Here is a 72089-nt window from a genome sequence, read left to right as displayed (position 1 = left end):
ACTCTATGAGAATTAGACATGGGCTCTAGTTCATCTTCCATCATATTAAAAACTTGTCAGTTGTAAGTAGGTTTATACTGTTAAACACAATCCGGATGGGTCAATTGCTTGCCTTTAGCAACTAGGCACCTTAAGGCCCGCCTCACGCCTAGTTGCTAAAAGCTATACACAGTGTTATGGGATTGATTATGAGGAAACATTTTCTTCGGTGGCCAAAATGAATTTAGTACGTATTTTATTATCTCTTCTGCTAATTCTTCCTGGCCAGTCTATCAGCTAGATGTGAAAAATGATTTTCTCAATGGAGATATAAAGGAAAAAAATTTTATGCAACAACCACCTAGATTTGTGCTTGAGGGGGAGTTGGTATGTCGATTGAAGAAATCCCTTTATGGTCTAAAACAATCTCCTCATCCATGGTTTGATAAATTTTCCCAAGTAGTCATACAGGCCGGATTTCACAGATGTTTCGTAGATCACTCCGTATTTCTTAAAGACACACCTAAAGGCAAAGTGATTTTGGTCGTATATAATGATGATATTGTCTTAACCGGTAATGATCCCGAGAGTATTTAGGAATCCAAGGAAAAGATATGTAAAGAATTCAAAACAAAAGATCATGGACTATTTAAATACTTTCTGGGTATTGAAGTACTACAGTCCAAACATGGGATTATACTATCTCAAAGCCAGTATATCCTTGATCTACTGGAGGAGACAGGAATGATGAGGTGTAGACCAACAGAATCCCCTATGGATTCCAATACAAAATTATCTGTAGGCACTAGAGAAGATGTGGATATCGGAAAATGTCAAAGACTTGTGGGGAAACTCATTTATCTCTGTGTAACAAGGCCGGATATATCATATGCAATAAGTTTGTTAAGTCAATACATGTACAAACCACAACTTACTCACTAGCAATCACTAGAAAGAATATTGTGATATTTGAAAGGAGCTCCAGGAAGAGGGCTTCTCTATGAGAACCATGGTTACTTCAACATAGAAGGGTTCTCAGATGTAGACTGGGTCGGATCCCCGGATGACAAAAAATCTACTTTGGAATATTATACAATGGTTGGAGGGAACTTGGTTACATGAAGAAACAAGAAGCAAAATGTAGTTGCAAGGTCTAGTGCAAAAGCAGAATATAGGGCCATGGCACACGGTTAGTGAGCTTCTATGGATCAAATCCCTTCTCACAAATCTGGGATTCTGTTGGAAGATAGGGTCGAAGCCCACATGACCAAGGAAAGCCCACATATCCAAGTGTGTTGGAAGATGAGCCCAAGGCCATACCACCAAAGAAGACTCATACATCCAAGAGATATAGAAGACGGGCTCAAGGCCGACAAATTAAGGAGAAGGCCCATAGGGGCACATATAATGATGGCAGGATGGTAAATAAAGAGTCATCTCATAGAGATGGCATTGATGTATCTAAGTTAAAGTTCCAGGTTTAAAACCCTAAACCCTAAATCCTAATTTTAGGGGTATTATTTTAATACAATAGTTTCATTAATCTATAAATAGAGCTTCAGGGAGAGGGTTAGGATATCAAGTCCATAACCCATTCTTCCTCTGGTTTTCTCCCATTGGTCTCTCTCTCTCTTTTTCTCCATGAGTTAAATCCATGGAGTCCTGAAAATCAACATGGTATCAGAGCTTCGATTTTTAGGACTCGTAGTATAGTTTTAGAATTGTTGAAACCCATTTTTTTCTTTTCCTGTAATAGTTGCTAGAATTCAGGTTTTAGGTTTTGTTCTTTGCTTCTGGCATTTTTAAATTACTGTTACCTGCTCCATGCCGGTGTCGAGGAAGAAGACAACTCTGGTTCTATTTCTTGTGCAGAGACAGAAAATTATTTTGCATTGTTGTCTGGAAGGTTGCCATCAAATGACACTCCATTTATTTTCAGAAGGTCCCGATTGCTTTCTGTCTGGTCCAAAGGAGAAATTTCACCTAAGCCAGAGAGCAGCCTTGAGCAAGTTTCGGCGTCTCGGCTCTCTGTTATTCTGCTAAGCGACATCATCAGACAGAAGCCATCGTCCAGGACTCGTATATTTTTCGCTAGTTGAAAGATTGTCATCGCCAACCAGTTTCACGACCGGTCTCCTTCTCCGTCAACAGCAACTCACCAAGTTCCAAATAGAGCCAACATCATTGTCAATTGTTGTCTTCGATGGCAAGAAGGGTCTCCTTCATTGGCGTCAACAGCAGGATATCCTTGGTGTCAAACGCTTAGCCAATACAACCCAAAAGATTGGTCTATTTGGAAGCAGAAAGCCAAGTACTTAACCCAAACCACAAACTCTAACACCCACCGTTCCCGGGTTCTGTACCACTGCCCTCTAGGACTCGAACGCAGAACGTGGTGCCTAGCTCTGATACCATGTCAAACGCCTAGCCAATACAACCCAAAAGACCAGTCTATTAGGGAGCGAAAAGTCAAGTACTTAAACCAGACCACAAACTCTAATACTTGGTAAACTCTCAGAAAGTTTTCTTCTTCTTCATTGCCATATTTGGGTGTCACTTTAACAGCAACACCAGCGCTCTGTTTGGCGTCGAGAGGAAGAAGAAGGCATTGTTGCCTTCTCCACTGTTGTTGTTGATTAAATCTGTTGGTTCTTCCGAGTTATTCTAGTAGATCTTTTATTGTCGGACATTGTTGATCCTTCGCTGGTTATTTCCAGAAACTTCTGATTGCCGCAATGATACATATCTGCATCTCTGGTTTGTTGATCTCTTCGGTGCAGGGAAGAAGACACTGTAGAAAAATTATATGTTTCCTAACTTAGGAAACATGAATTAATCAGCATCGGTTCATCATAACCCGTGCCCTTTCTAGCCCAACTTGGACCGGCCGCGTTCCCGAGTCAAACTAGCAACTCGAACACTTCTGCAACAGTATTCCAAGTTAACTCGGACTAACTCGGACCGAGTCAACCTGATCTGGATCAACTCAGACATGGCCCACTTATTTTCCTACCTCGATATACATGTCCAAGTTCATACATATTTCAAGCATGACTCCGTAAATTTTTTACTGGCTAGATTATTATTTTGAAGAATTGATATATTATTCATTAGTCAACATATAATTTGGTACAGATATGTGCATTAGATAATTTCATGGGTCAATTTTACAAGGATTTTTGGTTCGTGTTATATGGGCCCAAACCCATTTCAACTGTTGCTATTGTGTCTCTTGGATGAGACATTATTATTAAAGAATAGGTGGCCTCATCACCTTTTTCTCATACCATAATTTATTTAACTCTCAAAAATATTACAGTTGGGACACCATCATTTATTTAACTCTAAAAAAATCACGGTTGGGACACCATGAGAGTCGGTGTTCGAGCGAGAGCGAGAGCGAGGGGGGAAAAAAATTCTTCCTCCCCTCATCACCGACGAGCCCCTCCCGTCCGCTGTTGTCGCTACCTCTGTCGTCGTCGCCAGTTGCTCGTCGGCCGCCTCTGTCGTTGTCGGTTCAATTTCTTCCACCCCTCGTTTGCCTTTGCCTCTGTTTTCGTCGCCACCACCTGCATCACAGCCATCATCCCCGATGAAAGGTCCTCGCCAGCGCCGCTTACCCCTTTCCCTCCGCGTCATCTTGGCGAAAAACCAGAACCAGAGGTACCTAAGTTAAGGGGAGAAATAATCCATCCCCCGCCCCTTCGCGAAGACAATTTCGCATGTCCAAAATCATAAAGTGAAAAAAAAAAATCTTAAACTCACCTTCCTCATGGCACATGAAGAAATTGAAAATACATTTTAGTAGAAATAAGTTTCGAGGGACTATTAGTATCTCATTTTTTTTTGTAAACATTTTTCAAATTGAAATTTCTTATTAAAAAAATCATATACTTTTCTAAGTAAGATTTTCATACCAAGATGGGCTAGAAAATCGTATAGAAAATTTTTGAATAAGTATTTAATAGTTGATGCTATAATACTTTTACATTGAGGCAATTTCTATATCAATTGTGTTTGACATTTTATTTGATTAAAATTTTATCGATAAGTATAGTAATATATTAGATTGATTATTAATTTTTATTTATTTCCCTAGAAGAGGCAATAAAAGGTCCACTTAACTTTCCTGAGAAAATTTAAAATGTTTCTTTTAATTTTCTAATAAGTCACTAATAGTAATAGTATTTTATTTAAAAGTTTTTTGGAAATATGTATCATAGGAAAAATATTTCTAACTTTTCCTAGAATATAAATTTTCAACCAGGGGCACTAAGGAGGCCATAGTAAAGTTATGGCCAGATTCAAAAATTACAAAATAAGCTAGACAACATTTGGAGTAAAAAAATTTTATATTAATGCGTTCTAATCCATTATTGAAATTCAATCCTGAACTTCCTTTATCATTCTTTTTCTAAAATGTATGCATAATTTTATATATAATTTATTTGACATATATTTTATATAGAGTATTAAATGTAGGTTAAGCTGAAGCTCGAACTTAGTTAAAATTATTAGGCTCAAGTTCGATTACAATTTTAGGCTCGAGGCTAGGGTCGACTTGAGGTCGAGTTTGAAATATTTAAATCAAGCTCGACTTGAACAAGGTTCGGACGCAACTACATTCGATGCCACCCTTATGCCCAATTTTACGTAAAATGTATGCATAATTTTATATACAATTTATTTGACATGTATTTTTGGAAAAGTTTTAAATGTATGTTGGAGCACGAACTCCAGACATGTATTTTTTGAAAAGTTTTAAATGAATGTTGAAGCTCGAGCTTGGATCAAACTTGGTTAAAATTATTAGGCTCGAGCTCGAGTTCAAAATATTTAAATCAAGTTTGGCTCAAACATAGGCAGGTTCGGGCTCGGCTCGGCTCGGCTCAATGCCACCCCTAATGTTATGCCAGTTGTGCCTCATGAACGAGAGCACCAGCATGAGGGAGGTGTTGGAAGATGAAGGCATATTGGAAGATGTGCCACTTTATACAAAAAAAAAATTTTATACATCATTTGTACTAAGCTAGGAGTTCACGTTGTTCTCTCACCCCCAACATGAGGGGGAGTATTGGAAGATAGGGTCCAAGCCCACACGACCAAGGAAGGCCCACATATCCAAGTGAGTTGGAAGATGGGCCCAAGTCCATAAGAGCAAGGAAGACCCATGCATCCAAGAGATATAGAAGACGGGCTCAAGGACGACAAATCAAGGAGAAGGCCCATAGGCCCACATACAATGATGGCAAGATGGTAAATAAAAAATCATCTCATAGAGATAGCATTGATGTAATCAAGTTAAAGTTTCGGGGTTAAAACCCTAAACCCTAAACCCTAAGTTATGGGGTATTATTGTAATACAATAGTTTCATTAATCTATAAATAGAGTTTTAGGGGGAGGGTTAGGATATCAAGTCCATAACCCATTCTTCCTCTGGTTTTCTCCCAATGGGTTTCTCTCTCTTTTTCTCTATGAGATAAATCCATGAAGTCCTAAAAATCAACAGATTCTGTAAAAAAGCCCATATGGATCTACATTGCGATAATTAGGAGGCAATACAAATCACCTCAAATCCAGTCTTCCATGAGAGAATAAAGCACATTGAAGTAGACTGCCATTTCATATGAGAGAAATTCCTAGCCGGTATATTATTTCTCAAACATATCTCCTCACAAGGGCAAGTTGTAGACATTCTCACTAAACCAGTCACTCATAAGATCTTGTCTACTATCTGCAAGCTGGGCATTTATGATATTTTCTCACTCCCAACTTGAGGGGGAGTGTTACCAGGTGGGACCCACTATGATCACACGAGCTAGTGGGACCCACTATTATCACGTGAGGTGGCATGATGAGCCATCACACGAGTTGGCATCCTTATCACATGAGTTGGAAGATTTGGCAATCTTCCTTGATTAATTTAATCGATTTATCTTCCCTTGATTTATTAGATTTGGATAAACATGATTGATGTAATTAGGGATATTATGGATCTTATCTTATCTCTAAATATGTAATGAAAATAGTATAAATAGGGGTCTTGGTTGAAGGTTTCAATCAAACTCTCTACTGTTCAACTCATGAAGAATCACTCTCTAGCCTAAACTATTTTTCTCTCTTTTCTCTTCTCTCCTCTCTACCCGAGCTCTCTCTCTCTCTCTTTGCTCTTTTCATCTCCCTCTCTCATCTTGCTCAAGGTTTCAATCGTGGGGTCCTAAAATTCAACAACCATGTGATACTAGTATGTTCATTGTTAAAAACCACGAAATACTTAGTTTGAGAAATTAGGACATGAATCGGACCCTACACATCTACATGAATTCAAGCAAATGGACTAGAAACAACATTGTTTTATCTTGGATGAAATGTAGACCAATGATGTTTCCCAAGCTCACAAAATTCACATGACATGTAGAAAGAGAACCAAGAGAATGGACTAATGACTTTAAATTTGGAAAAGAAGGATGGAAGACACAATGAAATGCAAAAAGTTAACAAAACAAGTAAGTTGTTTGGTTAATTGACTTACAAACATAAGGCTAAGTGGAAATTGAGACACAAATAAAACGTCAGTGAGTAAGAGAGAATGGGAAAAAGAGGATATATCGGTGCCTTGAATTTTTGTTTGGGTTTCATCTACAATGGATACAAACTAGTTTGGAATACATGATGACGAGTTTGACAAATTATTTATATGATCAGTAGATGAAGAGCTACCACTAGAATGTGAGACCAAGGAGAACACACTTGTGGTGGCAACAGTAGTTGTAGTAGCATTCTAAGGGGTTGCCATAAAAATTTTCAACTTCTGAAATAGGGTATAGTCTTCTTCTGATAATGTCTTCTCTTTTAAGGATTCACTAGGCACTTCATTGTTTATTGGTGTGGTAGAGGTGAATACTTGATTAGCTTTGAAATAATCTGGTTTTCGATGTAAATTCCAGTATTTGTCAACTAGATGATTATTAGGGCCACAAAATATGCACTTCCTGTTCTTACCCAAATTGGAGCATTTAAAGTTTGGAATCACTTCCACATCTTCCTTTACGTCTACCATATGATTTACCACCTCTTACTAATTTCTTCCTTAGAAGTTACTCCCCCTTCCTTGGGAGTACATGGCAAAATAGTCAACTTGTTATGGCTGAGAGGAGGATACCTTGACTAGTATCCATAACATTGTTGCACATACATCATTAAACTGGCAAAGGCACTTAATGTATGGATATTTACAATATCTAAATAAGATTGTAGATTTGTAAGACATATGCCTAATATAAAATCTTCTTTTTGCCTTGCATGAGTGACAATATCTGTTGAATACGGTTGAGCTACAATTCATTTTTGAAGAAAGCCTCAAAAACTGGCAAAGTATTCATGAAGATTTTCTTGATGCTTTGTTTTACACATTTCCTAAAATATGTCATAAATCTTTTGTAAAGCATAAGGAGTGGAGTATTATTGAGAACAAGTGTCCCAAATAACCTTTCTTGTATTGAGATAGGTGAAATTATTTTCCACACTATTGATCAACCAACTTATTATAAAGGTATTCCTTTAGCCACTAGTGATAAGAGGCATCATCTTCATGCTTAGGTGGCTGATTTAAATTGCCAACAAGATCTCTAGTGATTAGGAAGTGTTTTAAAAATTGTGACCATAACACATAGTTACTTAAACCATTGTTTACTAAAATTAGCATAAGATTAAGAGGAGGAATTACTTGAAAACTCAGCCATGCTTAGACCAGATCCAACACTTAAATTTTGTTGGAAGATGGGCCCAAGCCCATACAGTCAAGGAAGGCCCACACAGTGGTGGTATGATGGTAAATAAAGAGTCATCTCATAAAGATAACACTAATGTAATTAGTTTATGATTTATATCTCTTATTCACTCTAACTAGGGTGAAGGGTATTCTGGTAATATTAGTATTTTTGATATCTATAAATACAACTTAAAGGGGAGGGTTTGGGCAAGTCCATTACTCTAATATTCCTCCTTTTTAATCCAAATTTGTTACTCTTCCTCTTCTCCTCCTAAAACCTTCTCTCCACAACTCTTCTTCTTCTTTTTTCACCCCCTAATCCTCTTCTATTGTGATTATACATCATGAAATCCTAAGTTTCAACATGGAATCAGAGCGGCCAATGATCTGAGATGTAAAAAGAGAAGAAGATGGAGAAGAAAGGGAAGAAGAAAAAGATGAAAAAAAAAGAAGAGTTTCTCGTTTTTCATTAAATCTTATTTTTCAATTTCTATATTGCATTAGATGTTTCACTCTCATTCCATATTTTTCATATAGAAAAATATATACCGTTGGAAAGGTATTTTACTCTAATTTCTAACTCAAAATGAATCATTGAAATCAGATATTTTTAGAAAGATAAATCAACATTTAAAGTACAAAAGGCAAAGCAGTAGAAAAGTTTCTTGCAGCAGCAGAAAACTTCAACTTTTGAGCCATTTTATGCCATCAAGAACAAGATTTTATATGGAAAATTATATATTAAAAGAAATTTAGTAAGTATATTTTCTTACCTACACAACCAATTCTCATCCTGAGTTTTTTAGATAGAGATATCAATCTTGGAAGAATCAATGGTCATGGTAGCCAAAGAAGAAAGAATACTCAGTTCAACAAGATTACAGAATCTGAAATCTTTCAGATTATTTATCTCAAAATAACTATATTTTATGAAGAGAAGTTATACTTGGTTGAAAAGTATTTAAGTCTAATTTCAGAAGAAGAATATTTCATGTCAATTTGATCTAAATTAAAGGAGATATTCGCATTGGAAGAATCAAAAAGTCATACAAGTATATTGTTGCATGCGAAGATCCGGATTTAGGCCAAATGTTTTGCTTAACTTTTTGTGTTAATGTTATTTGATCAACAATATTAGGAAAGTATCTCATGATATATCCTTGGAAAGTTTCTTTTTGTTTACTAACAATATCTAGAAAGAATCTTTAGAAGATCATCTTATTTTTAGAAATTTTCCTTGATTTTTTTGTCAAAGATTGTCTTGCCTAAAGATTTCAAGAAAACAAAAAAGGCAAGGAAAGGTTTCTTCTTTGAATGCTAAGCTGGCACCAATTGAAGGTGGAAACTACCTTATTTAGAATATTTTTCCAACCATGAATTTTGTGATATTTTGTTGGTATTTTAAAAAATTACAAAGAATTTGATTTGGTATCCTTGCCTAAAAAATTAAGGCAAGAAAAGGTTGAAATATTTGGCTTGACTTCAATTACTTAGTTTACAATATTTGAGCTAGTGAAGTTATTGATACTAGCCTTTTTTTACTGTATCATACAAGAGATGAATTAGCATTTTATCTTGCAAAATATTTGTTGACTTCAAGATGGAATCATTGACATTATCTCTCAGCTTGAGGGGGGAGAAAAGAAGGAGAAGTATGAAGGTTGAACACATTGAAGATTGTTTGATTTATTGATTATCAAACGACTCTTGGTTCAACTTATTATTGATAGTCTATTACTCGGCTTGACTCACTCGTTCACTATCAAAGTTGTTATCTGTTATCTACTACCAACTTGACTCCAACTTGATTATTACTTTGGATAATCCTCTTCTTATTACTTGGTGCATAACTTCCTTATTCAAGGATGGATTTGTTGCAGATTATCTTATGTGTCCATATTGCTCTTAAGGACTTTTACTACCTACAGGTTATCCACTACTATATAACTGCCTATTTTGTACGTGTTATTTGGGCCCAGACCCATTTTAGTTATTGTTATTGTGTTTCTCTGATTGAGACATTATTATTGAAGAAGAACTTATTGGTTGTTGATTATTGTCAGTATTGGTTATTCTGATAAAGAAGAAAGTACATGGTGTCCTGTGTCAGGACATGTGATGGAAGAGCTTATGACTACACTTCTGAGCAATGCCTATAGACCCACTAACCTACAAAGGATATGAGTGTGCCCAATATCCAGTGTGAGTCAAGTCTATTATTCACCCAAGAGGTTTTTTTAGCTTCCCTCAAAAAGTGGGTAGACTTTGTGCCCCACAGTAGGTCTACATTTTCGACTGTCAAATTGAGTGGAAAGTATTTTTTACTATGACCATTTGACTAGAGTATGGAGTGATGTCTTACGACTAAGTGTGATTTTACTCTCTCTTATATTATGCTAGTTGGGTTTCTTGAAAAAAAACAAAGAGACTACTGGCTTGAGAGGGAGTGTTGGAAGATATGGTAGACTGCCATTTTATACGGGAAGATCTTATACAATATTTTCAACAAGTTGGGCATTTATAATGTTCTCTCACCCCCATCTTGAGAGGGAGTATTGGAAGATGAGCCCAAACCCACACAACCAAGGAAGGCTCATACGTCCAAGTGTGCGAAAGATGGGCTCAGGCCCACATAGTGGTGGTATGATGGTAAATAAAGAGTCATTTCATAAAGATGACACAGATGTAACTAGTTTATAATTTATGTCTCTTATTCACTCTTACTAGGGTAAAGGGTATTCTTGTAATATTAGTATTTTTATATCTATAAAAGTAATTTAAGGGGGAGGATTTGGACAAGTTCATTACCCTAATTTTCATCCTTTTTTTCTCCAAATTCGTCCCTCTTCCTCTTCTCCTCTTAAACCTTCTCTTCACAACTATTCTTCTTATTTTCACCCCTTAATCCTCTTATAATGTGATTATACATCAAAGAATCCTTCATTTCAACAAATTTAATTCACACATGGAGCTAGGGACTCAAAGAAAGTACTTGAAAAACTTATCAAAAGAACATGCAAACAATGGTTGACTTTGAGAAAACAAACTACACAACTTAAACTTGTAAAGAGGAAACTACCAAGGGACTACAACTCAAATGTTCTTCAGCCAAATTTTAGAGAGTGAAAGATGTATGTTGTTGGAATATTGACTGATCTCAGGGATCAAAACACTTGTAGGCTAACATCTCAATTAATAATTTAAACACAAGAAGAATGCATTACTAAGAGGACGAGCATGTTTGAGAATAGCCTATCAGAGCAGCCAACAAAACTTGAATTATGCATTATCAATTACAGCAATTAAAAACACAACTTAATGATAGATAGGAGACTGCTCCACAATCACACATGAACCTTGAGATCAAATTGACAAACACACATGAATTAATATTCTTCCAGATAAAGCCTTTAGACTCTAACTTAGGGTTTTAAGATCATGAAGAGCTAACATAACTCTTATTATGAGGAGATGAAAACTAGAATTTTGAGGGACTTTTTAAAATAAAAATCTTAAGTTTAGCATAAATTTTATAGTCAAATACGACAAAAACAATCAACTTACTCAAAAACAAGTCTCAATCACACTTTGGGAGCATGAAGAGCTTGATTTTTCAAAGAGACACTATAGGTGATAAAACGAATTTTGAACAACTTAGACATGATTTTAGAGGATCTAACACATGAATTGGAAGGTGGACCACACTTATCTAAAGATTTGACCTTACTGGGATTTTGAAAAACAACACCTTTCCTCCTTCAAAAAACAACACATTTCCTTCTCTACTAGTTGAGAAACTTGTCCCCTTGCTTACTCAAAACACTTTTGAGCATATTTGATACACAACCTTAGAATCCTTGCTTCGATACCATGTTAGATTCTTGGGTTCCATGCATAAAAGGTCTAGGGTTTGAGAGAAGAATTTAGAAGAAGAAGAGAGGACAGAAAAAGTAGAGAGTAGCTCGTGTGGAACAAGAGAGGGATGAGAAAGAGTGGAGTTTTGAGCACGTACATGTAAGCGTGCCATCTAGCCAAAGCTCGAATATACATAAGTTTGAGCTTGGCCTGGTCTAAATACTTCAAACTTGAACTCAACCTCATGCCTAAAATTGGAATCGAGTTTGATCCCAAGAATTTTAACGAGTTTGAGCTCGGGCTTGAGTCGGGTTTGAGCTCCAACCTACATTTTAAAACTTTGCATAAAATACATATCAAATAAATTGTACATGAAATTATGCATAAATTCTATAGAAAATTATACATAAATACAACATAAATTTATTCATAAATTTTACATAAATACTATACATAAACTCTGTTTAAAATTGTCCAAAATTGTTTGCATAAAATTGTTCATAAACACTCATAAAATTATACATAAACTTTGTTCAATAATCAAACACAAAAATTTAAATGAAAAACCAATACCAAATTTACAATCACCCAAACAAAAACTATAAATCCAACATAAATTTATAAACTCCAGCTTTTTCTCTTCATAATAGAAAATAATATGCTAAATCCCATTTTCATGAGCAAAATCTCTGCCTATGAAAAAAAGAATAAAACTTATTATTGTCTAATAAAAAACATTCTTCCACTACTAGTTACTTAATATAGTGAAAATATTAAAATTTCTAAGATGATAAAAAAAATGAAAAATCAAGTAACTGGTAGCGTTATCTCCATAGTCGTCTTCTCAAGTTACAATCATCAAATAAAAATTTAATAAATAAAACTGAAAATTTCACTAAAAATATCATAATAAATAATTATTCAAAAGCAATTCACTTTTTTATTTTTCTTGACACCATAAAGAGCACAAACCCAATCATCGTAAAAAATCGAAGCTTGAACTTTATTTGGTGCCAAGAAAGAACGATGTGGGTCTATTACTCTACCACCTGTACTAAAGGTAGACACTGAAACTACTATAAATATGGGAATTGCAAGGATGTCTACCCCTATCTTAGATAATATCTGAAATTTCAAATCATTCACTTTACACCATTCTAAAACATCAAAATCATATTATGAAGTTTTCTCATAATTATATAATTTTGACTTTGGTGAATTCACTATTTCCATTTATTTCACTTAAATTAACTTTGACCAACTTGAACTTGATGAAGAAGGTGACCAACAACTTATGGAAACACCCATAGAGAAAGTACTCAAAATAGTCTCTTCATTGCTAATATCTACATTACATAAATCTCAAATAAGGTCTATTAAACTAAGTTTATATTCGTTCTAGCTTTCACCCATAATATATCTCTAGAAAACATATTTCAATTATTCTTAATTTGGCCCTTGGATGCAAAATTGAAGCAACAACCATCAACAAATTGCACTCATCCTAGTGCTTCTCAAATTTCTCTTTTATTTTACTAACCATCATCCTTATGAAAACATTTTCATTTACATAACAAAAATTCAAAACTTCTTTTACCCAATTACCTCACTAAGGTGCAAAATAGAAGTCGGGTAATCACTCCCATAAATAATATAAGTGACTATATGAAAAACTTTTAAAATCTACACACAATTTCATCAAGACTTGGCAAACAATCATAAGTTGGCTCTCTATCTTGAAATCTAGGACATGCATCTTTGAATTTTAATGCAAAAGACAATATATCATAAGTAGAATTCAAACGAATTGAACAATTAATAAGCAACTTTTTTACACCTAACTGTAGTTGTTGTAAAATTTCAGAAAACTTATTTTTGTAGCTTCCAATTAATATCAATGAAATGTCTAGTAATAACCATGTATTTGACCTTTTGATTTTGGGACTTCCAAATATTTTTGGTAAGACTAGTCTTGCTAATCTCTTTTAATAAAAAATTTCATTTTTTTTTTTGTGCCTCAAACGCCTCCATACACTCCTTAATGGTCAGTCTTATAGGATATTTCCATAATTCACATTTGTCATATTCATTAAAAAAACGGATGCTCGCATATAAGAATCCAATGAGCAATAAGCGTTCTCAATTTAGCTTGATCATATTTGCCTCCAAAATCCATCAAATGAATGCTAGATGAACTATGATCAATATTTGACCCCATTGATTGGAAGTTTATGGTTTTTTGCTTTCATATTGTCACTTTCCTACTAGGACAATATTTCAAATGTCAACTCATATATGAGGTCACTTCACTGCTAATAATACTCAAAGTGGTTTTATAATGAGCACATTGAGCCTTTTTTGTACCAACTAGAAGTCAAATTTCTTTAAATTTCGAACACACATGAGACTTTTTTTGTCTTTTTGTACTCTAGATAGAGTCACTTTGTTCCTCATTTAGGGTACCATCATTTAGACTCTCTTCTCATTTGAGGAGGACCCGACCCTGGTGGAGTTGAGTCATTATCTATGCCCACACTAGAACTAGTGTTAGCTATAGATGTCAAATGAGCAGAAGAAGTTCACATTTCTACTGCTTACTTCTAAAAAAATACAAATAAAAACAAATAAAAATAGAAACTCGAACAACAAAGACATCCTAGAAAAGAAATATGAACAAATAATTGGTGATTCTAGTAATTATTCTAAGTGATTCCAAAACATTAATCTCTTGGGCCAAGGCCTAAGGGTAAGAACAACTATACGTGGAAATTTAAGCAACAACCTATTCAAAATGAAGATTTATCTCAAGCTTTACAAATTAAGTGGTCTCAACTCTCAAGTCCCACAAGAAGCAAATTTAGAGGTTGATCATTTTGCAAAGTTGGGAAATTCTCTGCAGGGCTTCATTGTCATTTTTGACAAATTCAAAGGCTACACACCATGCTAGTTCTACATGCAAGATTTGTTCTTAGGGAAGACACCCTTCGTGTAAGATTCATAGGGATTGTACGATAGAATTCTAATTTTTGGATGTAATGACGTTGGCCAATAGTAATATAAAGCAGCTACCTAATTTCATTGGTAGTTACAAATTTGTGTAGCCTTTTCAAGGTGGTGCAGATAATCAACCTAGGCATGAGAATTGTTAAGAAAAAGAAATAGCATGAGTACATAAAAAAATAGCATGATCTACAATAAGTATCACTTCTTAGACGAGCATAAAATATAAAAAGGGTGTGCAGAAGAAGTGAATTGTAGAAAACAATATCTTGTTCTTGTGTAGAGCTACAATAACTCAATAAGTATTACTTTTGTAGCTCATGCTATTTATTTTTATGTGGATGTTGGTCTAAGTAGTCTCGTGCAGCACAAACTATTTCTTAATATGCATAATTTTTTTATTACTGTTGTTACCATTGACTATGCCTATAACTATTACAATTTACAAAGATAGAAATAAATCTCCACAATAAGTATCAGAGATTACAGTAAAGAACAAAACAGGTAATAAAATTAGAAAAAAAATAATATTAATTTTTTTTCGAAGCCAACTTAAGAATCAAATAGGCAATAATATTAGAAAAATTAATCTTAATTTATGTTCGAACCCAACTTAAGAATAGAACAGGCAATAATATTAGAAAAGATAATCTTCTATTTGAACCTAACTTAAGAATAGAACAAGCAATAATATTAGAAAAAATAATCTTCTGTTTGAACCCAACTTAAGAATAGAACATGCAATAAAATTAGAAAAATAATAATTTTCATTTATGTTAGAACCCAACTTATCCAAAAGGACCCAAACTATAACAAAAGCACATACACTTTAACAAAATCACATAAACTATAACAAGATCACATAAACTATAACAAAATCACATAAATTATAACAAAATCACATAAATTATAACAAAATCACATAATAGAAGCTAATAGAAGCTAATAGAAGTAAGGAGGGAAAATGTGACCTAAAACAAATCAACAAAAGCAAGGTAAAAAAAATGAAATAGAGAAAGAATATAAAATATTTCACAAAAAAGATCCTATTGTCAGAGGAAGCTCTCTATACAACCTAAATATTATAAAATTATAAGTAAAGATGGACAGAGAATACCTTTTACATCTATTATGTTTCATCGGCAACAAGGAATCTTGGTGAAAATCAGTTGATTGAAGAGGTTGAGAAATAGGGTAAAAATGGGAAGGCGTTCCGCTGTGAAGAACATGGTGATGGCGTTGTTGAAATAGGGCATCTCTTCATTATAGGGCAGAGTTTGAGAGTTGTTGGGCTCTGTCAATTTGATAGAGAAGACGGGATAAGTGGGGAGTTTATGAAAGAGGAGGACTGTAGGAGAGGGCAAGAGGAAAGAGTAGCAATTTTATAGTCCCGAAGTCTCTTGAATTTGAAAGTCAATCCTAAACTTGAAGTTCTAATCTGATTTTTGAAGACTCCCCGAAGACCCGAAGACATTTAAGTTATCGAGCCTGCTCGTGAGCTCACAAGCCAAACCGAACCGAGGCTCAGTCAATGTTGGCTCATGTAACTAAACAAACAAAACCCAGGTCTTGAATTAGATTGGAGATCAGGATGGGTCAAGTTGAACGAAGCCGAGCTCGAACTGTTCCCAAACTGGCTCAATGCCACCCCTAAGTACATGGGTCTAGCCCCTTACTTCTTATTTATAGTATGAGGGCATAAAACCACAATACATGAGAGAAAGAAAAGACTTTAGTTTTTTACATAATTATATCTCATGTCACTCAGTCTCTTAATTACATAGAATGCTACTATCCATTTGAATAAGGTTTTGTGTTGGATTTGATGGTTCTTCCTCATAAACCTTGCAATTGTGTCACTTGAAGGTAATGCAGTTGGAATGCTTTGAATTGCAAAAAATTATCTCTCTTAACTTAAGTTTTGTTATCATCAAAATCTAAAAACTAGTCAATATCCTTTTTAAATGAGAGAGAGAGAGAGAGAGAGAGAGAGAGAAAGAGATGATGTCTATAGGAAGCATAATATACAAATTAACTATATATTTGGTATGGATTGAGTGAATCAACTCATCTATGTTGCATTCTTAGTTTTTCACATCTAGAATGTTTCCTTTAGAGATTTTTCTTTGATAATGACAAAAGAGAGGAAACATCAACCGTTTGAAGGTAAGCAAGCATGGCTTTCGAGAAGCATTGCTTTAAAGGGACAAACTATGTGTTGATACATAAGAAAAATAATAATATGTGTGAATTTCCTGGCAAATAAAATTTCCTAAGAAGTGTATTTTATATCTAGTGCTTAATAATCCATAGGATAAATGAGAAGTCTATTCTTCCCTATTTTTACTCTTTTTAGTAATGACAAAAAAAGGAGACTATAAAAGGCCTTTTTTTTGTAGGGAACATATTCTTAAGGGAATTTTTCATATGCAAAAGCATATATCTAGGTGAAATTAAGTCCTTACGATGTAAGAGATAGATCTTTAGGACTTTATTTTATATCAAAAACTCAAAGTTATCAACATATTTTTTAAAATTTTATTTTTATGGTAATGATTTTGTCATTATTAAAAATGGTGAGATTGTAAACCCATTTATCTAAACCATGTTTACCTCCTTAGTTTGGATGATAAAATAATAGGTAGACTGAAAGTGTAGTATTAACAATTGATCAATGTATTTAGACACGTGTCTCCAATACAGATTTAACCGGTCTATGGCAAAAGTTCAAACTAATAAATTGATTTTTCAACTTGTCATTGAAGACCCATAGTTAAGGTTGGAAGAATGATGTTGTGTAGAAGACAAGAGAAAGACCATTCATTTTTTAAAGAATCGAAACATTATGTATAAGCCAAATTTAAACTTTCCATGACTAATTCAATACAAAGAGTTTTTAAAATCAAACTATTGATTCATTCTGAAATGGATTATTTCCAATAGATCATCTAAAAGTGGATCAATCTAAAACAATCAAGGATTGAGATCCAAATAAAAATTGGATATCCTAACAATATGGTTTGATGTGAATCAATCCATTAAAATCGGAATTTTTCAAATGAGGCAAAATAAAATGCAAATGGGTTGTGGATCAATTCGAATCAATTCCCTGATGATCCAAAAAAAGATAAATATTTTTTTATCATTCTAAATGGGCAAAGAATGGCTAGTTAGATATTTTTATCCTATTGGAAGATATGAATATGTTGGAGGGTCATTAATGTAATTAATTTATGTTTTATGTCTCTTCTTCACTCTTACTAAGGTGAAATGTATAATTATACTATTATACTTTTATCGTTTATAAATCGAGCTTAAGGGAGAGGGTTTGGGCTAAGTCCAAAACCCCATTCTTCTCCCCTTTTGTTCATCATGTGCTCTCATTTCTCCCTTCTCTTCCTTACCTAGGATGTAATTCATAGAGTCTTGAAAATCAACATGGTATCAGAGTATTGGTTTTCTAGAATTCCAAACTTGTTATTGCTCGGTGGATGATCAATTGCTAATGGTATCTACTCAGGAGTGTTAATCTCTCTTTGGTTTATCTCTCAAAATCATATTGCTCTAATACTACTTTGGTATTGCTCTTTGGTCTCATCCAGCCTGGCCATCAAACCCATTCTGAGTTGATCTCCCAAGTTGATCTTTTTGCTCTTCCCTCTGGTAATCTTGGTGAAAGCTGCTTGATAATAATGAGTCAAGTTTTGAGCCAGGGTCTCTTAACTCAAGTGAATTCGACTTCAACTTGGTCGTGAAGGAGCTTCTACTCGATGATTTTGTGTGAGCAACGGTTTCCAAGAAAATTGACGGATCCGAAGAAGCCAATGAAACCTTGCTACTCAAATGATTAGATTAGGCAGCCCAATCTGATTGAATGCGAGAACTTACTATTGAGGTTTACTTGGTGGCCTCACTCTTCTAATTGATGCATCGTCCCCATCATGACAATATTAATATTGTTTCTTTTGCTAAACTTCTGGCAAAAGCATTGTCTTCTCATAGCATACAGTGATCCCAGTTCATCAGATCATATTGTTGTCATCTTGGTGAAAGCAAGGATGCGATTATGTATCAGATTACTCACCACTATACTATAACCACTGGTCAAAAGGTCTTTGTATCAAAATACTTATCTAAATACTCTCTGTATCAACAAGGTTGCCTTTATATCAGAACGTCATAAGTATCGCAAAGTCTATTGCTGATTCCCGTAGCTGATTCTACATGATTGGTGTTTGGACAATAGGATACAAACACCTTAATTTTTTAAAGGTTCTCGTAGAAGTTATTTCTCGAAGAAGTGTTGGTGTCTTATCTTCCAACTGGTGGCTTACTATCATTGGCATCTTTTTGGTATCTATCGTCGATCGTCTTATTTCTGGCAAAGAGTACTCACTTTAGAAAAGGTTTTTCCATGACTCGCTACATTGTTGTATGGCATCACCAAAGAGATTACAGTGGATTTTACATGTGATTGTTGAGACCGCTTTCTATTTATAGCTCAGGACTGGATTCATATTTTGTTCTGGCATATCGAGAGTTTTGGAAAGTTGCTTTGTCTGGAGGACATAACTTGCTCTCAATCAGTGTGAAATTTATCTCATATCCGTGAAAGTTATACCTTTTGAATTTGTTGGCATATCATAACTTGTTGGGATATCAGATACACTAACTGATTTGTTGTTGATTGATTAATTTGCCAACAAGTTATCTTTGGAAGTTATACTTTCTGAATGTGTTGGCATATCGTAACCTGTTGGGATACCAGATATGCAAACTGATTTGTCGCTGATTGATTAATTTTCCAAAAAGTTATCTTCAAAAGTTTATCTTGTTGGTCTGGCTTACTGCTTTTAAACCGAGTTCACAAGTGTCTTGGTTAGTCTCTGTTGCTATCATCTGAAAGTTGCTGTTTTTTAATTGATTCCACCATTTCAGCCATTGCACCAGCTGTTTTTGGAGGATGAAGACCCGACTCTCTGGTTCTCAAGACCAGCTCTGATTCTATCTCTGGTTTTTTGTTAAAAGTGACCATTGCTCCGCTGCAGAAACAGGAGGGAAGCCGAGAGAGAGAGAGGTGATCGTTGGTATATTTAATTTGCCAGGTTAACCTAGTAAATGAGCAACCATACTAATTTTATTCTATTCGGGTTAACTCGGGTTAACTTGGATCGAGTCAACTCGGACTCAAGTCAGCCTGACTCGGTCCACTTGCTCCCTACCTCTGGTATACTGATCCAAGTCCCGAGTTCTATATCAATTCTTCCCATGACTCGGCTATATTGGTCTGACACCGACTCGTTGTAACTCAGTTTTTTAACTCAAGCTCACCCACTCTTGACTTGGATCTTTGACTTTGGCTTGATTATTATCTTGGATTATGGACAGCTTATTATTCGGTTCCAACTTATTACTTGGAGCACTGCTTCCTTATTCAATGATGGACTCGTTGCAGATTATTTCATGTGTCTTTATTACTCTTAAGGACTTTCATTATTTACCACTTATCCGTTGCTATATAACTGCCCATTTGGTATGTGTTATTTTGGACATTGGCCCTTTTCTATTGTTCCTATTGGGTCTCTTTAATTGATATGCTATTACTAAAGAAGAACTCTTCGGTTGCTTGCTTTGGGTTTATTATTTGTTGATTGTTGTAGGCATTGGTTCATCTGATGAAGAATTTGAATTTTTTAGAAAAATAAAGCACACGGTGGTCTCAAGATCTTATCTTCATTTGATTCCCGTTATCCTCTTATTATTTGGCATTTTTTGTCCTACCATCCTTTAGTTGACTCTCTCTTACCCCTTTGGCTAACTTTTTTTGGAGTGTTGCTTTAGTTTATCCCTTTGATATATATATGTGTGTGTGTGTGTGTGTGTGTGTGTGTGTGTGTGTGTGTGTCTGTTTTTAAGTCCTTTGAGGCTTTTTATTGGTACCCTTGGGTTTTTCTATCGTCGTCTTGTGAATCATGAGTATTACCCACTTTAGTGATTATTATCACTATATTTGTTCGAAATCATTTGAAGTTGGTTTCGACTTATATTTTATCATCTATTTTTACCGTTTGAGAGTCTGTGCCCGGTGTTATACTTATCTTTGGAACACCGTGATAGAAGAGATTATTACTACTTATATACTATTTGTTTCAAGTTTGGATCACTGCCATTACCTCCCAATTTGAGGTGTGAGAAGAAATGAATACGTTGGAGGGTCATTGATGTAGTTAGTTTATGTTTTTTGTCTCTTCTTTACTCTTACTAAGGTGAAGGGTATAATTATAATATTGTACTTTTATTATTTATAAATAAAGTTTAAGGGGGAGGGTTTGGATTAGTCCAAACCCCCATTTTTCTCCTCTTTCTTCCTCATGTGTTCTCCTTTTATCTCTCTTCTTTATCTAGGATGTAATCCATGGAGTCCTGAAAAATCAACAGACTCATCGATTGTCCAAAAAATGATAATTGATTTTTAACATCTTAAATGGGTTAGGATTTTTTGGTTTTGCAAATAATCCAAATGGCTCATTTAATGCAGGCCTAAAAAAAAAACTTCTCTAGAGCATAAAATTGCATATTCTTAGGAAAATCATCTTGATCAAACTTGAAAAAGTTATTCAAGATAGTAGTAGTGTTGGTTGAGAAATTCGATAATCCACTAGCTTGTATTTGTTTTACTTGTCTTTTCTTATTCCAATTATAAAAGGCCAGTGGACCATGATTTGAGTCTCCATGTGAACCTCGATGGATTGAGCAGTGTCAAGAACACTGTTGTTTTATGTTTTCTCTAGTCGTAACTGGAAAAGTGAGCTTTGTTAAGACTCATTTTCTTGGGTATCCGTCTTGTGTGCATGACATCGTTTCAGAGAGTGTCCAATATTTCATTCCATTTAAGCAGATAACTTTAATACCAATCAATTGGTTTACTTCACCAGAGTTGATCTACCCATGTTTTTTTACTTGTACATGGGAATGAATTCGTTGAGTTCCAAGTTAGATCATGGTAGAATCGATTTGAATCCATCTAAAGTAAAATTGACCATATTATTATAAACTAAAATGTATTGTTTGACAACAAAAACAATCTCTTCAGCATGAAATCCAAAATTTTGCCCAAGAAAAAACACAAGAGCTATCTCAGAATTAACATTTATGCTCTGCTACTGTAGGTTCCAGCTCTGGTATCCACCAATATTTCTTCTCCAGTATTTACAAATAAAGGAACATTAACAACAGCACCTGTCTCAAGAGTTGCTGGCTTTGACCCACCTGTAGCAAATGCAAGACAACCAGAATTCAAGAATTCACCATATAGGAGGAAGAAAGCCACAAAATTTTCTCACTCTTGAAAAAAGAAAAAACAAATAAACACATTAGTTTAGTGCAATGAATCCATATGGTGAAGTTACAAATCTGTCCAACAAATCCATCATCCCTCACTTCCCATATGGTGTTTGTATTAACAACAATGACATAGAAGAAAAATGAAAATGATAAGCAAAGATGATTGCGAGTATTTGCAGCTTTTCCAACCAAATATTAAGACTAACTGCACTTATAATAGAAAGAGGAGACAACTGTATGGGTATTAATGTTGAAAAGAAAAAGTACCGAGACCCTCGAGCAAGCAAATACAGATACAAGTAAAAGCAGCAAACTGGGAAACAAGCAAGTAAGCCTAGCCTGACCAATGAAGGGTCCAAATTATGAACACGTGTGATCCAAAACACTACATGAAGACTTTACACACCCCTGTGATATCATCAACATTATCAAATGCTTTCATGAGCTTGAAAACTGCTGAAACTTATGAATAGAATGCTACAAGCATTACCTTGAGCAGTGTCTCCTCTGACGCCTGGATCCACTTCAACCACTTTTAATTTAACAGTAATGGGAAGATCAAAGTCGATTACCTGTAAACAGTCAAGAACTTGAACTGATACATTTATGTGAACATGCAATTGTGTAAAATCATAAAATCATGCATACAATATAGAAAATAACAAGCAAACTCCATCAAGAGAGACACATAAATTATTACACTCCTTGAAAAAGAGCGATCATTGTGAAACACAGATGGTCCAGAACAAATAGATCATTTTGGGCATACCCGGCCATTCCAGAAGAGTAAATTGCAGTCCATGCCTTCTTTCAGCCATTTTTTCTTATTGCCTATATCTGCCTCATTTAGACGGGCTTCTTCATAAGTTGTCTGTAAAGTGGAAAAGTAACTAGTAATGGAATGACATTCACAAACATTAACTCTTGAAGTTAGTATAGATGGATAAACTGAAAAATATCTCCTCTCTACATCACAAGCCTCACAAAATTGTAATGTCAGAGAGAGAAAAAAGCAGTACTTCATTCAAGGAGAGTAGAGGGGCATACCAAGTCCATGAAAACATACTGAGAACCATCTTTGTATGTATACTGTTTGGTTTCCTTCATGACATTTGCCTCATTTATCTTCAAAAGCAATGAGACAAGAAGAAGAAAATATCAACTTCAAAATAACGGTGAAATTAAACAAAAACTAAAAATAACCATTAAATAGTTCTATCATCCAGAAAAAAAGGTTTGTTGTTCCAAAGCATACATGAAATGCTACATTTTAACTTTTTGCTTGCATAATTGCTAGTTTTTTTTGGAAGTTATTAAAACATTCCTATAAAAGTCACAACAACACCAACAAATATAACATCTTGATGGAGCAAACAAAAGAGATGGGCTTATTATACACTGGACTCCCCCTTCCTAAAATATTTACTTAAGTGTAAAATCAATATTTAGACAAACACCAGCTGCATTAACAGAAAGAAGTGGTAGAACGGATAAAAAATGCCCTGGTAAAATAATTTTAAACTTCTACACAATGTAAAATCTGTGAGCTCTGTAAATTAGTCTAGACCTCACATCAGATGTGGGACCTAGTTCCAATATGGTCCTACTATTTCAATATGAGACTATTAGGTGGGATAGACATTATACATCTTCATTCAAAACAAAAAAAGTGGGATAGACATCAGTGGAATTCACCTTCAAGTTCTTGTTGTGGAAAGATAAAAAAATTTATGGAATGTGCTTTTTCATCTTCGACACCCCATGTTTTAAAGTTAGTTAGCAGAAATAAATGTCAATGGTCATTCATGAATTTCTTAAATTTTAAAGGGTTGCATTTTAGTAGTCCTGGTTCCAGTAGAGGATTCTAAAAAGACCAAATACACCATGAAATAAGAAGAGGGATTGGTGGAAGGCTAAAACTAACATGAGAGATTGGTGAAAGACCAAAAATGACATGAGAGATTGATAAAAGACCAAAAATATTTCCTTTACTCTTTCACTGCGTAGATTACAAACTGAGAAATGGTAGTCAATAAACATATTTAGAACAAACAAAAAAAAACCAGTGGAATCATAGTTTACAACATATTCAAGACAAACTCAAGTTAACATAATATTTATCCTACACTGCTTGTCATAATTAACACTGTATAATAAGAACACACATGCAATACTAATCAATACAAAAATGTTGCAGACCAACATTAGGTTACTAAGATATTACCGTACTTCCTGCTCGAAATGTTTTCTCAACTATATTTCCAGTTACATAATTGCGCATTTTGGTTCTCACAAATGCTGCTCCTTTTCCAGGTTTCACATGAAGAAACTCTATTCCAATTCATCCAAATGAAACATAAGCTTTAGCAACAGAAGCATATGGGAAACATATAAGAAATTTATGCAACAAGGTAAATGCCTTGAGAACCCATATTAGCTGATAAGTTCTAGATTCTAAATCAAAGGAAACCTCAAGTAACCGGGGGAGGCTAACGAACCACCATTGCTAAATGAGCTCCCAAATTGATATCGGTGAATGCAATAGTAACTTGATAAGTTAATGGGGGAGGAAACCGAATTCGGTCCCTTAAGCAATAGACTGTAGAATCAAGATTATCGCAGGGCCCAATTGCCCAGTAAGAAAAAAACGAGAGCAATAGACGTCGCAGGCTTTCGGATGTATAGAAATAAGCGAATAACTAAGAGAGGAATAGAGAAAAAGGGTCAAGAGGTAGATGAATGCCCGTACGCGTACATTAAATCTTAAAAAGTACGGAAAAGTGCTAAGATAAATTAAGGAAAAAAACGAAAACGTACCGAGAACCCGCCAAGGAGCACCATCTACCTCGACGCTCGAACCCACTTTGATATCGTTACTAGTGAATGCAAAAATTTCTGAAGTTTGGAAACAGAACAGAGAGACAGATGAATTAACAAAACAAAGGCAATATGTGGATAAAACACAAACATTTAGCCAATGAAGAACCTTACTCGGAAATCGGGGATTCTGAGGCATTCTTGTAAGCCGCATTGGACAGCCGAGTTTCGAAGGGAATGGCAGTGACGCGGTTCGAAGACGAGAATTGGACGAGAGATGCAAGGAAACAATCCCCGCCATGGCTCAGACTTCAGACCGTATTTGAGAGACTGAGAGACGAGTATGGTTGAGGATAAGGAGCTTCTACACGTTACAAGGAGGGAAATTCACAGGAGTCTCCACGCAACGGCGTACAGGCTACAGCTCCTCGCACACCAGCAAAGCGTACCGGAGACCCATAGAAATCGTTTTGTAAGATTTCGCACACTTAACGGATAATGGCCAGTATGCCTCTCCGGTGCGGCAAGCGACGCTTCGCCTTCAATGACGCCTTTCTCCTGTGAAGCGGAGCTTTGAGTCACGCCAATGTCTCTAACCATACGAACGAAGACTTTACGACTCACTTTTCCATATATAAAAGAGTGATTTGATGATTAGTAATCAACTAGTCATTAGTTTAACAAATCGAGAGAATTTGGATGGAACTCTTAACTTAGTCTCTACAATCAAGAAACACAGAAAATAATCTAAGTTTTTTATGGGATTAATTGAGTCGTTTACTACAGTACGTGGACAGATATTGACAATAGATCATTTGCCAAAGATCGGCAAAGTTTATTCCCTCATGCTCAAACATGAACGACAGAAAAATGTATTTGTTAAAAGGAGCATAGTTCAATTTGAGGCAACAGATTTTGCCGTCAAGAATTCAAACAAGAAAAGTGATACTTTGTTGTAAAACGTGAGGCTATTACGAGCTATACGGCAATTCAATGATGAAATTCTACAAAAATGAAGAACACACAAGGTTTAACGTGGTTCAGCAGTGTGCCTACGTCCAAAAAGTGAACGACACTGGTAAATTCATTAACTTCAATTAGGGTTATATAATACGTATTTATACTAAACCCTAGACATATTTGTATAGAAAGGCACAAATATCCTGTACAAAAATACCCTCCAACCTCATGTATGAGCCATATATTCAACATAAGTGCACGTGTACAAAATATAACAAAGATGGTCACAATGTTGCAAATTATTGGCCACATTTGAGGTACACTTATTGCGGACGGAAGAATCATATAGTTGATTTTTGTTGAAAACTCAACAATGCAGAATTACCTAAGCACACAAAGAAGAAGATCAATTCCAACTCTTCCCTTTTACTTGGGAGCAATGCCAACAAATCTTACAAATTCTCAGTAATAACAAGTCCTCCATGGCAAATCATGTGGGTAACTCCTCAACCCATGACGAACTTTGAGGTAAAACCCTCTACTTCTCCTCTCAAAGTAAGAAAGCCACATGGATCCTCGATAATGGAGCAATTTATCATATTGTTTGTTGCCTCGAATTGCTTACAACTTGTTGAATTTATAGAAAAGATAAACTTCATTGACTTTATGTAATTAGAGTACATGAACCCCTATATATAATAGAGGCAAGTAGTAGAGTTCAATTATAATTAAACTACTTTTATCCCAATTACACCCAAACTCTAACACTTAAAGATAAGTCCTAGCATAATTAAATAACTCAACATAAATAGAAGACTAACATCACTAAAATTCTTCAGTGAGACTTATTTCCATAATAATTTTGGCTCTGTATGACTTTTTATTGTGAGAGTCATGTAAAACTCTTCCATATTTGCTCTTCAACACTCCCTCTCAAACTGGAGTTTATAACTTCAGCTTACAATGAAAAGGGTTATTTGTCTTCAATTTTCTTTTGCTAAAAATAATTCTTCACAAATATAATTCTTCATAGATGCAAAAAAAAATGTCTTTTGTGCTCCCCTTTTCTTGAATATTTTGGTTACATAAAAATTGTCACAACATATGGAATAAAATACATTTTTCTTGTGTTTTTTCTTCTACTTCTCCCCCTCAAGTTACGGAGTAATAGCAGTGATCTCAGCTTGAAACAAATAACATAGATGTAGTAATAATCTCCTCTATCATGGTGTCCCAAGGATAAGTAAAAAATTGGACATAGACTTTCAAAAAGTAAAAATGGCTGATAAAACATAATTCAAAACCAACATCAAAGAATTTTGAAAAAAAATAGTGACAATATTCAGTAAAGTAGGTAGTGCCTGTCATTCACAAGACAATAATAAAAAACCCAAGGGTACCAATAAAAAGTCTCAATGGACTTAAAAACATTCATATATATATATATATATATATATAAAGGTATACCAACCGTAGCTACACACAAGAGGTTGGCCCAAAGGCGTATGTGAGAGTCAAAAAAGGATGGTAGGAGAAAGGCAACCAAAAAAAGGGTAAGTGAGATATTTTCCTGATATTGTTGATCGATAACAACAACTCAAAAAGTGACGCAAAAATTTTGGCTTAAATTTGGATTTTTCAATGCAATCGGATACCAGCTTGACCTTTGATTCTTCCAAAGCAAATATATCCTCAAATATAGATCACATTGACATGAAATTCTCCCCTTCAGAAACTAGAATTAAATACCTTTCATCCAAGTATAACTTCTCTTCATAAAATATACTTCTTTTGAGATAAATAATCTGATAGATTTCGGTCTCTGTAATCTGGCCGAACTAGGTACACTTTCTCTTTTTGCCAGCATAACCATTGACTCTTCCAAGATCAATATCTTCATATAAAAAACTTAAATCTAGAATTGGTTGAATAAGTAAGAAAATAGACTTATATTTCTTTCTTTTGATATATAAATCTTTGTATAAAGTCTCATTTTTATAGCATAAAATGCCTCGTAAGTTGAAGCTTTCTATTGTTGCACGAACCTCTCTTGCGATCTGACCTTAGCTGCTTGAAATATAGATTTCTCTTTGTAAAAAACTTTGATTGCCAAAATTCGGTTTGATTTGGAAAGTAATAATATGAAACATGAAAATCTCAGTATGAAGGTGAAAATACAAATCAAACAATAGGTATAGGGATTGAAAAGAGGAAAAAAATATACAAATATAAACTGCCAGAGATAATAGATTAGAAAAAAATCACATTATCTTTGTGGGTTGATCAAGTCAACTGACAGAACCTGCTCTGATACCATGTTGAATTTATAGAAAAGAGAAAAACTTCATTGACTTTATGTAATTAGAGTACATGAACCATTATTTATAATAGAAGATAGTAGTAGAGTCTAATTATAATTACCTTTGTCCCAATTATACCCAAACTCTAACACTTAAAGATAAGTCCTAGCATAATTAAATAACTCAACATAAATAGAAAACTAACATAACTAAAACACCTTTAAACTGAAACTCTTCTGTGAGACTTGCTTCAATAATAATTTTTGCTCTATAAGACTTCTTATTGTGTGAGTCATGTAAGACTTTTCTATATTTTCTCTTCAACACAACTTGGAGAGTTTTTAAGAACAAAACAATGGAATTACCGGATGGTTCTCATGATCATGTTACACATGTTGGTCAAGTGGTGTCTCTTCTAGTTTGGTTCTTAATAATGTTTTGTGTCTCTATTTTCCATTTAAACCTCATTTCCTTCAACAAACTTATTTATCATTCTCTCTGTATCACTGTGTTCACAAAACCTACGCTCGAGGAAGTTGATGGGGATGGGAACTTAACAGAATGGTCTCTACTACCTTGATCACCCACAAAAATCATCTTACTATTCCGTACATTCTCCATCTGGTCTTTGGTATCAACATCTCGGGCATCCTTCAAATAAAGTATATGTTTCATTATATTTAAAAAAAATATTGTAATTCAAACAATTGTAAGATTTACCCATTAGCTCAACATACTAGATTGGTCATTTTCTTTGATCACAATTTCTAGCAAATAATCTTTTGAAATGTTGTATGTTGATATATGGGGGGGTGGGGGTTACTAAATTGCATCTATTTCTGGGGCCCAATATTTCTTCACTATAGTTGATGACTTTATTAGGTGCACATGGATTTGTTTGATGCGGCACAAATCTGAAACTTAGACTCACCTGACTAATTTTATTTGTATGATAGAAACCCAATTTTCTTCCAAGGTCAAAATTGTGCGTAGTGATGACTTTGAATTTACTCTTTCGGCCAACTACTTGTCCAAAGGCATTGTCCACCAAACAAGTTGTGTTCACACCCCGCAATAAAAATGGGGTAGCATAACATAAATATAGACACCTGCTAAACATGGCATGAACCTTCCTCCATCTTCCTAAAAGATTTTTGGGGGATGCCATTTTAAATGTTGCTTATCTCATAAATCGGACACCTACCATAGTTTTGTAAGGTCAAATACCTTATAAGCACTTATTTAATATTGTACCTAATTACTCACATTTACGAGCATTTGGATGTTTATGTTTTGCATCCACTCATGCCCACAAGCCATCCAAATTTGATGCACATACAGTCCATTGTATTTTTTTGGGTACTCTTATGGACAAAAAAGATACAGAGTATATGATCTTGAACTTGATAGAGTGTTTTGTATCCAAAGATGTTACTTTATTTAAAAAAGAATTTCTTTTTAAACACATTTCCGTTGCCACTGAGAGTCCCATGATTCCTCCTCCCATACCCTTTGTTTTTATGATGATTCTATACCAGGCATACCTACTCAGTCAGAAAGTCATGAAATTGCGAATATTGATAGGGCTTCTTCCCCTCACATATCTTCTCCCACTCCCATGCCACCCCCTACTCGTCGCCTATCTACCAGACCAATTAAGCGACCCAGCTTTGTATAAAATTTTGATGTAGAAGTGACCCTACCGTCACGACCTAAACAATCATTTGCCTCCAACATGGTCTCAACATCAGGTATTGCTTATGAACTCTCTCAAGTTATTTCTTATGCCCAGTTTTCCACCTCTCATAAAGCTTTTACCAACGCATTGACCATTACCAAAGAACCAACTAGTTTTTTACAGGCCATGAGGGATCCCAAATGGTACCAATCTATGCATGATAAAATTCAAGCACCACAAGTTAACCACACATGGACACTCATATATCTTCCACCTAGCAAGAAACCCTTTGGATGTAAATGAGTATACAAAGTCAAGCTCAAATCTTATGGAACCATCATGCGTTACAAATCCCACTTGGTCACCAAAGAATACAACTAGGTTGAAGGACTCGATTGTGAAAAGACGTTTGCCCTAGTTGCCAAAATGGTTATTGTACGTGTTTTACTTAGATGGAGTCTTCACCAACTCGATGTCAACAATGCATTTTTACATGGTAATCTTGATGAATATGTATACATGTCTTTACTTCCAGGCTTTGGACAAAAGGGGAAGACTTGAGTGTGAAAATTCAACAAGTCATTATACGGCTTGGAACAAGCTTCTACACAATGGTTTTTGAAGTTTTTCACAACCCAAAAAACTGTTAAGAATCACCAAACAAAGGCAGACTATTCGTTATTCTTTAAACCCACAAGGGAATTTTTACGGCAATACTTGTGTATGTTAATGACGTGGGTTTGGCACGTAACAATTTGCAACAAATTGAAGATGTGAAACAATTATTATCCAAGCAGTTCAAACTTAAGGATTTTGGCCAACTCAAATACTTTTTGGGCATAAAAGTCGTAAGGTCTTCAAAGGGTATTGCCCTCTCCCAAAAAAAATATGCTTTGGAGATATTAGATGTTGAATTTCTAGGAGCTAAACCTACAAGTGTTAAGTTGTGGAGCCTAAGTAACTCCTTATGCTGAGTTGGACACGGATTAACCTTCGCAGTAAGGTCGCCATGGGGATTGGAAGGGGGGCGGTAAGCCCCTGTATGATCCATGATATATTGATTGTTGTTTCATTAAGGATAGTTTGGGAATTTTACTCTTGTAATGTGGTTGCCCTAGCTTTCTCTTTAAATTGGGGGGCACCACTATTAGGGTTTTATGATTTTAATCTGTGGAGCATCTCGAGTTATAGCCAGAGAGGTTGGAGAGAAACATCTATAAGTGTGTGATTTCTCTTGTAAACTATTTCATCTTCTTATTAGATTATTACAGCAACGGAAGACAGAATGTAGTCTTACCTTGAGGCAAACCTGTATAAATGTTGTTGTGCTTTTCCATGTTTGTTTTTCCTTTCTTCCACATTTATTATTATTGCTCTCTTTGGTTAGGAATTAGGGCGTCTAATTCCTGACAATTGGTATCAAAGCTTTGGTTCACGATTGAGACCAATGGTTGGCAAAAAATGATTGACACTTGGAATCAACAATTTCAATGATATGAATTTTGCGTTCTGGAGGATGCAAATCGAAGATCATTTGCATAGTAAAAAACTGCACACACCACTTCTAGATATGAAACCAAAAGGTATGAAAGATAATAAGTAGAATCTTTTCGATAGACAGGTGTTGGGAGTAATCTGGTTCACACTGTCAAAGAACATTGCTCACAACGTGGCATAAGAGAAAACCACAACGGGGATGATGAAGATTTTGTCTGATATGTATGAGAATCCTTTCGCAAATAATAAGGTACATCTCATGAAAAACTCTTTAATTTAAAGATGACCAAAAATACATCAGTGGCATCTCATTTGAATGAGTTTAGCGCGATTATCAATCAATTAACCTTGGTTCAAATTAAATTTGATGATGAGATTCATGCTTTAATTCTTTTGGTGTCTCTGGCATATTGTTGGGAACCTATGAAGGTTGTGGTCAGCAACTCTGTAGAAAATGGGAAGTTGATGTATAATGATGTTCAAGATACCATTTTTGTGGAGGAAGTTCATAGAAAGGACTTTAAAGATTCATCGACATTTAATTCTGCTCTAAGTGTTGATACTAGGAGTAGGAACTTCGAGAGGAATTTCAACAAGGGCAATGGTAGAGGGAAGTCAAGGAATGGAAGAAACAAGTCCAAATTTGGAAGGAATGTGGAGTGTTAGAATTGCGGTAAGTTTGGTCACATAAAGAAGAACAACATAACACCAAAGAAGGATGAAAAGAAAGGCAATGTTGCAAATGCAGTGACTGAAAATGTACAAGATATTTTACTCTTGTCGGTTGATAGCCCTATTGATTCTTGGGAGTTAGATTCAAGGGTTTTTTTCACACTACTGTGCACTGTGAGATCATGGAGAATCACATTGCTGGAGATCACAGGAGGGTGTATCTTGTTGATGGAGAACCTTTCGATATTGTTGGTATTGGTAATGTCAATTTGAGGATGTCAAATGGGTTAGTGTGGAAATTTCACAAGGTGTGACATGTACCAAAACTTATGCGTAATCTGATTTCAATAGAGCAGCTTGATAATGAAGGTCATAATGTGACTTTTAATGGTGTTGTTGGAAAGTCATTAAGGGAGTTATGGTTGTTGCTTGAGGGGTTAAAACTACAACTCTATACATCACTTCCAGTTGCAAAGACATGGTTGTAGTTACTGATGTTGTTACTAATTCCGATTTGTGGCATTATAGGCTCAGTCACAGGAGTGAGAAGGGAATAAAAGTGCTTCAATCCAAATGGAAGCAACCAAGGTTGAAAATTGTAAATAACAGTTTGTGTGAAGGTTATATCTTTGGCAAGCAGAAAAGAGTTAGTTTTTTTAAGGATGGAAAAGAGCAAAAGACAACAAAGTTGGAGTTGGTTCATACAGATGTGTGGGGGCTTTCAATTGTTACTTCCCTCGATGGTTCTAACTATTATGTGACATTTATTGATGATGCAAACAGAAAAGTATGAGTTTATTTCTTGAAAAAAAATCTAATGTCTTTGATACCTTCAAGAGATGGAGAGCAATGGTTGAAAATGAGACAGATTTGAAGGTGAAGTGTCTGCAAATAGATAATGGGGGAAAATTCATAGATAATGATTTCAAACAATATTGTGCTGATAATAGAATCAAGATGAAGAAGACCATACCTAGAAAACCTCAATAGAATGGTGTGGCTGAGAGGATGAACAAAACTTTGAACTAGCGTGTTATGAGCATGAGATTACATGCATGATTGCCAAAGATGTTTTGGTCTGAGGCTATTAGCATCGTTGCCTATTTGATCAATAGAGGTCCCTCAACACTATTGGATTGTAAAATATTAGAAGAGGTCTGGAGCGGCAAAGAGATAAACTTTTCTTTCTTGATAGTGTTTGGTTGTGTTTTCTTATATTCATATTGATTTTGTTGCTAGAAGTAAACTTGATGCTAAATCTAAAATATGTTTCTTTATTGGCTATGGTGGTATCAAGTTTGGTTATCGCTTCTTGGATGACCAAAGTTGAAAGGTTATCGGGAGCAAGGATGTGATCTTCATTGAAGATGTCTTGTATAAAGACAGGTTGAGAACAAATTCTGAGAGCACAAACAATGAAGCTAAGAAGTCTGAAGTGATTCAGTTGAGAGAACCTCCATCTATTGAGATGGAGAATATTGCTCAGGAAGATAAGGAAAACATACCCCCACAAATAAATTAGAACATTCATGTTACTGAAGTCAGGAGATCTGCCAGAACTAGCAGACCACCATAGAGGTACTCCCTTGCACTGAATTATATTCTTTTGACTGATAACGGTGAACCAAATAGTTATGAGGAAGTTGTGTAAGTTGATGAATCAACCAAGTGGGAGTTGCCCATGAAGGATGAGATGGATTCACTGTTATCCAATCAGACATGGCATTTGACATAGTTACCAAAAGAGAAGAAGGTCTTGTAGAATAAATGGGTATACCGAATAAATGACGAACATGATGGCAGCAAGCGGTACAAGGCAAGACTGATGGTAAAGGGTTTTCAACAAAAAGAAGGCATTGACTACACTGAAATTTTTCCTCCAGTAGTAAAATTGACTACTATTAGAATAGTACTTGGCCTAGTGGCAAATGAAAATTTGTACTTAGAGCAGTTGGATGTAAAGACATCATTTCTTCATGGTGATTTGGAGGAAGAAATTTACAAGATGCAGCCACAAGGTTTCAAAGCACAAAGAAAGGATAAAATGTTGTGCAAACTTCAAAAAAGCTTGTATGGTCTTAAACAAGCAAGACAATGGCATAAGAAGTTTGACACCTTTATGAATATTAATGATTTTTTGAGGTGCTAGATAGATAATTGTTGTATGTGAAGAAGCTTGATGACTCCTACATTATTCAATTGCTATATGTTTACGACATGTGTATAACCAGTGCTTGCAAAACAGGAAATAGATAAGTTGAAAATGAAGTTGTCCAATAAGTTTACAATGAAGGATTTGGATGTTGCAAAACAAATCCTTGGGATGAGGATTACTAGAGACATTGATATCTTAAAACTGTCACAAAAAAAATATGTGAAGAAGGTGCTGAGTAGATTCAATATGAATGATGGAAAACCAGTGAGTACTCCTTTGGCTAGTCACTTTAGGCTATCTAAGGAGTTGTCACCTTCTAAAGAGTGGGAGTGAGCCAACATGGCCAATGTTCCTTAAGCTTATGCTATTGGTAGTCTCATGTCTGCCTTGGTGTGCGTTAGACCAGACATAGCTCATGCAGTGGGTGTTGTGAGCAAATATATGACTAATCCGGGTAAACAACATTTGAAAGCAGTGAAGTGGATTCTCAGGTATTTGAGAGGCATTGCAGACTCAGCCTTATGTTTCAGAAAGTCAGACTTAGGATTACAAGGTTATGTAGATGCTGACATGGTTGGAGACATTGATAGTAGGAAGAGTACAACTGGATATGTATACACATTGGGTGGTACAACAATTAGTTGGGTCTCTAAGTTGTAGAAGATAGTTTTTATTTCCACCATTGAGGCAAAATGTGTTGTCGTGATCGAAGCTAGCAAAGATATGGTATGGCTGCAGTCTTTCAGGGAATAATTAGGTCTCAAGCATGGGAAAAATGTGATGTATTGTGACAGTCAAAGTGCTATTCATTTAGCAAAGAATCATGTTTTTCATGCCAGAACAAGGCACATATTGGTGCGTTATCACTTCATCAGATCGGTTATGGAGGATGGAGTCTTAGCACTTGAGAAGATTCAAGGGAGTCCAGAATCTGGCTGATATATTGATGAAGACTGCTACGATTGAGAAACTGAAGTTGTGTCTCTGAGGATTGAGAAGTTGTTACCACTGTAAAGGAGATATTGATGATGGATTAGTCTCCAAGTGGGAAATTGTTAAGTTGTGAAGCCTAATTAATGCCTTACACTGAGTTTGTCACGAATTGAGCCTCGCAGTAAGGTCGTCGTGGAGGTGGAAGGGGGGCGGGAAGTCCCCCGTCTAGTCCACGATATATTGACTATTGTTTCATTAAGGGTAGTTTGGGAATTTCACTCTTATAATGTGGTTGCCCTAATTTTCTCTTTAAATTTGGGGGCACCGCTATTTGGGTTTTATGATCTTAATCCAAAGAGTATCTCGAGTTGCAGCCTGAGAGGTTAGAGAGAAACACCTGTAATTGTGAGATTTTTTTTGTAAACTATTTCATCTTCATAGTGGATTACTACAACTACGGAAGACAGAATATAGTATTACCTTGAGGTGAACTTGTATAAATCTTGTTGTGTTTTTTCGTGCTTGTTTTTCCCTTCTTCCGCGTTTATTATTATTATTACTCTCGTTAGTTTGAAATTAGGGTGTCTAATTCCTAACAACAAGGTTTCCAATGGAGCAACATTTGATTCTTCATCATACATGCGCCTTGTAGGAAAATTGATCTATTTGAGCATTACTAGACTAGATTTGGTCTACGCCGTTCATATTTTAAGCCAATTTACGAAAAAATCACAAACACCAAAACTTGAGGTCGCATATAGAGTCCTTAGAAACAAACTCCAGGACATGGTATTTTGTTATCATCCACAACTACACTCCAATTAAATGCATTTTGTGATGCAGATTGGGTTCACTGTAAGGACTCAAGAGGGTTAGTAATAGGGTATTTGTATATTTCTTGGACAATCACCCATTTCTTGGAAAATAAAGAAGTAAATAATAGTGGTTCGATCAACTATCGAGGCAGAATATCGTTCTATGGCTACTACATGTTGCGAAATTACTTGGTTGAAGAATGTTATGATGGACATGGAAATCGAACATACTCAGTCGGTCATTTTGTATTGTGACAACCAAGCTGCTCTACACATTGCCTCAAACCCACTCTTTCATGAACGAGCCAAGTACATCAAAATTGATTGCCACTTAGTTCGTGAAAATATTGAAGCAGGCATGATTAAAACAAATCAATAACCCAACTGCAAACTTATTCATTAAGGCATTGAGTTCGTCCCAATTTGAGGCATTACTCGACAAACTGGGTATCATTAACATACCCTCCAACTTTATGGGGAGTGTTACAGATAAACTTGTAGGATAAGTTCTGTTGAGATCGGCGAAAATAAAATAGGAGATTATATAGATTCAAACCTAATTTACGGGCGAGATTGTAGCTCAATCTTGTGTAAATATGTGACCTTGTTTCATATCAATAGTTTTATCACAACAAGCCAAACTGGCTCACTAACCGTTTGAGCTCAACTTAGTTCAATTGTTACTTGAGCTTGGCTTGAGCTCAAACTTGAAATAAAGCTCGTTAAGTATAACAAGGCAAACTTGACATTACCTAAATTCAACTTGTTAACTCATGAGCCGATTTGTTAGCATATATATTTTTACAAAAATATCTTTTACTCTAATTGCTCTCGTAAATTCCTTCTTTAGTTGGTTAATAATTGCTCGAATCACATCATCCAATGAAGAGATGTAGAAGAGTAGCAACACTGGTAGCGGTTGAGAAGATCAGTGACACTAGTAGCGGTTGGGACGGATGAAATTGCATTGTCCGATGAAGAGATGTAGAAGAGTAACGACATTGGTAGCAGTTAAGAAGATCAGTGGCACTAGTAGCGGTTGAGGTAGATGATATCGGAGAGAATGTATTATTCGGTGAAGAGATGTGGAAGAGTAACGATATTAGTAGTGGTTGAGAAGAGGAACGACATTGGTAGCAATAGAGAAGAGCAACGACATTGGGAGCGGCTGGGAAGAACAACTTTTAGGTCTATTAAGTTGGTTATTATACATTAGTGTACTCTATTACAAAGTCTTGGACTTCTATGAGATAACTCATAGTTCAATGGTATTAAGTTCATCACAATATTTTATTTTATTTTATAAATTTATAGTTTTAAATATAGGTTAAATCTCAAACCCGTTTGTAGTTCGAGCTCGATTCCAATTTTAGGTTTGAGGATAAGTTCAAGTTCAAAATATTAAGATCAAACCAACTTCAAACATATATACGTTCGAATTTACCTCGACTCCATGCTACCCTTAATTGTGGGCGTTGGGGTAGAAACTAGAAAGTAGTTGTCCCTCTCATTTTTGTTTCGAAAAAGGGCATAGGCTATTGTAAAAAACACAGAAGGATTCCTCCCGAGAAAGTCACTCTCCTCTACCCTCCTACTTGTAAAGCAATAAATCCTCCTACCGTTTATCACTTCTCATTATATTTTTAATTTTTTAATTCTTTATAATTTGTTAAGAGTAATTTAATTGACCTGATAATTTGAGCAGTCGAACAGATTGAACAGTCTGAGTCAACCCATTTTTAATACGGAGTCTTCAAATTTATAACCGAGTTAAAAGACCAAGTGTGATTCAACCGGTTCAAACAACTTGGACTCGTCCGGGCAATTTAATTTTTACATGAAATAAAAAAAGGTATTCATGTAGTTGACTAGCTTCATTTAAGGATGGGCTTTAAAGCTCTTATTTATAAATTTTATTATTTTTACTAGTTAATAATTTATTACGTGGCCTTGGGTTGGGTTAGGGATTGGTCGGAGACGAGGGAACGGGGCGGGGGCAGAGACGGAATATTTTGGGGAACGGGATCGGATTCGGGATCGACCTCGGGTTCAGGTTTTGCGCAACCCGACCCGTACCTGCACCGATTAGTTGCATTTCCCTTACACGTAATGATCAGATGGGCACTATACGCCCTTTCGCACGTACCACGTGTACGGCCAGTCAGTGACATGGCTGCAGCTATCCATCAAACGCAAATTTGTTCCGCTTTCTTTTCTCGCGAAAGCGCTTCCCCGTCCCGCTTTCGGTAGTCGTCGCTATCGCACATTCTCCGCCCATTCTCGTCGCACTAGTTAAATCCTCTTCCGCGCCCCGCCATTAAGATTAATCTCGCCAAGTTGCTAAGGGGGCCCACCGCTACGCTTCGTGGGATCCCTCACCTCGAAAACGTAACCGTCCACTATGCCGTATCCTAAGAAATATTCCTGAAAGGGATTGTAAATCCACGGAACCCTATCTATCTGATAATAATTTATCCTTAATTAATTAATTAATAAATTATTATTATTAGTAATGTTCTAATCTTATATGTTATGTCACATTTTTATAAATTTTGGGGACGAGAAAGTTAATAAATATACGTCGTCAGCAACTCCACCTACTACACGAATACCAAACATGACCTTGAAGTCCCCAAAATACCCCTCCCAGTGGCAGCCGTCAAATCAGTCTTGAAACGTGTTCCCGATGCATCCAACGGCCTAGCTTTATCGGTTCAGATAGTTGAGGATGGGGTGTCCGTGAAGTCAAACTAGCGCCGACCGCTAAGACGCGCCGGAGAGTGCGGTGGCGTCCCTGTCCCCACCCCACCAGACCCACTGTTTTGAGGCAAAAAGTACACAGAGAATAGGCGAAAAATTTCGCCGCCTGTCCTGAAGTGTCGTGCATGCAAATTTTTGTGCTCGCTCTCTCTCGGCATGCACACGCTTCTCTCTCTTCTTCTTTTCCCCTTTCCTCCTCCTACGCCGATCTCTGTTTGCTGAACCCGCCTCTGTGTCGGATCCGATTAGACTCCTCTCCAATTCGACGATATTTTCGAGGTTAAAGGCTGACGGAACGACATGGGGTGGTGCCGATGCTGGGGACATGAGTGGAACAGCAAGAAGGGTTCGTTCACCAAGTGAACGGAAGGTATGGAACTATTGTATTCTGTTTTTTTTTTTTTTTTTTTGTTCCTTTAAAGTTGAGTTTGTTAGTTCTTTTTTGGGGGTGGGTTGGGTGGTAAGGTTATGGTGTTATTGGGTTTTAATTCTCTACGGAGATTTTTTTTTTTTTTTTCTGAGGTATGAGCTACATCTTACAGAGAAAATTTAGACACGGATTTGTCTACAAATCTGAGCGTCGAACAAAAATTATGTGTTTAGTTTTTCTAATGAGGGAAAATTTTCGATCTATTTATTTTCGGCTTGTGGTAAGTTTGTAATTAGCCACTTTTAGATTATTTCTCGTTCAGTTTTCGTGGGTGGTTTCAGATTCTGTAATGCTATTGAATTCTTCGGTAATTATGCCTTATTGGCCTGAAAATAAGGCAATTTTTCGTCTGTACTGTGATATTTATTCTTGCTTTTGCTTTTGGGGGGGGGGGGGGGGGGGGGGGGGGGGGAATATTGGTTATCCGTTATATCTAATTTGTTGGCTTTGAATTGCAGTTTCCCTTTGTTTGAACTGGGAAATGGCTGCGAGAGTCTGCATGAATCCCTCATGTGGAGTGAGGGCGGTCACTGAGTGGAAGAAAGGGTGGGAACTGCGATCTGGTGGATTCGCTTGTCTCTGCGATAAGTGCGGGTACGTTATTTATCCACCTCTTCCTATTGGACTGGATTTTTGAGCTTTCACTCTAGAGTTAGTCAAGGATCGGGTTTTAGTTTTTCTTCTGAGGTTTTGGTATCGCTGGATTTGATTGGTGGTGGTTGTTTGATGTCGCTGTTTTTTGGGTAGAAGCCCCTGTACTTTCGTGCAGATTTTTAGTTATTTTGGTGTTGTGATATGGTTATACTTTTTTTTTTTTCTTTTTGAAAATTGATACGGTTATGCTTTTGTTTTCTATTCTCGGTAAATGCTGGTCTTCTCCATTTTGGCATGTGGTTCTCTTATTTAGTCGTCAATGCCATTATCATTGTGTAATGCTATTTATGGTATGTTTATTTCTTCTAATGGTATACTTAAAAATAAATTTATGAAACCAAAAAACTAAAGTAGGAATTCAGTTTTCAAAATTTATATCGTGCACTTCTGTTTTATTTCTCTCTTTCTATCATTTGTTGCGGTTTTGAGGTTGGTTTAGGTGGATTATGTGGACTATGGACCGTTGGGTTTAATATCTATGAGTTTCATGAAGTTGCAATTATTGTTTTTCTTGCCCTTCTTCTTGTTATTGTTCTTCTGCTCCTTATTCAAAGATTATTTTGTTTTTCATCTCTCACTCTTCCATCTTTTTTACCTATTCCTGGCTTTATCAACTTGGGAATTAAAATATAAGAGATCTAAAACCCTACACATGTTCTAGTGTCAGATAGAACATTCTTTGTCTTCTTTGTGGACACTATATTAGAGAAAACAAAACAATGTGCCTTTTAAGTAACAAGCAAGACACCTCGCCATTGATTTTGGAGTAATGCTAGGAAGATCACAATGAAACATTATGATGTCTAGGTCACTTTGTGTTTTATTCAACACCGGAAGCCAGTTTTGATTTGTATATGTTTGTTCTTTTGTGCTGCTCCTAAAGCTTCCCTATGTAACGACCGTCTTCATTTGAGAGGAGCCAAAAACGGAAAGACAAGTGGGCACATGTTAAAATCCACTGTGTGAACCATTTGGTCATAGGTGGCTGTCTTGATTAATAAAGGAGAAGATGGTTAAGTCTGACAGTGTATCTCTCTTGGTCCTGATACATTCTTGACATTGGTCATGGGTCAATGGACTACTACTTGGTCCGTTATTTTTGGAGGTAAAATGGAAACTTGTAGCTTCAAAACTGTTTCAACCAGTTGCTCATAATTGAGAATCTTATGATTACTGGATCAGGAGATTCTCAACTGGTACCATTCCTGCATACAGGAACTCTTAAGATTTTTTGCTTCATCATGAGTCAATAGGTTGTTGAGGCCCTATATGTGTCAACAAATTTGTCAAACATGATGCTGGCCTTTGTTGACCTGATAGTTTTTTGGTTGCATGATCTCGAGGAAATCCTTTTTCTAAACTGAGAATTCACATAAGATCTGTTTCATTATCCATGAAGTTTCCTACATTAGGGATCAAGTGTTGATTATCTTGTGCTTGTTCTACTGAGTTTCACGAGGTTTATTTATTTTTCCTACAGGGTTAATTTATAAGTCTGTAGTGGTTTCAGATTTGAGCTTGTCTTAGAATATTGACCCTCTGCAATTACTGCAATTTTGAGTTGTGAAAGAGGCAACTTTTGAAAAACAGAAGTTGTCGCAGATATTGAGTTGGTGATGTAAATTCCTTAGTTGTGGCTGTGATTAATAGATGCTGACCCATCTGTTTTCGCTACTGAAAATCCTTAGTGGTAAAAGACCAAGTGCTTAACTCTTGCTTTTAAATTTTGGGACTCTAGCTTCTTTTGCTGCGTTATGGAGTATATCATTGAAGGGATGATTGGTATTAGATGCCCTTTTGTGTGATGTCACCCATATTTGCTCCACTTTTTAGTTCGATTGATGGAGTCCATTACTTTCCAGAAGTTCGTCTGAGTTCAATGAACTTTTTTAAGCTGTTGCCTCAGCTTAAGAAATTTGGGTCTTTCAGGAGTTCTTGCTGAAATTGTGCTGGTTAGTGAGATAGAATACAACTGTGGGTTATTGCAAGGGAGTCATCTTCTCTCACATGTGCTCAAATCTTAAGATCCTCTACTCTATAGTTTTTTGAGAAATGGTGAGAACTGCATTTAGGCAAGAAAAAATATACAAAATGTGCATCATGCTGGCTATGAGGATGGTCTTCCAAAGGAATAAAAGAACTGAACAAATGAATATATCCAGCAAAATAAAATACTTAACATCAAGGATCCTCAGCAACTAAATGCTGTAAAGTAACCTCAAACCATGCCAACCATTGAATTAACTCTACACAAATTATGCATCCATGCAACCTGATTCTATGGTTTTGTTTGTTTCATTTTTCTTTTTGGTTGAAATGATGACAAATGACTAATATTAATAGAAGACATATAAAAGGATCTTCATAAGAAGAAAGAGGTACAAAAAAAAAACACGTAGCATCTTCCCACTCTGAACCATCGGTGGAGTGATTAATGCTCTGAAGTGGATGAGTGTCCAAGAAATGGTCAAAGATTGGTAAGCACCCTTGAGATCTTGTGCAGATCTTGAAAAAGTGGTGAGGGGAGTTTTCTTTTGGTTATTCAACTGATGATGGTTGTTGAGTTCCCTTCTGCAAGAAGAGGGTCAGAAAAGCTTCTTGGTGTAAACCTTGAGCCCCCTAGAGGGCCAACTCTGCTTCCATGGATTTTTGATGACTAGAGGGAGCAGTTTATTCCAAATGAATTAATATTAAACACCCAAATGACACCCTCACCCGCTGACTGTCCACTTTATCTCTGAAGTTACCATCAAAGTTAAATGTTGAGGTTATTTATTATGCTTAGTATATGGCTACTTTTTTCAAGTCATGATTTAGTTTGTTTTGGCCTTGTTAAGTTGGTACATTCTGTAACTATAACTTAAGTATTAAGAAGAATAGGGTGATAATTGAGTAGTTCTATTCTCAAAAAATAAAAATAAAAATTGAGTTGTCTAAAATTCTAATTCTGTGTCCTTTCTATGTCAAGAGTACAGTCACTTTTCTTAATGTGTGGGGTGTTCTTCCATATTTTTCCCCAATTTTTTTATGTTCATCTTTTTTTATCCATATTGGTGAGGGCATTACAGATCTTTTTTTTCTTCTCTTTGTGCCACACCCATGATGTTCTTGGGTTGTGGTATCTTACTTGCGACTTGGATTTTTTTTTTTGTGTGTGTTTGCAATTTGTAATGCTGGGAAATAATCCCTCTCTACACATGTCATCCTCTTATATCTCTTACAATTCCTTATCTTTTGTATCAAATCCGGCATTGGAAGTAGACACTTGTTTCTAACTAGTTCTGGTGTTTGACAGATGGCTGCTATTGGTTCTGCCTTGGTTTGTTCATGTGTGTGCATATCAAGTCTTGTGGTGTGTTGAAATATGTGAAGAAGAGTATTTTGGTAATCTTACACTAGTCAGATTGTCAGCATTAAGCTCAAACGTGTATAGGAGCTTTATATTTCAATTTTCATTAAACCCTAAAGTGTATATAGGGAGATATTGGAGTTTAAGTGTAAAAGACATTTCTGTACTATTTCCTTTGTTTTCACCAAAGTGAGTGTTTAATGAAGAGAGGTCAACCCCATACCTTATTGGAGCGTGTGCAAACTGTCGCACCCCTATTCTCTATTCTCTATTCTCTCTTCTTTCTTCTTTGTCTACTTCTTATCTCTCAATTTAACATGGTATAAGAGCGTTGAGATCCAATGACTGAGGGTTCTTTTCCCTGAGTCCGCGATCTCTCTAGGAAAGTAGATCTTCAAATTTTCAACTAATTGGACATCAAGGTTAGATTTTTCCTTTTCTCTTTGTGTTATAACCTAAGGGTTGATGACTTGTGCTGCCTATTGAGCAGCTCTATGAAGTATTTTGTGCTCCACATCTTTGTAGGCGTGGTGCTCTATTAGTGTTTGTGAAAATTTGCAACTTGTTAATTTTTGTTCGTGTGTGTTTGGATGGTAGTTGTGGTTATCTATGGCAGATTTAGGATAAGTCATTGCTCCAACTAGGGAGTAGGGGACAATGGTGAAGACACTATTCAGATCATCATAGAAAGGTTAAATGGAAAAAAAAACTGTTTAAGTTGGTCCAAATTTGCTTGAATGTATCTTGAGGCAAAAAAGGAAGGCCCGATATGTTCGAGACGACCCACTTAACCCTATGAATGATGATTAGGAAGTAGGGGATAATTGGTTTATGACTTGGCTTGTGCATAGCATGGAGCCCAATTTAAGAAATTAAGTGGTGAATTTTGAGACAACAAAAGGAGATATGGACTTCTCTTGAGTCAGATCAGGAAAGTATTCTATTGTGGGTGCATGAGCTCAATAGGAGATTTTTCAACTTAAAAAGAGGAAAAAAAACTGCCATTGATTATCTAAATGAGCTGCAAGGTATTTTGCATGAAATTAGTGTCTACCATCCATTTAGTATAGATGAGGAAAATTTCAGAAACAAGAAGGGCAAATTCATGTGGCTAAATTTTTGGATGGATTAGGTCCCGAATACGATGCAATTCAGACCGAATTATTGGCTGATGATGATTTGCCTCCACTGAAGAAGGCATTCAGTGGAGTAGTTCGAGCTGATACAACCATGATTGCACAAGGCAGCGAGGATAACGAGGAGACAGGTTGTTGCCTTCAATAAATAGTTGACACAGAATCGGTGAGAGGCCCCTCGAGGACGTGGGGGGAGTAATAGGAAACAAAGTAAAGACAATGTTAGTTGTGATAAAGGTCGTGGGGATGGTAGAAGTGATGGAAGATGTGTCCATTGTGGTAATCATTTCTTAGATAAGTGTTGGGATAAGTTTGGCAAACTTGCTTGGGCCAATTCGAGTATTCTGGAAGTAGTGAGAGCTCATCTAGCCACCCTATCGAAATCATTATTGGTGCGCTAGATGAACTTCAGCAATTAGCATAAAGGATGACACAATTGACCTCATCTAGCATATTTTTAAAGTTGAATGATCCTGTAGCAACAACCGCAACCACCATGTCTAGTTTGGGTAAGTCTGTTTTCTATGCACCCCTTGCCACTACGTGGGTGATTGTTTTTGGTGTGTCCACTCACATGTTAAGTATTTCCTCCAATGTTTTACTAGTCTTAATCAATCCTTTATGTTTAAACATGTTATCCTTGCTGCTAGTTCCATCTCTTCTATTAGTGGAATAGGGAAGATTCAACCTACTTCTTCCTTGCCTTTGGAGCCATTTTGTTTGTTTATGAATTTCCGGCTAACTTGTAATGTCTCAGTCAAATTGCAAAGTCTTTAAATTGTTTAGTAATATGTTTTCCTATTTATTATATGTTTCAGGACCTACAGACGAGGAGGATAATTGGTTTAGGGTGTGGGAGAGAGGGGCTTTACCACTTGGAAGGTTCACTGATGCAATCCTTTTCAGTGCTTCATGAAGATGTTTTACCCTTCTACTAGCACTTATGGCTAGGATATCCCTTCCTAGTCAAGTCACTTCATATGTTTCTAAAATTTCTGTTGACCTTATCTATTCTGTGTGATTCGTATTCAGTGTGATTCGTGTTAGTTTGGGAAGCATTGTTGCTCATCCTTTCCATCACGTAGCATTACAATAGTACTAGTTTATTTGAAATAATCCTTTCCTTATCGGGTCCCTAGTATGTTTTGTTAATATTTTGTCTCTTTTATTGATGACTTCAGTAGGATAACATGGGTGTATCTCCTAAGAGAAAAATCAGAAGCATTGGATGTATTCCTCAGTTTTTATTGTGAAAAAGAAGTCAATTTGGTGCATCTCTTTGCATTTTTCGTTCTAACAAGGGGCTTGAGCCTATGAATCGTAATTTTGACTCTTTTTTGTAAAACTCATGGTATTGTTCATCAGTTTCTAATGTGTACACTCCACAAAAAAAAAAAGAGAACACTGAGTGGAATAATTGTTATTTGCTAGAGTTTGCAGGAGCCTTGTCATTCCGAATGCAAGTTCCAAAGTCTTGTTGGGGCAATGCTGCTCTTATAGCTTACTATCTTATCAACTAGATGTTGAAGGGGAAAGCCAATTTGATTGTCTTTGCCCTTGTGTTTTTGGGTCCGTCTGCTATGTCCAATTCTTTTGTCCATCTCATGACAAATTGCCTCCGAGGTTCATCAAATGTGTGTTTCTTGGATACTCTCATACCAAAAAAAGGAAACAAGTGTTATTGTCCTTCCACACAAAAAACATATGTATCTATCTACATATGTCCCATTCCTTGAAAATGTTCCTTATTCTTTTGAATATGCAGAGTCCACTATTCATGTATTACTAGATGTTGATGTTATTGCTCCTGTTTTAGTGGAGGATGTTCTTAGTGCTACACCTATTCTTACATAGGCGAAACCATTGCAGGTGTACCAACATAGAAATCCCCCAAAGATGTCATGCAAGGCTTCCTCCTCTCTAGCTTTTGGCAATGGTTCTTGAGGTAAGTGGTTTAGACCTTCCTATTGCTATTCGTAAAGGTGCGCCTACATGTATTCAACATCCTATCTCCAAATTGTGTCATTCAATTCGTTTTTTGGTACTTTCAAGACTTTTACTTTGTCCCTGTCTTCTGGTACTATTCCTTCTTCAGTGTAGGAAGCTTTATTATTTCTTGAATGGAAGCAAACAATGGATATGGAGATGGATGCATTGCTTAATAGAGGCACCTAGACCCCATGTGATCCTCCTCTAGATGCTGCTATTGCAGGGAGTCATTGGGTCTATACCATGAAATACAATGCGAATGGGTTTGTAGAGAGGTGTAAGACAAGACTTGTGGTGAAGGAGTATATTAAACGGATGACAGAGATGTTTTTGAGACCACCTCACCTGTAGCAAGATTGACTTTTGTTCGAATTTGAATATCTGTTGTAGTTACAAAAGAGTGGCCTTTGTCTCAATTGGATTAAAAATGTATTTTGTATGGGGATTTGGAAGAAGAGGTGTACATGGAGCAACCTCTTGGGCATGTTACTCAGGGGAAGACTAGGAAAGTGTGTGGCCTTAATAAAGGTTATTTATGGCCTCAAATAAAGCCTTGTTTGATAAGTTTAGTAAAGTTGTTATGCCCTTGGGATTTTACAGAAGCTATTGTAATCACTCGTTATTTGTCTTGATGAGAATTTCTGGAGTCGTGGTATTAATTATGTATGTAGATGAAACTGTCTTATCATAAAGTGATGCGGAGAGTATTGAAGAAGTGAAAAAACATGTGACTAAGCATTTTCAAACTAATGATTTATCATTAAAAAAAAAAACTAAGGATTTAGCGTTCCTCAAGTATTCTCTTGGAATTGAGGCAACAAGAAGTAAGGCATGCATCATTTTGACACAAAAGAAATATGTAACAAATATGTTGGAGTATAGATTGTTGGGAGTGAAACTTGTTCAGACACATGTGTAGGTGAACCATAATCTACATGATGATAGTGCGATCGAGCTCAAGGATAAGATGATTTATGGAAGATTAGTGGGCAAACTCATTTATTGCTACAATTACATGGCTTGACATATCATTTGTTGTCAGTTTAGTTAGTCAATTCATGGAGCATCTAAGAAAAATTCATTTTGAGGCTGTGTATAGAATATTGAAATACTTGGTCATTTGCAGATTGAAGGGTTTGCAGATGTTGATTATGTAGGATCCAAGCTAGATGTGAAGTCTACCTTTTGGTATTGTTTATTTATTGGAGGTAATTTGACTAGTTGGAAAAGTAAGAAGAAAGTACTGTCGCTTGTTCTAGTGCATTAGTAGAATACATGACAATGGCCCATATAGTGAGATTTTGTGGGTGGGTTCCATCTTGCAGGAGTTAGGGTTTCCAACTAAGGATGCTATGACCATGTGGTGTGATAATTGAGTAGCTATATTAATTACGAGTAACTCGGTGTTTCATGGAAGGACCAAACACCTTGGGTTAGACTGGCTCTTTATTAGAGATGCAATAACGAGTGGTGCTATGTTTAAGCCATATGTTCAGTCTGCTGATTAGCTTGGCAATATATTCACAAAAGCCTTAGGAAAGTGTGAGTTTGGAATTTTTGTAACAAGCTATATTTCAGCTTCATTGGAGTCTGATTAGATTATTACAATGGAAGTGATCCCTTCTCTGTAATAGCTTATGAAGAGGATGTAGCATTCATATTAGAAAAAGTTTGTGCCATTTGTTTTCTCAAATGAAGAGACGCCAAGTAGATTGAGCAAGATCTCATGTCTTGATACCTCTGTTATCAGCTAAGTCACCAATTACAGCTTCAAAAAGGTATCTTTATTCTATGCAAAGCTGCTGAAAGATGCAAAGATCTTTTGGTTGATGTTCTGTCCACCAAGGTACAGACTGCTATGATAAGACAGCAACCTTTACGACAGTAAGGAAGAAATGGTGGAGCACTGCTTTATACACTGGTTCTTGCGGATTGGGTATGTTTCTCTTTGATTTGGAGTTTTTTGGTTTCGTCCATATTTACTTCAGCAGTTGATAATTGATCCAACACCCTTTCCACTAGTAGAATAACCTTGGAGATTCTTGTCAATGCCACTCAAGTTGCAGACTAGGTGTAGATTGGGCTGGGTTACCGTGTTTCTTCTGGTTTCCATACTGCATCTGTCTTCCTGCTACGTTTTTAATCTTGTAATATTCCTCTAGTTGTGCATTGATTAGCACACAGGAATTTTTATGAAATCTTTTATTATGGAAATTGTATCTTCTTTAAGATATCTTCTATTGTAGTTGCTAGCTGCCTGTTCTTGATTTGGACACCCTAATTTTCCTTTAATTGTATATTTGGCCATGCTTTGTTTGTACTTAGTTATTTACTGCTACTTGAAATGGATATTAAAATATTTACCTGAACATCTATAACTTCATTCAGCCCATAGTGCATGGAAATATGACCAATGGAAGAAGAGGTACAGAATGTAGGACTTAATAATTAGCCTGCGTGATTAGGGTGAGCTTGTAACGATATTTTATTGCCATGTCTCTATGTTGTGAATTGGCAGCTGATTAACATCTAACTAATGCATTCTGTAACTTTTGGACCAAACTGCAATGCCCTGTAAATCATACTTGCAGACTTTTGACACCCTTTATCATCTACTCTGACATAGATGGGTTTTCCTTTACAAGGGCTACTTTCTCCCTTGCTAACCTTCTATTTTTGAAAGGTGGGTTGGTGCTTAGCTCCTGCATTTCTCCTTCATATTGTCCTATTTCACTCAAACCAGTTCTTACATGATTTTCTTTTGAAATATTAGATTCTCTCCTCTCCATTGACTTAACGGTTTGATACCATGACCACATGTTGCATTTTAGTTGTTTGACCGTAGATTGTTTTTTTCTTGCATGTATCACTACTACGGTGTCACAGTTCTCTCCATTCATATTTATCCTTGTCCATTTACGACCTCTGGTTTTATTAATGATCTTAGATAACCAGTTTCACAGAACATGCCATTTATAGAAGAAGATTTTGTCTCTTTCAAGAATAAGAGATAAAACATTAAAAAAAAGAATAAGAGATAAAATACTTAAATAGAAATCTTGTTTTAATTTCTGACAATTTTTATATGGGCTTCAGATCTGCATTTGAGCAACTAGTTTTCTGTGACACATTTCACCTCAATGAATCTGGCTGGCGAGAGTGCAGTTCTTGTGGTAAAGTAAGTCTATAATCACCTGTCCACTATTTTTTAATTTTCATTTCCTAATATCCCAGTTACTTATTGCCTAACACTACCCAAAAATGTAATGGCAGCGGCTCCATTGTGGTTGTATTGCTTCCAAGATTTCAATCGAATTACTAGATAGTGGGGGAGTGGAGTGTGTTAGCTGTTCAAGGAATTCAGAACATTCTTCTGTAAGATGGTTGATCTGATTTATGTATTTCTGGAATGCATTTCAATTGAATTGAATGTTTATCTGTTTATTTTTCTATGTATGCAGAATACGTAAAAACATTATTTCACTATCTCATGCTTCCCATCTGACACTTGTCCTCCAGGTTCTTCCAGGCTATGCATACCAGGATTCTGCATTGGACTCTTCTTCCAAGGTTCAGAAGTTACCCCATAAAAGCCCCAAAGATGATAAACCAAGTGGAGTCACCACATCAGGCAATTTGTGTGAACAACAATCTTCCTCTGCGGATACTAAAATAGATGATAATACTGCCGTTGAAGTTAATAATAGTCATGGAACTATCAAAAGGGAGCACATTGCTCTTTCACAAGCTGTGAGGAGAGATGATGCTAAAGAATCTGAGACTCTGGCTGACCCCAGTTTAAATATCACCTTAGGGGCTTCAAATCCAAACCTTCCTCTCCCTATTCCCAGTTTGGTAGTGGAAGGAAGGGAAATAAGCAAATTAATGTCCCCGTTTCAACAAGGGCTGAGGTCCCGTCATCTTCTGCCAAAGCCCCCAAAGGGAGGTCCAAATGCAGGTCTAGATACTTCAAAGGATGTGGTTTCTCAGATTCGCGTTGCCAGGCCACCAGGGGAAGGTAGGGGAAGGAACCAGTTGCTTCCACGATATTGGCCAAGGATTACGGACCAAGAACTGCAGCAAATATCTGGAGAGTATCCACAATTGGGCTTGTTTTTATTTGTGTTCTTCTTTTAGTTGTACTTATATTAAGCATGCACTAGTATTGCCTAGTTTTCATTTCATTGTTATCGTAATTCCTTGAACTATCTTTTAGTTCAAACTCTACAATAGTGCCATTGTTTGAGAAGGTTCTGAGTGCCAGTGATGCGGGTAGAATTGGTCGATTAGTTCTCCCAAAAGCTTGTGCTGAAGTAAGTTTTCTATGTGCTTTAAGTTCTTGGTTCGGATTTGATTTTCTATGATTGATGCCCATACAGAATGTCCTTTTCACTGTGCTTCATCACTGTGAACAGCCTGTACACCTCTTTGTCACTTTTCACCACACAAACAAAGAGATTAAATCCCATAAGCTTTCCCAATTAAAATCATGTCTCAATGGATGATATATTTCTGTATGACTTGCACTCATTATGAAGTATTTGAAGTTGGGTTTAGGAGGGCACCTTTTTCCAATTATTAAGTGCACGACTCCTCTTGATACTGATCCATGTGCAATTATTTCCATAACACTCCCCTTCATGTCCAAGCCTGTTGAAATAGATAACGGGCCTAAGACATGAACAACACAATTGGGATACAAACTTAATGGGGCATGAACTGGGTCCAACTTGGCAGAGGTCCTACTCTGATACCATATTAAAGATCAGTCTACATCCATCCAAAAATGACTAGCTAAAGTATAGAGGCTCTTTCCCACCTAATAACTATATAATTTACTGATATTAACCCACGTGGGATTATTCCCACTAATAGAAGTCAGTACAGCACTCCGGCAATCAATCTTAGTATTGCACATAAGATGAAAAAATATGGATCTCCAAGAGTGGTACCATAATTAAATCTCGTTTCAGATGACAGTTCCATTTTGTGGTTCATAAGTTCTTTTTTTTTTTTTTAAATGAAGCCAGTGTTCAGTGCTCTATAAAAGAAGCAAGTGCTGCTACATTACTGAGGATTACATTAGATGGTATTCGTAAGGATCTTGACCAGGAGCACTGCTTCCCTCCGGTAGAAATTAAAAATTTTGGTGACAGTGTGAAGCATGAATAACAGAAATTAAAGAAGAAAAAAAGGGAAAGTACATAATTAATGAGATTGATTAAGTGATGGGGGAGGGAGAGACCAGTCTGACCAGGACCAATTGGTTTGCTGGTTTTTCCTCTCTAGGTTTTCTTTCTTACAAATCCAGACAAGTGGCTGGGTTTGGTAGAACCTGATTCAACCAGTCGGTCTGATACAGTAATGATAACACTAGTTCATTTTTTTTTTTTTTTAGTTACTCTTTTTAGGCTACCGTATCTCATTAAGGATCTTGTCAAATGAATTTATGCACAGGCTTACTTCCCTCCAATTTCTCAACCAGAAGGCCTCCCGTTAAAGATCCAAGATGCAAAGGGGAAAGACTGGGTTTTCCAGTTCAGATTTTGGCCTAACAATAATAGTAGAATGTACGTCCTTGAAGGCGTGACACCATGCATACAATCCATGCAGCTACAAGCTGGTGATACTGGTAAGTTACATTCTTTAATACTCTTGTTTTATTTACCACAGATCCTAACTCTTGTTGGCAAATTGTGGATGGTTACTACTATCCATGACAACTCATATGACCTGATGAAATCCTGAATTTAACATTGTATGACTTGTATCTGTATCACGTTTCTATTTTATTAAGGCTTTAGATCATGTCTTGCAAGAATCTTTTTTTGTTTTTTGAATCATGTCTTGCAGAATCTGGTTTTGTAAAATTTTTAAGATTTTTACAAAAAGAAAGATGAGAAGCTGGTGCAAGGGTGTTGATACTGCAGACTACACACTAGCTAGACAATATTGATTTTGTAATGGGGCCAAAATTTTAGTTGAAGTAGAGCACCATCTTTGGCATTGAAATTGAGCCTTTTGATTTTTTTTAAAAAAAGTCATACTAATTTCTCTTTTTTCCTACAGTAACTTTCAGCCGACTAGAACCAGAAGGAAAACTTGTTATGGGATTTCGGAAGGCATCAAACTCTATAGCTATGCAGGTGGAGTGCTTTTTATTCTCTCGGTACCTATAGTGTACCTATCAATTATTCTGCTTTTCATTGGCTAGCTAGCATCGATTTATTAGCTAGAATTGAAAAAATCTGATTTCCATAACCGTTCTTAGTGGCATGGAGACCCAACATATGTAGCATGTCTGTCCATGTTTTCCCCATATTGGTCTTATGTGGATAATACAGAACTTGAAGAGAGATGAACGAAAAAAAAATCTCTTTTTCTCGATTTGTGGGTTTTCATAAAAGTAGGAGTAGAATATTATCTATAACATTGCATCCTTAGATCCATTTCAACAACAGCAACAAAAAAAGACCATTTGAAAAAAATTATTGTATCTCTAGATTCAACTCTACCAGAAAACATTCTAAATTTGTTAAGTGCATTCATCTTCCCTTAATTTTTTGTTTTCATGTCACGAACAGGATACTCAAGTTTCTGCAGCTGTTTCTAATGGTGCCCAATCTAAAGAATCTTTCATTTCTGGTGTTATTGAGAATCTGCCCATTATAAGTGGCTACTCAGGGCTTCTTCAGTCACTGAAGGGAAGTGCAGACCCTCATTTGAATGCTTTATCTGAACATCTGAATTCAGCTGAAGGAGATATTAGCTGGCTTAAACCTGAGAAGCATGTTGGTAGGCCAGTCGAGGGCTTCCCTCAACCTTCAATGCCTATTATTGACAGGAGGAGGAGTCGAAATATTGGGTCTAAAAGTAAGCGGCTGGTTATTGATACCGAAGACGCTCTTGAGCTGAAGATCACATGGGAAGAGGCACAAGAATTGCTTCGCCCCCCTCCAAGCATGAAACCTAGTGTTGTTGTGATTGATGACCATGAATTTGAAGAATATGAAGTGAGAAACATCTCGTCTTCTTTTTTTTCTTTGTTCTTTTTTCTTTTTCCTTCTATATCAAATTTAGGTGAAACTAGGTCTAATGATATTTTCTAACACAAACTTGTAACTTTCTTCTATCTAGGAACCACCAGTTTTTGGGAAGAGGACTATTTTCACGGCACGAGCGTCTGGGTAAGAATTCATGTTGAAATTTTACAATTTGATTCTAGACAAGGTCATATTGGCACATACGGGTGTGCTGAATTTTATAGCAAAAGCTAAAAGTAAAGTTAATTTGCGGCCTTTTGTGCTTGCTACTATGATGAGCTCATATTTGGTAAAAGTAAGGTTGGGAGAATGTGCTCAAATTCCATGAATTCTTTGAGGTAGCTACTCTTTCATAGGCAATTACTGATTTTGTTGGATCTTGTATCTTCTCATTGTACATTTACCAGTGGTCTTCTTCAGGTCTACTGAAGATTGTTTGGAAAATGTTAATTTTTTGTAGTGGTCATGCTCAAGAGCCTTATGTCTAGGAAAAAGGAAAATAAGAACTTATTTGAAGAAAAGGAACTCTTGTGTATGTGAATGCTGGACTGGTGAGCTTTGTTTTTCTCAGGGGACAGGATCAGTGGGTTCAGTGTGATAGTTGCTACAAATGGCGCAGGTTGCCTATGGATGTACTAATACAGTCAAACTGGATATGCGCTGAAAACATGTGGGACTCAAAAAGGTGAAGATTAATGATTGGATTGCTTTCGATATATTTGGCAGATTCAACTTTGATTTTGGTGAAGATGAATTGAGATTCAGCTGTGATTGTACTTTCCACTTTAAAAAAATATTACTCTTGTTATGCTTCTCAACAAATTGCTTAGATTGCTTAAGATGCCATTGTCCTTCAATTTGGTTGTGGTAATAATGCTCCATGTTAACATATTTTTGCCATTGTTATTCCAGAAATACTTGTTCTGCACCTGTTGAAATAAGTCCAAAAGAGCTGGAAAATCTTTTGAGGATGAATATGGGTAAGTGAATGTGCTTTCTCTTCCAGTTGTTAGCCCCTTATATATAAAAAATAGCACAGTCGAAGAAGGGTCTGAGAAGGCATTGGCAAATTTTTGAGTGCTAGTCATGTGGGTTAGTGTATTTGTAGGAGTATGCACCACTGACCGGTATATTGACCATTTGGGTGATGCTATTGACGGCCTTATGACGTTGGAATAAATAAGCAGTAAGGTCCTCCATGTTACTAGTTTCCTAGTCTATTAGGATCCTCCACGGTACTAGTTTTCCTACTCTATTAGGAATTTTGGTTCTCTCTGCAATGACAATTTTTAGACTGCAGTGAAACAACAAGACTTCTTTTCTTAAACAAATGTGCTGTTTGTTACCAACATCTTGAAGCTGTTACCGAAAAGTTAAAAGAGTAATTCTCATACAGACATGACTAAATCTCTTTCTTTTTTGTTTTACTTTTTATTCGTGGGCAAGAAAAACTGAAGGCCATACTTGGCAAGGAAGTGTAAAGAAAGGTTGACTACCAAGTGCACTGGCAAATGGTTGAATAAAATGGGGGACACTTCATGTACAGACCCAACCATAACATAGTACAAAGGGTGTCATCCAGATTGTTCATACAAGGCTTCAATGATGTTGATTAAATGATAACACGCAGAGTTAAATTTGTCAGTGGTCAAACCCTGCTTGATTGCCCTTTGAACCTGGACCCATTTCATTCCCAGCCCTACCATAATAATGAATTGGTGATTGGCCTGGGACTCCTTTTACAGTGAGTTAACTAGGGGCTAACCACATGAACTAGATTGACGGAGTAATGGTTGGGACTTCATATACGGTGAGTTAAAAAGGCAAAAGGGGGGGATAATCACATAAACTAGGTTCACTTGGCTTTGCTTGAGTGCAGAGTTTCTTCCCGTAATCTGGATTGCATGTTGTTGCTTATATATCTTTAAATGATCTCTTATTCAATGGATCTTTTGTTGTACACACCATGGGTTCTCCATAATGTCGGGACGTTTTGTATATCTAGCAATATGTAGTGGATTTTGAAGAGGCTGTATGTCAGCTCATAGCTGTATAGTTTGAAATTTGAGCCAGCTGCATGATCTCTTAAATATTTTGTATCATTATGCTTTTAGATGTTTCCGTTATTATTGTATTACAAAAAAAAAAAAAAAACTGTTATATCCATGCTCATGCTTGCAGATTTTAAAAGGCGGAAAATTGCAGGAACTCAAAAGTCAGCCCAGGATCGGGGACTACATTCAGGGCTTGATGCTCTGGCCTCTGCAGCTGTTCTGGGAGATGATGGGAACTCAACTCCACCATTGGCAGGGCCTACAACAAAACATCCTCGCCATCGTCCTGGTTGCATGTGCATTGTGTGTATTCAACCCCCCAGTGGCAAGGGCCCAAAACACAAACCGACGTGTACATGCAATGTTTGCATGACAGTGAAGCGCCGATTCAAAACCCTAATGATGCGAAAGAAGAAGCGCCAAATGGAGAGGGAGGCTGAGACAGCCAATAAAAGGCAGGTATGGGTTAAGGAAGAAGGTGGTGAAGAAAGCTCTTCGAGACGAGATGATTCCGAGTCGGTTCAGACCGGGATTCTATTGGAAAGAGCAGAACTGGGTAAAGTTGGGATAGACTTGAACAGCCAACCTGATCGAGAGGAAGATGCAAATTCTGGATCAGGTCGTGTGAGTATGGTGAGCCTCCTTCAAGTGGCAACTCGGCCTCTAGAGACGTATCTGAAACAGAACGGTTTGACCAGTTTAATAAGTGAAACTCCTGTCAGCTCAAGCTCCCTTGTGTTGCCACCGGTGACTGTGGAGAGTGAAGGGCTGGATGATGGTTGCTTCCCCTCAGCCGTTAAAGAGAGGGAGGGTGTTGGAGACACTGTAACTGAACAAACAAGATCTGATCCTGTGTGATTTTTTAGTGGGGGGGGGAGAGAGGGCAGTGGTTTGCTAGTCTGAGATGCAGAAGAGGTTGTAATTCTTATGTAAATTAATAACAATTTTCAGCTAATTTGGATGTTATGTTGGCCTGTTTCATTTCAAGATGTGTCCCAATTCTGTAATCTGTTTTTGCTCTTAGCTGATATGTGAAATGGGATGTTTATGAGCAAGTTGACTTTTGAAAAGTGCGTAAGATAAGTCTCTTTATACCAACTACCAAATGCATTGGTAAAATCGGTTCTGTCAAAGATTGTTGAAAAGGGTATTTAGTTAATCTGCCAGCCCTCTTCCACTCGATTGAGCAACTAGGGTGGGCTGCCCTCGACCAAACCGAGGAAGATGTGTCCTCATTTTTTTTTTTAATAGTAACTTAATCAAAAAAAAAAAAAAAAGTATAGCTAATATTTCAATAATACTTTACTTTAAAATAAAGTAAAAATAATATAATAGTTATTTTAAATTGAATTATATAATTTTAAAATTTTAATTATTTCTATAATAATAACATTTTTTAGTAAGTTTGAAAAGTAAGTTATTATTAATAAAAAATAATATAGTGAATATGATATTACTAGTTTTAATTAACTAATATTCATGTGAATCATTTAATATATTTAGTTAGTTACATTAAGGGGGGGTTAGTCCCCCAAATGGATACATCAAGATCAAATTCCTGTCCAACATGAAAATCATGTCAGTCATGTACATGAAGATCATCTTCGCACTTGGTGTTAATGTTGACAACTTTATGTGCACTGGAAAACCGTTTCCAATATTAGTGCCCCAACAAGAGAAAAACATAAAAAAAAAAAGAATCTCTAAACCTTTACTGTACATTTAATTACAACATAATCCTTAAACCCCAAATTAGGTAAAAAAAACCATTATTACTACACGAATAAGTTATTTAATGTATAATTAAATATATTAATATATTTATTAATTAAATTCGATATTTTATTGTGCATTAATATGGTAATTACATGAGACAATAAAATATGCACATGATTAATTACAAATAATAAATAAATTACGTTATAAATAACAAAAACAAAAGTAAAACGTTGATTTATTAATTTATTAATAATATATGATATACTTTAACCTAAAACTGAATAATTTAAGAGAAAATTGATCTAATCATAAATTTAACACACTATATATTTGTACATAATATATTTTATGTATTATTAATTAATAATATATTATCACAAAATTTAAAACCATTGGTTTAATTAACTATAACAATCGGATAATTATGCCAAAATAATTTATCAATTATTTATTTTAAAAATATTTTAATTATGACTATTAAATCACTATTTTAATATAGTCATTATAAAATAAAAATAATTATTTTATAAATAAAATTTATAAATTTATGATTTTGATGACGATAGTTTAATTTTTTATAACGAAAAATTAAACCATTGTCGTCTTCCTCAGCGGCAGCCAACGCCGATAGAGGCGGCGCTCCGATGGTACGCAGAGAGGGAGAAGAGAGGGAGGCCGAGAAGCTCCGCAACAGATGCTCGACCTCCCGTGTCAAGAGGGAGAGGAGAGGGAGGTTGGCTGTTAAACTGAAGCCGATGGCTGAAATCAAAGCCGAATGGGGAAATCGATGCTGAATCGAAGTAGAAATTAAGAAATTGAAGCCCAAATGTCAAAATCGAAGAAAACCAAAACTGAAACAAGGAAATCGCAAGAAATCGGAGGGAATTTTGGGGGAAAAGATAAGAGCGAGAGGGAGAAGGGAGTGAGATGCCGCAAGGGAGAAGGGAGTGAGATGCTGCAAGGGAGAAAAGAGGGAGAAGAGACAGAGAGATAAGAGAGAGGGAGGCCGAGAGGGATAAGAGAGGGAGAAGCGAGCGGGAGATTCAGAGGGAGAGTGAGTCCGAGATAGAGAAGGACGCCGGAAGGACGTTCACAGCGAGAGATGGAGACCAGAGAGGGACGACAGAGATGAGAGAGGGAGCAGAGAGTTCGGGGTTCAGGGAGACGACAGAGGGGTTGCGGGAACGAGAGAGAGGTGCGGGAATGAAATGAGGAGAAATGAGCGAGACGGTGTGAGCCAGAGAGAGCCCCGCGTCTGAGTCATGTAGATGATTCTCAAAATCGGGCGGAAAACACTTTCCGCCATTTACTCTTGGGACATGAGCTCCTAAGTCATGGATGATTATGTACATGACATGAATTTTGGCGCTCCCTAACAACCTTAGGACATGAACTGTATAATGCGTATGAAGATCATGTCCCGAGTCATGTGCACTAACTCCCCCTAACTCCAATGTTCCAATAGTCACACTCTCTTGAATTCTATATTCGAGAAATATTTACTCTTTAAAGTCTTATATGGCAACTACAAATTCCAATAAAATAAGTCTATTTTTATTATTCTAAACATACTAATACCATAACAAGTGCATACATCATCAAGAGAATGTTGGTCTCAAGATCCTCTTTCTACTTGGTTTGATTATAATAAACACTTGGAACACTGTTTTGAGTAAGTTTGGATAGATTTTTCAATCATCTAATTCCTCCAAAAATACTGACTATTAGAATCATAGGAGTTTTCAAATAGAGCAATGGCAAAATTGTTCATATAGTAAAGGTGTCAGAAAGTTGTAGAAGAAGATTTTTGAGTTTCTATTTGGCTAACCATTGTATATAGCTCAAACTGAGAACTTCAAGTATTTATTTAAAAGATTGGCAGATCTTACACAAAAATCAAACATTGGTGGCCATTAGCTTCAATTATTTGAATTATGGTACACTCGGGACATAAAGAGTTGAAAAAACCACCTCAAACATGTAGTTTGGGAAGGGAACCAATTTGTGGGTTTTTCAGCCCAGCAGGTGTTACATTAGTCCACTTATATAATAAGTAAATTAACAATTTTAGCCCAATCATGTACCAATTTGTAGGTTTTTCAGCCAAAAACATAAATTGCATACCAATCAGCAAATCCAAACAATTGGCATTATTGATGGCTTCATGGGCAAGAAAAAGAACTCTTTTGCACAACAGAATCTTGAAAGCTCAAATATCCTACTTGAGATAATCTCTTTCTTTAGACAGAAAAGACAGTTTGAAGTGGCCATATCTCATCACCCACACTCTTCAAAGGAAGTTTCTTATGTCTAAAGACTTCACGTCAACCACCTCCTCATCCTTGAACTCCTCCCTAGAAGACAAGCACAAAATGTTAGGAACAAACTCAGTTAGGTCATATGCATCATCAACTGTGAAGAGAAATCCTACCGTTTCTTTTGAGTTTCCATCACTTCAATAGCATCCTTCTTCATCTCTTGCAGAACTGATTTTGCAATTTTGTTCTCCAGCTCTTCTTCATACTTGGGTAGATCTTCCTTACGGATGCCAAGTCTGATCAAATACATTTTCAGGAAGAAGTTTTATATGAGATTCTCATTCTACCAAAGGACATGAGTTGAGGGGCTTCATCAGGCCAAACACGAGCCCCTCCTTTTAAGTACCCTATGAACAGACTTCTGATATATCAGAGAAACTCATAGATTCTTAAAAGAGAAGATCCAATGCTCCAGAACTTGAGTTGACACAGATAAAACATGGTTGACAATCAGTGAAACGCATCTCAGTTCACATGATAATGTTGGAACTTCTACAATTTTATATTAATGTGTTACTTCATCCAAGCTAAGAATATGCCGTTTTAAAGTCAGAAGGAATCATTGCTTAAAACCTTTAGCTTGAAACATTTGTAAGTTCTACAACATGATCAACTTGGAGAGTCAGCTCCAACAGACAGGTACATGAATCATGGGATAATATGTAATGGAAAAAACAGCTCAACAATATTGCAGAGATGTAGGATCCAGAAATTCACATTTTCTGGCGACTGGATCAATATTCAACACCAAAAGACATAACGATATTTCGTGGAGGCTCAAATAATTAGATTTAATATCTAGGAATATTATCATCGTTCGAAATTTATCCTCATTCCCACCACTGATTCAATAAGTGTAAAGTACCCCCCCCTCCAAAAAAAAAAAAAAAACAAAAAAATTAACACAATCTTTGTGCAAAAGGAGAAATGCTATGGAGTAAGAGAGAAAAGGTAGGTCAAAGGGCAATGACACTCTTTTACACCACTAGGCAAGAAAGAAAGACAATAATACAAGCAGTGCGTCAAAATGATATATAGAACTTTATGTTAACTACAAAACATGCATAACTATGTGAACCATGCATAATTTTTTTTTTTGAGGCATAACTATGTGAACCATGCATAATTTTTTAGGCATAACTATGTGAACCATGCATAACAAAACAAGAAAAATAAGTCATCAAATTAAACAAAAATCTCGCATGTTGACTCAGAAAGAAGAGGATTCTTTCAATTCAGGAGTAAGACTTACGTCTTGTTGATCTTATCAAATTCTGATAAGAGAAGAGCCATTCCCTTCTTGTCGTTCCGCAAGAGTGGCTTCTTAAGTTCTTTCTCAACTTTCTCCAATGCATCCATCATCATAGACTCTGCACCTAGGTCATCAGTGAGTCCTCTCCTTCAAAGATACAATCACATTAGTTTCAACAGTTGTGTTTTATGCATTTGACAATACTCAATAAGAACAATACAAATCAGACAAGGATATACGCACTGAAAAAGACCTAACTTTTTTGAGCTTCAAAGTTTCATGGATGCAAACCAGGGGATCGATCACCTCTTAAAGGTTACCAGTACCAAAGAAAAGCATAAAAAGGTTCTGGGGGCTACAGAGGATAGCACATACTTGATTCTTATCTCCTGCAATGTTAATAAATATGTACGTGCATCTTGGATTCCCTGTGTTCGAGTCTGGATGGTGTACTGTATACGTTGAGACTCCGAAAACAGATCTGCCCTGCAAAAAACACAAGGTAAAGACAAACAAATCAAGATTAAGCATATGAAGCAGATGATCAATCAGAAGATACATAAAACTGATCACCAGAGGAACAAAATACTACATGCTGACTTACTTTTGTCTCACAGTCTTCAAAACATTTGAGAAATGAGCTACAGAAGTAGGGTCTTCTGGGGCTATGGTGATTTTTTCCTTGCGGAGTATCCCCATGGCAGTCTCAAACTTTTTCTTGAACTCAAAAAAGATGCCCTTCAGCATTTCTTCCAGATTAGAGAGAAAATATATTGTCACTAAAAAGCAATATATACACTAAGAAACGCCTGGTAAAAATATTGATGCTAATAATCAAACATACAGTCAAAACATACATCCTGTGATCATAAAGATTTCAGAAAGCCCAAGCCTTATATTTCTTTTCCCCATCCTTTTTTTTCTTTATCAAAGGATAGATGTCCCACCGCCATAAGCACAATTATAATTTAACCGATACATTTCAAATTAGCAATGAGCAATGACTCCTCGGAGCCCGGAAAATAAGCAAGCTTCAGAGAGGTATTCAGCAACTAAGAGTCTGAGTTACATTACATAGAAACAATACAATCTTTCGGATTTTGCTCAGAATTATGAGTACAGAAGAGCTGAGTTTCCCAACCTGTAATTAATTACTGTCCTTATCGATGAATTTTCATAGCAAATAACACTCCTTAGTGCAATCCGATTTCTCAGCAATTTACTAAGACAGTTTTTTTTTTCTTTTTTATTATGTGAACTTAAAAGTTGATCTGATGATTGCATGAAACTCATTCCATTAAAATTTAAAAGAGGATAGACTTAGCGCACCAATCAATGACAACCTTGGAATCACTTTCGATGATAAGGGGCTCAGAGAGACAGTCCCGGAAGATCAGGAGGCCCTGAAGCAGCCCCGCAAGCTCAGCGATGAGTGCTTCAATATTGAACCAGCTACGGCCTTAACTTCTCAATGTTCCTTCCTTGAAGCTTTGAAACTCTACTAATCTCCTTGTCTCTAGAAGACTAGAGAATCCTAGTTGACATTTCACACCAATCATAATTTTTTCTTAGTTATTTATGATTCAGGAGAATGCAACTGAGTCACAGTAGTGAGCATTTTTTAAAAAACTGAATAAAATAACCTAAATTACATATTTCTTTAGAGAGACAATGCTGGGACTAAAGAAATGGTGACTCTAGCACTGATCTATAAATGGTGACTCTTGCTCCTCTTTCTTGCTTCCTAGGTCACTTTCAGTTATTGAGAAGAATCGTTACATTAATGCATAACTAGTAAACTAAGAATAGGGCCCATTGACATGAAACAAACACAAAACAATATAAAACCCATAAATCATCAAATAAGGAAAAGAAACATATGCAGGACTTCTCTCCAACTAAATCGGTAAATAGTACAATGTCAGTGATGGAATTACTGATTGTAAAACTCAGTAAATTTATGACAACACAGCAAGTTCAAATCATTAATCGGTAATAGCAGACAAAGCCAGCATCCAGCAACTAGAAATAACATTAGACAACTCACCATCACCCTTAAGAGCTGGAGGGGTAGCTTCTTTAGAAAAAAGGCGGGTGGGGACTCCAAGCCCATGTTGGAGAACAATGTTCCCAGAGTAAAACTGCAAACACCAGGCATCAATGCTTATAAAATAAGGATCATCGGGAAAAGAAAAAAACCCAAATATGAAACACAAACACACGATGTGATGAGAAACTTTACAGAAACAATATAAAAAAATATGGACAACAAAAAAAGGAAATTTTGGACACCGTTCCCTCTCTCTAATTGACAAGCCTCGAAAACCTCTCACTTTCATAAAATGTATAAAAATTAAGCAAAAGATAAAGAAAATAACGAATAAACCCCCAAAAATCCAAAAATATGATAAGTATCGCAGTAATCACGACCTTGAATATTAGACAAGTTAAGACTCTCGCATACTTAAATCCAAAACCAGGACTGAAATGCGCAGTTGCATTTGTCAAAACATGACGCCCCTTGACTGCATCATAGCGTCCAAATACAGAAGCCCCTTGAAGGCCTTAAACCGAAGCCTCCCAGATCTCCTAGGTTACAGTCTAATACAAGCCATGGTAGCCACGGAGAAATTGACTATTCGTTGGCGATGAAAGAAAAGTACCTGCTTAGATCGGGAGATGAGGCGAGAAGCTAAAGCCATGAATGAAGCTTTGTTTTCCTTCTATTCAGCAAAGAGAAGAGCAAGAGGGAGGATCGAAATTCTGAAAACACTAGTGATTAAATGCCATACAGCGAAGGGTTCTTCAAATGGACTGGGCAGGAGGGGCAGCGGTCAGGGTCGGTTTCAGGAAAATCCGCTCCACGAACCCGTCTCTGACTTAACCCACACACTTAGTTCAAGTGATCGACAAGTTGACCCCACCTTCGAAGTTGGAAGTGTTTATTGGGAATTTTAGGATATTAACCAATTTTTTTAATATAATAACACAAATAACCAACTTTTTAACTTATTTACACAAATACCTAACTTTAACCCGACAATTGCACATGTAGAGTGTAAAATGTGATAAATAAGTTTTGATCAATTACATGGTGCCACATCAGCACCGAAGAGTCTTACACCTTGTCAATTGACACATCATAGGCAAGATAATCATCCTAGTAGGATGACTTGATTTAGGTTATATTGTAATTATTTTTTTTAAAAATTATTTATAGTTTTAAAAAATCTTACACATTTCATTTCATTATCTTCGTTTAATATAATAAAAATATAAATTTTGATTATTAATTATTTAAAAATATTTAGAAAAATAATTAATACTTTATTTTACTTAATTCCTTCATGTAATTATTTTACTTTAAGATATTATTGAATTTAATACAATATTTAGTAAAAAATTTAGTTATAAAATTCTTATTTGTTGGTATAAATATTCTACCTTCTTTTTATAATAAAAAACATAAAATTCGTATATTAATTAATTAAAAATTTTATTCTTACCTATTTATCACCATTTATTATCGATTTAAAATTTTTTTATTTTAAAAATTATTTTAGAGTTTAAAAATCTAAGTTATCGGTATGTATTTAATTACCTTATATTTTTAAAATATTTAAAATAATAATTTATTTTTAAAATTTTATATAAATCACAAAAATAATTTTTAAAATAAATATTTAATATTTAAATTATTTTTCAAAAATATTTAATTTTTATAATTTTTTAATATCTAAAATAATTTCAAAAATTAAAAAAATATATATTATTTTATAAAATATTTAAATATTTAATTAAAAAATCATATAAATATTTTTTAAAAATTAACATTTTAAATTATTTATTTGAGGATAGGGCATACTATGGGGTGACGTAGCAAGTGACATGGTATAAGACTTTTTGGGTATTGATGTGGCGTGATGACACAACACCACGTAATCGGTCAAAGCTTACGTGTTTCTTTTGATTGTACACATGTGCAGTTGACGGGTCAAAGTTGGGTATTTATGCAAATAAGTTAAAAAGTTAGTTATCTGTGTTATTATATTAAAAAAATTGGGTAATATCCTAAAATTCCCTACTTTAAATCCAATGTTGACCATTCAAGCAAACCGTTTTGCACATTTGGTGACATCTATGCATTTTTATGCACAAAAAAAATTCTTACCCTTCTTTACTCTTTATTTAATAACTTGGTGCTGAGTTAGATCAATTACAGTTTGATACGAAAAACACATAAGACATCTCATGTGGCATTTTAAGGTTCACCAATAGAGGTGGCCATCGGGTGGGTTTTTAACATTCAAGTTTCACCTGTGGGTCGGAGATGAGGCAGAGAAAAAAACTTAATGGGTTTCGGATCGGGGATAGGTTTCCTGAAACCCAACTCACAGGAATGAAACGGGGATAGAAAACAAGGTAGAGATGGGTTGGAGCAAAGATGAGTCGTTAAGTTAGGCTTATAGGGACTGGTGAGGACGAGGTTGTGGGAATGGTTATTGGATTAGGGATGTATTTGATTTTTTGGGTTTTTTCAGGTCTTTTTGAGTTTGGATTTCAGGGTTAGGGTTCGGGATCGGGTTCAAGTTTCCCAATCCTTGCTTACCACTACTTACCAATATAAAAAAAAAAAACTACGTACCTTATTTTTCCACTATTGAAGATAGAGGGCAATAATCAATTAAAAAGTTTTATAATATTTTTAAATTATTGATATTAAAATAAAAGAAAAAAAATATCAATAAATGAACTCATTCTCATAGATTACATGGCAAGTGTTTGGATTTCAAATCTAAAATCATACATAGGATAATGTTGGATTTAGGATCCCATGATAAGGTCTTCGACCAAGATGATGAGAGAGCAAAGAAAGAAGAAAAGGAGAAATGAGAGAGAGAGAGAGAGACGGCTAAATAGATGGAGAGAAAGATAGTTTGGGAGAAAAGTTTAAGGATGAATTTGAGAGAGAAGAGGGGAGACTTAATGATCTACATACCTCAAGCCTCTATTTATAGTTGAGGAATGAACTTTACAATGACTACAATGCCCTTAAGGCTACTAGCTCTAAAAAAAAAAACATAAGTAGACATACTTCATCTTCTTTAATTACACCCTTGTGACATCCTTATGAGAAGACCTTTAGATTACATCATTTGCCACCTCTTTGATGTGGGAAAGGTATTCACTTTAATGCTAGTATGAGAGGTCTTCCAACACTCCCCCTCAAGTTGGTGGAGAGAAAAAATCATAGATACCCAGTTTGCAGCATATTGTGGTTAAGATCTTGAATGTGATTGATTTCGTAAGAATGTTTGTTACCTGCCCTTGTGATAAAACATGCCTAAGAGATAAGATACCAGCCTGAAATTTCTCTCGTATAAAGTGGCAATCTACCTCAATATGTTTTGTCTTCTCATGGAAGACACGAGATATGAATGGCCACCTAGTTGTCGCAATATAATTCCATAAAAGTTCCTTTATAGAATCCCAACTTAGTAAGAAAGGATTTTATCCATAGAAGTTCACTGACTGTGTGGGCTATGACTCTGTACTTTGCTTCTACACTGGACCTTACAACAATATTTTGTTTTTTACTTCTCCATGTAACTAGGTTACCTCCCACTGAAGTACAATACCCTAAAGTGGACTTCCTGTCATCATGTGATTTAGTCCAATTTACATCTGAGAAACCTTCTATGTTGAAGTGGTTGTGATTCTTATAGCGAAACCCTTTCCCTAGAGCTCCTTTTAAATATTGTTGGAAGATGTGCTTAAGGTCACATGACCAAGGAAGACCCACACATCCAAGAGAGGTGGCATCATGGTAAATAAGAAGATTTCTCATAAAGATGGCATAAGGATATAATTAGTCAAGGAGGAAAATGTCTACTTATGTCTTTTCTTATGTAAAGCTTGTAGCCCTAAGGGCATTATGGATACTGTACATCCTCTCAATAACTACAAATAGAGGCCCTTGGTTTGAGGTAGAGCATTTAAGGTCTCTCCCCTTCTCTTAATTCATCTACGCTCTCTCTTAGCCTAAAGGCTCTCTCTCCCTTTCTCTCTTCTCTTCTCTTCTTCTTTTCTTCTCCTCTCCCCCTCTTATTTGCTCAAGGTTTTAATCATGGGTTCCAAAATTCAACATGGTATCAGAGTGGGGAAAGATCTGAGATGGAAAAGAAAAAAAAGATGGAGAAGAAGGGGAGGAAGAAGAAAAAAGAAAAAGAAACAAAAGTGGTTTCTCTTTTTTTCCTTTAGTCTTCTTTCCCAATTCATATTTGTATAGGATTTTTAAATTTCTTACCGTATGTTTCATATAGAATATTATATATCATTGGAAATATATTTGATTCTAGTTTCTAACTCAAAAAGAATTGTTGAGATCAGATTTTTAAAGAAAGAGAAATCAATATATGAAGCAGCAAAAGTAAAGGAGCAGAAAAGTTTTGTGCAACAACAAAAAACTTTAACTTTCGAGCCATTTTATGATATCAAGAACAAAACTTAATATGGAGAATTATATATCAAAATAAATACATGTAAGTCTATTTTCTACCTATTCAACCAATTCTCAATCTGAGGTTTTTATATCAAAATATCAATTGCAGAAGAGTCAATGGTAGTGCTGGCATAAAAAGAAAGAGTCCAAAATCTATCAGATTATTTATCTAAACAAATATATTTTATGAACATAAATTATACTTGGATGAAAACTATTTAAGTCTAGTTTCATAAGGAGAAAATTTTATGTCAATCTGATCTATATTTAAGGAGATATTCGCATTGGAAGAATCAAATATCATGTTGGTATCCTCTTGCATGTGAAGATCCGAATTTAAGCTGGATTTTTTGCTTCATTTTTTTAGTTGCTATTATTGATCAACTATATCAAGAAATATCTGATGATCTACCCTTGGAAAGTTTCTATTTGTTAACTAACAATGTCTAGAAAGAATCTTTAGAAGATCATCTTATTTTCAGAAACTTTCTTTGATTTATTTGTTAAAGAGAAGAAGTGTCGTTATTTTAAATTATGAACCTTTTTTGCAAGCTACGAATTTTGTGAGATTTTATTGGTGATTTGGCAATATTACAAGAATCTAATTTGATATCCTTGAGTATTAAAGCAAGGAAATATTGATTTTTTGGTAAGTGGTGCCATAATACAAGGGAATGTTTTCTTATTTATATTTAGAAGTGGCTAATTTTATGAAAGATCTTCTCAAGATTATGATTTGGTAGATAATTTGATTATGATTCTTTTTATTAACAAAGATATGATTTTTGGCCAGCCAATAGTTTCCTTAACGCATGATTAATTTATTAAAGTCAATAATTGAGTTCAAGTTGAAATTGAAAGATTAGGCTCAAATTCTTCCTTGAGCCAAGTTGGTTCAAGTTGTCACTTACTTGGTCTCTTTGATTTAGTTTGGTTCTCCTTCAAAAAAATTATGCCAATTAATATTTGAGCTATTGTGAAGTTATTACTACTAGCCACCTTACTTAGTGGGTGAAAAATTGAAATGAAAAATTGCCCTAAGCCTATCATCAACTCGAGTAGCTCAATTTACCAAGGATGGACATCTCGGGCTAAGTTTAGTGATAAGATGGTTCACAACTATTTTTGGTGAGCTTGTACTTAATCTATTCTTTCTTGAGTTGATTATTAGCCCTTGCCACTCCTAAGAGGATCAATAGCTCTCAACTTGAAGTTTACCAAGGCCTGAAAATTACTTTCTTACTTCATCCTTTACAAACAGCTTATGATTCCGTTCTAGTTTATTATTTAGTGCACATTCTCCCTATTCAAGGATGACTTTCTGTGGATTATTTCGTGTGTCCTTGTTAAGGACTTTATTATTTGGTATGTGCTATATGGACATTGGCCCATATCCGTTGCTGCTATTGTGTCTCTCTGATTCAGACATTATTATTGTAGAAGGGCTTCTCAGTTGATGATTGTCGTCAGCACTGGTTACTCTAATGAAAAAGAAAACACATGGTGGCCATAAAATATTATCTTCTGGTGATTACCTTTTACCCCCTCATTTGCCAATTTTACTTCTACCAACACTTCTGAGCAATGCCTATAGACGCATTACATACAGAAGATAGGAGTGTGACCAACATCCAACATGAGTCAAGTTTATTATTCATCCAAGAGGTATTTTTTTAGCTACCTGAGTGGGTAGACTCTATGCCCCACAGTAGGGGTACTCTTAAGCTTATGAAATTGAGCAAAAAATATTTTTTACTATGACCATGTGACTGGAGTATGGAGTTTTGTCTTATGGTTATGAGTGATTTTACTCTCTCTTATATTATGCCAGTTGGATCTCTTGGTAAAGAACAAAGAGACCACCAGCTTGAGGGGGAGTATTGGAAGATATGATGGACTATCAATTTATACAGGAAGTTCCTATACACTTTTTGCAACAAATTGGCCATTTATGATGTTTTCCCACCCCCAACTTGAGAGGGAGTGATGGAAGATGGGCTAAAGCCCACATGGACAAGGAAGGCCCACACATCCAAGGAACAGATCCACTTGTCCAAGATAGGTGGAATCATAGTAAATAAGAAGACTTCTCATAAAAATGGCACAATGATGTAAATAAGAAGATTTCTCTTAAAAAGACTTCAAGGAGGAATATGTTTACTTATGTGTTTTCTTATGTAAAACTTGTAGGTTCTAAAGGCATTATGGACATCATAACATCCCTTCAAAAACTATAAATAAAGACCCTTAGCTTGGGGTAGAGGATTTAAACAATCTCCCCTTCTCTTAATTAGTCCAAGCTCTCTCTTTCTCTCTTCTCTTCTCTTCTTATTTTCTTCTCCTCTCCCTCTCTTACTTTGCTCGAGGTTCTAATCATGCTATCCTAAATTCAAAAAATATCTTAGTATCCTCTCCAAAGTTTGCCAATGGGTAAGTTGTGGTTTGTACATATACTGACTTACCACACTTATTACATATGATATATCTAGTATGGTCACTGTTACAATGTTGGACCCACCATGAGGACGTGGTAAGCTGAATTGAGTTAAAAGACATGAAGATCAAGTGGGACCCATAAATATCTCACGACCTGTCAACCTTATCAAGATGAACTGGAAGATCATGAGGGACCCACAAGGATAAGGCTACGAGCAAGCCTTCTCCCTTATGTTACTAACCATTGCGCCAAAAGACCGGCTGTTAGCGAAGGCTCAACATACATATTAAAGACAAGTCATTCCAACACTCCCCCGCACGGGGAACACCCGTGTACAAATGAAAATACACAATCCCATCTATACGGGGACGGCCAAAGACAAAGTCCCACCTATGTGGGGACGAAACAAACGGGGGGAGCGGGATTCGAACTCAAGACCACCTGCTCTGATACCATGTTACTAACCATTGCGCCAAAAGACCGATTTGTTAGTGAAGGCGCAACATACATATTAAAGACAAGTCATTCCAACAACATTCACATGAATGAAGCAATAGTCCTAGTTCAACTTATATTAGGCTTCTAGTAGATTGGTTTGAATAGACTTATCTTAGAGAGTTAGAGTTGGAATGTAATTAGGATTGAAAGGCTAATTGTATAAGGACTCTACCTCCTCCTTTACGATAAATAAAGGTGTTGTAATTTGGAATAAATCAAGTTACACATCTCAATCTCGAGTTACTCTCTCTCTCTCTCTCTCTCTCCCTTTGCTTGGCGCAACCTCTCTTTGCTCTTTTATTTTTCTTCTCTCTACCTAAGAGCTCTTCTTCCCTTTTATTCTTTTTCCTTCTTCTTTCTCTTGCTCGGAATTATGGAAAAGGGATCCTAAATTCAACAGTCACTGTGAGGAAAATAATTTTTTCCACAAACCTCTGATATTTACCTATATCAATATCTTCTCCAGAGATTACACATAGCTTTGCATTGGCATCCATAGGAGTGTCAGCTGGTGAACACCCCTTCATCCCTGTGTCCTCTAGTAGATCCAAGACATACTTTTTCTGAGATAATACAATCCCATGCTTTGACTGGAATACCTCAATACCCAAAAAATATTTTAGAAGTCCAAGATTATTTGTTTTAAATTCTTGGCATATCTTCTCTTTGACTTCTTACATGTTCTCTTTGCTAGTTAAGAAGATATCATCTACATAAACTGCTAGTAATACTTTTCCCTTTAAGGTATTCTTGATAAAGACAAAATGATCTATTAAGCACTGATTGATTCCAAACCACAACATTGTTTGGCTAAATTTGTCAAATCAAGCCCTAGGAGAATATTTAAGTCCATATTGAGACTTTCTCAATTTGCATACCGACTCCCCCTCAACCATAAAATAATGAAAGATCTACTGCATGTTTTCCAATACACACATTTATCAAAATCACATATTTTGAAACATATGATACCATCACCCTGTCAAAATTTTCATGCCACTGACTTGGAGTTTGTTTTAGACCATATAAGGATTTGACTAACTTACACACCTTATTCTTTTAACTAGGAGTTACAAAACTCTATGGTTCTTCTATATAAATTTCTTCTTCTAATTCGCCATTGAGAAAAAAGCTATTTTTACATCCATTTGATATATTTTGAGGTTATATGATATAGCTAGTGCAATAAGCACTCAAATTATAGTTATCCTAATGATTGGAGAATAAGTATAAAAAAATTCGATCCCTTTTCTTTGACTAAAACCTTTAGTAATTGTATTTTTCTTTGGACCCATCAGGATTACGTTTCCTTTTAAAAATCCATTTGCATCCAATTGATGTACACCCTGGAGGTAAGCTTATTAATACCCATGTACGATGTGATAAAATTGAATCCATTTCAAAATTGCTTCCTTCTAGAGGAATGCATCACTAGATTTCTTTGCTTAGATAAAAGTCAATGGATCATCCTCTATGAGGAATGTGTAAAGATTATCTCCTAGGTCTCTTACTCCGCCAAAGTTCAGTTTGTGACATTATTTTAGTATCCTCATCATGGTATCTAGAAATTTCTCCTACTTCTAATTTTCTCTTTTCTTTCATAGGAAAGACATTTTCAAGAAAATAGCATCATCGGATTCTTTAATAGTATTTACAGAAATTTCAGGTAAATTTGAATGTACTACTAAAAACCGGTATCCATTACTATTTTCTGCATATCATATGAAAGTTGCATCATAAGCCTTAAGACTCAGCTTCGTCATCTTGTAATAATTAATTTTAACTTCAACAAAATAACCCCCTACTTTAAAATATTTAAGACTAGGTCTTCTACACCACCATTACTCATACGATGCTTTTGAGTGTTCTTGTATGAAATATGATTAAGTCTTTTACACGTTGAAAGTAAAACTTCTCACCACACATTGTGGGGAAGACTAGAACTAGACAACATGAAGTTAATTATGTCTAAAAAATTTCTGTTTTTCCTTTTAGCTACTCTATTGGATTGAGGAGAATAAGGAGTTGTGGTCTCGTGTATGATACCATGTTCCTCACAAAAAATTCCAAATTTTATAGAACTGTTTTCTCCTCCTCTATTTGACCTGTCTTTTTATTTTTATTTTTTGGGATTGTTTTTTGACTTCTAATTTGTAAATTTTGAATAATTC

General features: G+C 35.9%; 3 protein-coding genes across 7 annotated transcripts; 1 reads left to right on the top strand and 2 right to left on the bottom strand.

Annotated features, from left to right (window-relative positions):
• Positions 1 to 21641: 21641 nt before the first annotated feature.
• Positions 21642 to 25339, bottom strand: LOC137939193 (uncharacterized). 2 transcript variants are annotated; one of them, XM_068784410.1, is made up of 7 exons: positions 24942 to 25339; positions 24768 to 24845; positions 24175 to 24281; positions 22998 to 23075; positions 22720 to 22821; positions 22441 to 22522; positions 21642 to 21875 (listed from the first exon to the last, which is right to left on the bottom strand). In XM_068784410.1, the coding sequence occupies exons 1-7, from the start codon at positions 25066 to 25068 to the stop codon at positions 21757 to 21759; spliced, it is 693 nt and encodes a 230-aa protein (XP_068640511.1). In that variant the 5' UTR covers positions 25069 to 25339; the 3' UTR covers positions 21642 to 21756. The 2 variants fall into 2 exon arrangements, with proteins under 2 accessions (XP_068640511.1, XP_068640512.1); XM_068784411.1 differs by having other exon boundaries at positions 22441 to 22482.
• Positions 25340 to 38559: 13220 nt separating this feature from the next.
• LOC137938810 (B3 domain-containing protein Os07g0679700-like) lies at positions 38560 to 56262 on the top strand. Of its 4 annotated transcripts, none has more exons than XM_068783853.1 (13): positions 38560 to 38907; positions 39426 to 39561; positions 49192 to 49273; positions 49369 to 49470; positions 49615 to 50189; positions 50312 to 50408; positions 51553 to 51727; positions 52165 to 52241; positions 52680 to 53108; positions 53233 to 53282; positions 53710 to 53823; positions 54051 to 54118; positions 55344 to 56262. In XM_068783853.1, exons 2-13 carry the CDS (start codon positions 39449 to 39451, stop codon positions 56048 to 56050), a joined length of 2589 nt encoding a protein of 862 aa, XP_068639954.1. In that variant the 5' UTR covers positions 38560 to 38907; positions 39426 to 39448; the 3' UTR covers positions 56051 to 56262. The 4 variants fall into 4 exon arrangements, with proteins under 4 accessions (XP_068639954.1, XP_068639953.1, XP_068639955.1 ...); XM_068783852.1 differs by having other exon boundaries at positions 55320 to 56262; XM_068783854.1 differs by lacking the exons at positions 38560 to 38907; positions 39426 to 39561 and adding an exon at positions 45911 to 46051 and having other exon boundaries at positions 55320 to 56262.
• A 2541-nt stretch (positions 56263 to 58803) lies between these two features.
• LOC137938879 (probable ATP synthase 24 kDa subunit, mitochondrial) lies at positions 58804 to 63274 on the bottom strand. The gene is made up of 7 exons (XM_068783969.1): positions 63145 to 63274; positions 62529 to 62622; positions 61086 to 61230; positions 60857 to 60967; positions 60482 to 60628; positions 59343 to 59465; positions 58804 to 59265 (listed from the first exon to the last, which is right to left on the bottom strand). Exons 1-7 carry the CDS (start codon positions 63181 to 63183, stop codon positions 59202 to 59204), a joined length of 723 nt encoding a protein of 240 aa, XP_068640070.1. The 5' UTR covers positions 63184 to 63274; the 3' UTR covers positions 58804 to 59201.
• Positions 63275 to 72089: the final 8815 nt, after the last annotated feature.

The sequence above is a fragment of the Aristolochia californica genome, unplaced genomic scaffold, assembly GCF_029961685.1.
Source record: "Aristolochia californica isolate CCGP_79_NKW_82.1479 unplaced genomic scaffold, dmAriCali1.0.hap1 SCAF_8, whole genome shotgun sequence".
Lineage (NCBI taxonomy): Eukaryota > Viridiplantae > Streptophyta > Magnoliopsida > Piperales > Aristolochiaceae > Aristolochia > Aristolochia californica.
Note: the sequence above shows the minus strand (reverse complement) of the source record. Positions and strands in the feature narration are given on the sequence as shown.

Excerpts from the sequence above, each read along its gene's own strand:
- LOC137938879 (XM_068783969.1), bottom strand. The coding sequence starts at position 63,183 with ATGGCTTTAGCTTCTCGCCTCATCTCCCGATCTAAGCAG. Across the intron at positions 60,968-61,085 it reads TTGAAGACTGTGAGACAAAA|GGCAGATCTGTTTTCGGAGT; the intron begins GTAAGTCAGCAT and ends TGTTTTTTGCAG. Across the intron at positions 60,629-60,856 it reads TTGCAGGAGATAAGAATCAA|GAGAGGACTCACTGATGACC; the intron begins GTATGTGCTATC and ends GTATCTTTGAAG.
- LOC137939193 (XM_068784410.1), bottom strand. The coding sequence starts at position 25,068 with ATGGCGGGGATTGTTTCCTTGCATCTCTCGTCCAATTCTCGTCTTCGA. Across the intron at positions 24,846-24,941 it reads TCAGAATCCCCGATTTCCGA|AAATTTTTGCATTCACTAGT; the intron begins GTAAGGTTCTTC and ends TCCAAACTTCAG. Across the intron at positions 22,523-22,719 it reads TACTCTTCTGGAATGGCCGG|GTAATCGACTTTGATCTTCC; the intron begins GTATGCCCAAAA and ends GACTGTTTACAG.
- LOC137938810 (XM_068783852.1), top strand. The coding sequence starts at position 39,449 with ATGGCTGCGAGAGTCTGCATGAATCCCTCATGTGGAGTGAGGGCGGTC. Across the intron at positions 50,409-51,552 it reads TCCCAAAAGCTTGTGCTGAA|GCTTACTTCCCTCCAATTTC; the intron begins GTAAGTTTTCTA and ends ATTTATGCACAG. Across the intron at positions 53,283-53,709 it reads TTCACGGCACGAGCGTCTGG|GGGACAGGATCAGTGGGTTC; the intron begins GTAAGAATTCAT and ends TGTTTTTCTCAG.